Source organism: Chenopodium album, chromosome 7 (assembly GCF_948465745.1).
Source record: "Chenopodium album chromosome 7, dcCheAlbu1.1, whole genome shotgun sequence".
Lineage (NCBI taxonomy): Eukaryota > Viridiplantae > Streptophyta > Magnoliopsida > Caryophyllales > Amaranthaceae > Chenopodium > Chenopodium album.
The window spans coordinates 70,412,572-70,473,519 of NC_137840.1; the positions used below are offsets into that span (position 1 = coordinate 70,412,572).

The 60,948-nt window shown below is 36.7% G+C and overlaps 5 protein-coding genes and 2 pseudogenes across 11 annotated transcripts; 2 read left to right on the forward strand and 5 right to left on the reverse strand.

Annotated features, from left to right (window-relative positions):
- Window positions 1-1,942: 1,942 nt before the first annotated feature.
- Window positions 1,943-2,834, reverse strand: LOC145640607 (uncharacterized). Its single transcript, XM_081691860.1, has 3 exons — window positions 2,653-2,834; window positions 2,314-2,553; window positions 1,943-2,230 (listed from the first exon to the last, which is right to left on the reverse strand). Exons 1-3 carry the CDS (start codon window positions 2,806-2,808, stop codon window positions 1,943-1,945), a joined length of 684 nt encoding a protein of 227 aa, XP_081547986.1. The 5' UTR covers window positions 2,809-2,834.
- A 13,141-nt stretch (window positions 2,835-15,975) lies between these two features.
- On the reverse strand, window positions 15,976-17,901 carry LOC145638293 (aldehyde oxidase GLOX pseudogene; annotated as a pseudogene).
- A 2,392-nt stretch (window positions 17,902-20,293) lies between these two features.
- LOC145638294 (aldehyde oxidase GLOX1 pseudogene) lies at window positions 20,294-21,919 on the reverse strand (annotated as a pseudogene).
- Window positions 21,920-24,263: 2,344 nt separating this feature from the next.
- LOC145638295 (protein DECREASED SIZE EXCLUSION LIMIT 1-like) lies at window positions 24,264-34,488 on the reverse strand. 6 transcript variants are annotated; one of them, XM_081689258.1, is made up of 14 exons: window positions 34,384-34,488; window positions 33,675-33,852; window positions 33,518-33,580; window positions 33,184-33,255; window positions 33,015-33,071; window positions 32,692-32,885; window positions 29,950-30,008; window positions 29,766-29,859; window positions 29,154-29,220; window positions 27,469-27,551; window positions 27,297-27,388; window positions 26,610-26,716; window positions 24,766-24,829; window positions 24,264-24,661 (listed from the first exon to the last, which is right to left on the reverse strand). In XM_081689258.1, the coding sequence occupies exons 2-14, from the start codon at window positions 33,779-33,781 to the stop codon at window positions 24,557-24,559; spliced, it is 1,164 nt and encodes a 387-aa protein (XP_081545384.1). In that variant the 5' UTR covers window positions 33,782-33,852; window positions 34,384-34,488; the 3' UTR covers window positions 24,264-24,556. The 6 variants fall into 6 exon arrangements, with proteins under 6 accessions (XP_081545384.1, XP_081545386.1, XP_081545387.1 ...); XM_081689260.1 differs by having other exon boundaries at window positions 33,675-33,790; window positions 34,384-34,474; XM_081689261.1 differs by having other exon boundaries at window positions 33,675-33,796; window positions 34,384-34,462.
- A 3,265-nt stretch (window positions 34,489-37,753) lies between these two features.
- On the forward strand, window positions 37,754-47,481 carry LOC145639363 (lysine-specific histone demethylase 1 homolog 3-like). The gene is made up of 9 exons (XM_081690591.1): window positions 37,754-38,097; window positions 38,220-40,527; window positions 40,989-41,130; window positions 41,247-43,511; window positions 43,656-43,749; window positions 44,101-44,552; window positions 44,992-45,699; window positions 45,865-45,939; window positions 46,857-47,481. The coding sequence occupies exons 2-9, from the start codon at window positions 38,510-38,512 to the stop codon at window positions 46,920-46,922; spliced, it is 5,820 nt and encodes a 1,939-aa protein (XP_081546717.1). The 5' UTR covers window positions 37,754-38,097; window positions 38,220-38,509; the 3' UTR covers window positions 46,923-47,481.
- A 3,410-nt stretch (window positions 47,482-50,891) lies between these two features.
- Window positions 50,892-53,906, forward strand: LOC145639364 (V-type proton ATPase 16 kDa proteolipid subunit). The gene is made up of 3 exons (XM_081690592.1): window positions 50,892-51,088; window positions 51,256-51,541; window positions 53,443-53,906. Exons 1-3 carry the CDS (start codon window positions 51,007-51,009, stop codon window positions 53,573-53,575), a joined length of 501 nt encoding a protein of 166 aa, XP_081546718.1. The 5' UTR covers window positions 50,892-51,006; the 3' UTR covers window positions 53,576-53,906.
- Window positions 53,907-56,844: 2,938 nt separating this feature from the next.
- Window positions 56,845-59,549, reverse strand: LOC145638297 (F-box/FBD/LRR-repeat protein At1g78750-like). Of its 2 annotated transcripts, none has more exons than XM_081689265.1 (4): window positions 59,291-59,549; window positions 57,688-58,605; window positions 57,449-57,577; window positions 56,845-57,352 (listed from the first exon to the last, which is right to left on the reverse strand). In XM_081689265.1, the coding sequence occupies exons 2-4, from the start codon at window positions 58,552-58,554 to the stop codon at window positions 57,092-57,094; spliced, it is 1,257 nt and encodes a 418-aa protein (XP_081545391.1). In that variant the 5' UTR covers window positions 58,555-58,605; window positions 59,291-59,549; the 3' UTR covers window positions 56,845-57,091. The 2 variants fall into 2 exon arrangements, with proteins under 2 accessions (XP_081545391.1, XP_081545390.1); XM_081689264.1 differs by having other exon boundaries at window positions 57,688-58,599; window positions 59,291-59,548.
- Window positions 59,550-60,948: the final 1,399 nt, after the last annotated feature.

Consider the following 60,948-nt stretch of genomic DNA (forward strand, 5'->3'; position numbering starts at 1 on the left):
AATATGTGATTATGAGTTTTTTTTAGATTCAAGGAGTTTATAAGTTGAGAAATGAAGAAAATAGCCAAGTGAGTAGCCATTTCGGGTCAAAATGGCTTTTTTTGATGAATTGGACCTAAAAACTTAGAACTTGGCAATTTTTATGTAATTTCAAATTACAAACACTTATAAATATGTGATTATGAGTTGTTTTGAGATGCAAGGAGTTTATAAGTTGAGAAATGAAGAAAATAGCCAAGTGAGTAGCCATTTCGGGTCAAAATGGCTTTTTTTGATGAATTGGACCCAAAAACTTAGAACTTGGCGATTTTTATGTAATTTCAAATGACAAACACTTATAAATATGTGATTATGAGTTGTTTTGAGATGCAAGGAGTTTATAAGTTGAGAAATGAAGAAAATAGTCAAGTGAGTAGCCATTTCGGGTCAAAATGGCTTTTTTTGATGAATTGGACCCAAAAATTGAGAACTTGGCGATTTTTATGTAATTTCAAATGACAAACACTTATAAATATGTGATTATGAGTTGTTTTGAGATGCAAGGAGTTTATAAATTGAGAAATGAAGAAAATAGGCAAGTAAGTAGCCATTTCGGCTCGAATTGGGTTTATTTTGATGAAATGCGCCAAAAACATTAGAAGTTTGCTTCTGTAATGCAATTTCATGTCACAATCACTTATACATATGTATTTATGATATGGTTTGAGAATTTATAAGTTTATTAGTTGAGAAATGAAGAAAATAGGCAAGTGCGTAGCCATTTCGGCTCAAATTGGCTTTAGTTTGATGAATTGGACCCAAAACCTTAGAACTTAGCGATTTTAATGTAATTTCAAATGACAAACACTTATAAATATGTGGTTATGAGTTGTTTTGAGATGCAAGGAGTTTATAAGTTGAGAAATGAAGAAAATAGTCAAGTGAGTAGCTAATTTACCTCCTTATTAATCAACTTCACCCATGCACGTGGCCAATCAACGAAGCTACCTACAGCTTGCCAAAGCGATGTTATCTCAACCTCCTCTATTGGTACGGGTAGTGGGATGTCTTCGAACCCCGCAACCACTGAATCGATCCCAACCGAGTAATGATGTGGCCCCGCCGTAGCACCCGTCGTCGGTTGGGCACTACCATACGCCACCAAACTCAACACGGTACTATTTGCATGCCCCGAGGCTAGAAGTGCACACCGGGTGTCTTCCTACACAAGTATATATATAAAAAGAAGATAGTTAAATAGGACTTTTACAACAGCATAGATATAACAAAATTCATTAAGGTAGAGGGTTACAAATCACCTGTAACTCTGGAAATTCATGCGGTGTTGGATTTTCAAGCTCCCTCGAGTCCGCATGTGTAGGAGTAGGAACCTGCAACAGTACATCAATCATTGCACCTAAAATCTCAATTAACTCGGTATTTTAAAACTTTTAATAACCCAATTGATTTTACCTGAGGTGGCACATCTTCACCACGTATCTCATCTCCTCCATGTCTATCACCTTCTCCTTGTCCTTTTGGTTCAGAACATGAGTCGACCGGGGTACGAGTGAGGAACGGCAAAGTCGGTAAGTTCATCAGCTTTGCCCAAGCATTCAATTCACCAACTAACTCGTTGCGTACTTGTTCCTTAATTGATGCCACCTTGGCATCCAACTCCCCCGGTGAGTTAACACTGGATCGAGATCTACCCGATTTTGTGTATTCGGGACCCATCACCTTATTCCATCCAAGCAATGACCCTCCCGAACCTACTACTCGTCCTGGATGGTATGGCCTTCCCAAAGCCATGGTGAAAGGGTCATTCTCCACACTTGGTTCAAATTTGCCCTCCACCATCTCTTGAGTGTGCTCAAGCTATAGCATAAGGAAAAATGAGGTCAGTAAAACAGTTAATGGTTTGTACAGTGATTAGATGCAAAAGTGACTTAATTTCAACAATTCATAGGTAACTTACTAGCTTATCCGCCAGTTTTTTGGCTTCCGGACCCTTGATGAACCATTTTCCGGTTTTCTTATCAAACGAATGGAGAGAACAAAAGAAATCACCGGCACGACTCACCAATGTAGTGATCGTGGAACTAGAGGGTTCCTTCGATGCCACTAGAAGCGCTTTAGGGTATAAACCCGAAGCGGCCCACTCAGGTCTCTTTTCAGCAAAAGTCTTAGGACCCATACGATGGACGTATTCCTTCTTTTCTGCATTCGCTTGATTTTGCTCTCGAAGTTCCTACAAAACAAAAAATGTTAGTCTCATTAATACAAAAAGTGTCAAGCTATTATTCAATTGACATCAGATTTACACAAACTTACAATGGCTTTCTTTTGACTCTTCATTCTAACGAACTCTTCCCAATCATCTTTTGACACGGTCGGCCATATTTGCCACGGGAGACGGTTATCCTCTTTGGCATTCTTCTTCTTTGTTTGCACCTTCTTCTTCTTATGGATCCACCGATTAGTCAACTTGGTCTTAAAGCCTCTGAATCTTTCCCCTAATAAAGAGACAAACACCCTTTTCTTCTCGGGATCATTAGGAATAGAAAACTGCCTCTGCAAGCACAAATTAAAACCGATTATTAGTTTCTATTTAAAAACAATCATAAGGTTAAGGTATCTTAAATTGTCTAAATGTGCCAAAAACACACTTACCCTTGTATCATCCCAAAATGCTTGAATCAAACCCGGAGGTACTTGCCGCATTACAAGTGTAATGGGGATTTTCCGCGAACATAAGCCAACTTGATTAGCATATTGTCGACGCCATTTGGGCCCGGGTTGGCCTTTGTTGTCATACTCCAAGACCATGGGACCGTCCGGTTTCTTAAAGCTTCTCGTCGGACCCCTTGTTTTTCTTTCAGCCGGTGCCTTTCCCCCCCCCCCCCCCTCCACCACCTGTGTTGTTTTCATCTTGTCCTTGGCCTTGAATTTCAGGAGTCGGGTTCTCACCAACAATCTCACGTGCTGTATTTACAATGGCCGGTGCACGTTCAGCTGACATTTCAAAATCGTCAATCCTACGCTCGAACTCATCTTGAGCCTGATCCTCTGGCTCACCCAAGTCATCCTCCTTATTCACATCATAAGGAGCATCACTATCATCGGAGGCGTCATCCTCGTACTCGTCCTCATACTCATCATCGTCAATGTCCTCTACCAAACGAGGATCATGATCGTCCGCCATGAGATATAAGCACCTGTCAAAGCAATCATAAAACAATATTAGTGTATAGTAAAGTATATGCATGATAGTTATTATGGTTATGTAGAAGCTATTTTAGCCATTTTCACCTACTTATTATGGTCCTATAACCTTGTATATGCATGATAATGAGTACAAAATGCCAATTTCAATCTACATATGGAAAATAGGTTGTTAGAATGAATAAATGTTAGTTCATACACAAAACAAAGGAGTTGGGTTAAGTAGAAGCTATTTATGCCAGTTTCACCTACTTATGGTCCTATAACCTTGTATATGCATGATAATGAGTACACTTAGGCAATTTCAAACTACAAATATATCATTTTCGCCTACTTATGCTCCTATATACATGATAACTAAACTATATTTGAAATGAAACCATTACTAACTTTTAATCAAACTACCTCATTCTGAAATTCCTTCGTTGTGGTCTGATCGCATATAACCTGCTTCGTTGTCTATGTCATTTAGTACTCCAGGTCTAGGAACAGTGAAAGGTGCCGAATCATCAAGCGCATCATATTCTTCCTCATCCTCAACATCTCCAATTCCTAGGATTCTTCTTTTGCCAGCTAGCACTATAGACCATTTTGAATCCATTGGGTCAGTTACGTAGAACACTTGCTTAGCTTGAGATGCAAGGATAAATGGTTCCGCACTATCATTCAAGTGGCCAAGATCTACAAGAGTAAAGTCCTCATGTTTGACGTTACGCCTGATATTATCAACCCACTTACACTTGAAAAGAGCAACCGTGAAGTCACAATAATCAAGCTCCCATATTTCTTGAATTCGACCATAGTATGACAACTCTGCATCGACAGGTGATTTATCCTTAGAACTTGCAAACTCCCTTGACGATGCCACAAGAGTTACACCACTATTTTGGGTGGAGGAAGATTTCAAATCACGAGCCTCGGTCCAAAAAGTGTACCCATTGATGTCATATCCCTCAAATGAACGGACATCATCCCTAGGACCGTACGCAAGCCACCGTACTGTATCGATCACATTAGTATCATTCAATCCACTCATTACTCGTTCACGAAACCAATCAACAAATTTCTTATTATGCAACTGCATAAGTGCCCTTTCACCTTTGGATGGAAATTCGGCACGCAAACAAGCCATGTGCTCGTCTAAATATGGGTGCACATCTGAAACATGGTGCAACACATAAAGGTGTGCTTGTAAGAACTGATCTCGGTCTGGTGACATTCGTTTCGACCCAATTGTGCCATGACCATCAAGTCTACCTTCATGTCGAGAAGTAGAAAGACCAATAGGTTGAGCAAGGGCTATGTAGTCCGCCACAAAGTTACCTATTTACTCACCCACTGTCCCTTGCATTATACTTCCTTCAGGTTGAGCTCGGTTCTGTACTTTATCTTGTAATGTACCCATGTGTCTTTCAAAAGGGTATCACCACCTCATGAACACTGGACCGCACAACTTAATCTCACGCACCAAATGAAGAACTAGATGATCCATTATGTCAAAAAATGAGGGTGGGAAATACATCTCAAATTTGCACAAAGTCACAACCACATCAGCTTGCAAAGCATCTAGTGTACAAGGATCAAGAACTTTGCTACAAATTGTATTGAAAAACGAACAAAGGCTTGTAATCGTTTCCCTCACGTGTTTCGGTAGAATACCACGGATTGCAATCGGTAGGAATACTTGCATCATAATGTGACAATCATGGGATTTCATACTTGTCAGCTTCAATTCTCCATTTAAGGTTACAAATCTTTTCATGTTAGATGAGTACCCTGATGGAACCTTAATGCCGTATAAACATGCACAAAACATACGCTTATCTACCCTTGACAATGTATAGCAAGCCGGGGGTAAATAATTCTTTTCATCCTTCCCTTGACCCTTAACTTTCTTCTTTGACACATCTTTGGCCTTTCCCTTTCCCTTGCTCTTCTCCTTCCCTTTTTTCGAAACACTTTCATCTTCTATTCTCGGATCCTTTCCCTTTCTGACCTTTTCTTGAGGCCACAATTCTGGACGAATCCCCATCTCTTGCAAATCTAACCGTGCACCCTTTCCGTCCTTTGTTTTGCCTGGGATATTCATAAGCGTCCCCAAAAGAGCATCACACACATTCTTCTCTATATGCATCACATCAAGACAATTCCTAACGTCATGTTCTCTCCAGTACGGCAGCTTCCAAAAGATTGATTCTTTCTTAAACAGAGAAGCTGAGACCACAGTTTTTTCTGATTTTCCAAACACCGTTTGTATCCCTTTCACCCGAGCACTAATCTCAGCACCAGTCAATGGTCTAGGCGCAGTATCCTCTTCCACGGTTCCATCGAAAGCCTTTTTCTGCCTACGGTACGGGTGATCACGCCTAAGGAACCTTCGAGTCCGTAGGTACACATCTTTGTGAGAATGAGTCAGGTATACGCTTGATGTGTCATCAATACATATGGGGCATGCTTTTTTCCCTTTAAACTTGTACCCACACAAGTTGCCATATGCAGGGAAGTCATTCATGGTCCACATAAGGGCTGCACGCAATGTGAACATCTCATTCTGATGAGCATCGAAAACGGAAACCCCTTCGTCCCACATCTTTCTCAAGTCGTCAATAAGCGGCGCAAGGTAAACATCTATGTCGTTTCCAGGTTGCTTAGGACCAGTTATTAGCAATGAAAGCATTAAATACTTACGTTTCATGCACAGCCAAGGAGGCAAATTATAAATCACTAAAAGTACCGGCCATGTGCTGTGTTGGGTACTTAGAGTGCCAAATGGATTCATCCCGTCCGTGCAAAACCCAAGCCTTAAATTTCTGACTTCATTACCAAATTCCTCAAACTTCAAATCAATGTTCTTCCACTGTGGAGAGTCAGCTGGATGCTTCAGCATTCTGTTTTTCTTTCTTCCCTCTGCATGCCACCTCAAGTTTTTAGCGTCTTTTGGTATTGAGAACAGACGCTTAAACCTTGGAATAATGGGAAGATACCACAACACCTTAGCAGGAGGTCCCTCCGTGCCAGGATTGCAACTCATGCGCTTGTACCGCGACCGCTTGCATCGTGGACACTCCTGCAGTTTTTCATACTCATTTCGATACAAAATACAGTCATTAGGACATGCATGTATCTTCTTATACTCCAAACCAAAGGGACACATGAGCTTCTTTGCGTAATAATAAGACTTAGGAATTTCATTCCCATCAGGCAACATATCACTTTATGCGGTCAACAAAGAAGTAAAACTGATGTCCGTCCACCCATGCTTCGACTTAATGTTGAAAAGTGTTAGCACGGCCGATAGTTTGGAGTATTTTTTGCACCCGGGATACAAAGGCTTTTTGGAAGCCTCCGATAATAATTCAAACACTTCACCTTCAACACCTTGCAACATCTCATCCACTTGTTCATCCTCGACCTCATCCGCCTGATCTTCATCGGCTCCATCCTCACCATTATCAACAATATACTCATCATTCTCGTATTCCTCGTCCACATGAATCTCATTGCTTCTAACACGCACATCATTCCGATCAAGATCCCCACTGTACTCTCCACTTTCTCCGTGCCAAATCCACACATGGTAAAATTGCCTAAACCCACGACATAATACATGATCTCTAATGATTTCAACACTATCGACCACATTCACACAATTACAATCAACACAAGGACAATAAAGGCCTTTGCCTCCCAGTGTGCGTTGATAAGCTAAAGCCCTCTCGCAAAACTCTTGAACCCCATTCCAAAATTCCAATGTATCGCGTCTACCATACATCCAACCACGATCCTTCTCCATTTAGTAAATTATCTCTAAACATATATATAGCACCATATAATTATAATGTGTAAGTGCTACATATTTTATGTAAATCAAATTCAAGTACAAAACGTGAATATACCATTCATATAGTGAAAAAATGCATGTTTCCAAAGGGTCCTTATCACTCCAACCTAACCCATCCTTGAATGTCTACTCTCACTAGTGAATGTATGTCAACTTTCCAATTTTAAGGAAAATCCGGCAGCATTTCCCCCTAGTTCTCCAAGTACACGATGTAGATAATTAATTACCCACATATGTACCCAGAGAACATAGTGAGGAAATGGTAAGCCGAGATGTTCCTTAAAATCGAAAAGAAAACATACATTCACCACCTAAGTGAGAGTACACATTCAAGAACAGTCCCAACCGGGGACTATTAAAGACTTTCTCCTAATGAGAAAGCCTTGAACGGGTATCTAGGCATATGATGATGCAATTCAAGTATTCTATATATTGTTATATTTATTTGCAATTAAACAATACACAAGTTGCAATTTCATGAATAAACTTTTATTAAATGGATGAATAGAAAGAAATATAGCTAAGTAAAGTTTAGTAGTCATACCAATATAGCAACTACCCACTTGAGCTCAATATGTAGTCCTCAAGCTAATTAAACTCTTGCTTCAATTCACAAATCTGTTAAAAAAAACACATCATTCATTGAACTAACAATTGCTAAACTAACATGTCAATTCACTAATTTATTTATAAGTTAAAACACATCATTCATTGAACTAACAATTGCTAAACTAACAAGGTTACTAATCTCTAATTTTTTCAAAATTACCCATCAAAACAACTTAAAAGTAACCATTCACCCATTCCAAAATTCATCTACTTTAGTAACAAGCAAGGTTACTAATCTCAAATTAATTCAAATATACCCATCAAAACAACTTAATATTAACCATTTAAACATTCCAAAATTCAACTTATTTAATAGCAAAGTTAACTAATCTCTAACTTATTCAAAATAATCCATCAAACAACTTCAAATTAACCATTAAAAGTAAAATACCAAATTTCACCTATTTAATTAAGTACCAAGGTTAATATATTTTCTATAATTATTTCAAAAGTATCCACCAAAACACATTAAATTAACCATTAAAACATAATAAAATCCAACTAATTGAGTAAACAAGGTTACTAATCTCTAATATTTTCACAATTTTCCAATTATATTCAAACCTAAAATTGAGAAAAATTATATTCAAACCTAAATTTTAATTTACTAACAATGGTTCAAAATGCAAAACAAATTAATATATATAATTATATAATTGGAAAATAATGTAAAAAAAAAAAATTAAAAATAAACCTTGAACAATTAAGGGCAGCAGCTAGGAGGAGACTCGGTGGTGACCCTCAGGCCGGTGGCGCGGCTCGGTGGTGGAGGAGCCTCAGGGGGGTGGTGGCGCAGCTAGGTGGTGGAGGAGAAAATTAGGGCAGCAGCTAAGTTCATAATGGAGGAGGCGCAGCAGCACTCACGACAAATGGAGGAGGACACTCAGGCTGGTGGCGCGACTCGGTGGTGGAGGAGCCTCAGGGGGGTGGCGCGGCTAGGTGGTGGAGCAACCTCAGGGCACGGCTAGGTGGTTTATTTTCGAAAGAGAAAGAAAGGGAAAACAGAGAAAGTTCAAATTGAACTAGGCCGGTTTTCGAAACCCCCGGTGGCCACCGGTGAAGGTGACGGCTGGTGGTGGAGGAAGAGAGAGGAAGAGGATTGAAGGATGTAATTTCGAAACCCAGCAATGAAACAGTAAGGACGGAATTGAAGAAGGAATGAAAGAGAAAGAGAAGAAGGAGAAGAGGTAAGCGAGTCCGCGTTTTTTTTTTTAAATGGGTCCGGTTCAATTGGCACCGGTTCAAACCGGTGCCATTTTAATTTTAGGCACCGGTTCAGGCCAAACCGGTGCCTTTTCTCTTCTTCTAAAATCCCGCCCATTTCTGGACCGGTTTTGGGCACCGGTTTAGCCTGAACCGGTGCCATATGGGGGGTGCCTAATGCTTTTTTTCTACTAGTGTTATAAACCGGTAAATTGGCCGTTTAAAGGCAAATTGGATGGTTCCACCCACCCAATTGGACTCCCGGAGGATATTAGGGACCATGGTAAACATTTCGGCAATTTTTATTTTTGGGTGATAAAAAGTCAAAAATTCCAAAATAGAAGGCTAATATCCACGCTTTTTGAGAAATTTTGGAGATTTCGGGACCCGGTGTCGAAAAGGATCTACATTTTAGGGGATACATCTCGAGGTCATATAATGTCGTTTGGAACCATATATGATCATTATATGTTGTCATAAATATTCGTGGTAGGATTGAGTTAATGAAATCGGTGCAAGTTGTAAATCGGTAAATTGGGCGTTTAAAGGCAAATGGATGGTTCCACCCACCCAATTGGACTCCCAGAAAATATTAGGGATCATGGTAAACAATTGAAGACTAATATCCACACTTTTTGAGAAATTTTGGAGGTTTCGGAGCCCGGTGTCGAAAAGCCTTTAGATTTTAGGGGAACATCTCGGGTTCATATAATTCCGTTTTGAACCATATATGATCATTATATGTTGACATAAATAATGTTTGTGGTAGGCTTGAGTCAATGAAATTGGCGCAAGTTGTAAACCGGTAAATTGGCTGTTTAAAGGCAAATTGGATAGTTCCACCCACTCAATTGGCACTACAAGAAAACAGCTTAATTACGACGGAATTTTCCCGTCAGAAACACCCTGTTTTCCGTCGGAAATGGTGTTTCCGACGGAATTCCGTCGAAACGTGTCGTCGTAATAGTATTTGTCGGAAAATCGACCTTTTCCGACAGAATTTCCGTCTGAAACACTTTTCCGACGGAAATTCCGACGGATTTTAGCATCGGAAGAGGTTTTCAAGGTACGGGAAAGTCCGTCGGAAAATCCTTTTAAAAAAACAAAAAAAAAATCCCGCACCACCCCCACCACCGTCATCCACCACCGCTAAACCGCCACCTCCACCGCAACAAATTAAATACAAAAACTCCTAAAATATCCGTCACAACCACCACCGGCCACCCTAAGAGAACCACCACCGACCATCTAAACCTAAACTAACCCAAATCCACCCACCAACACCTAAAACCAACCCTCACCCACCCACCTAAAACCGACCAGACACACCACACACCCAGCTACCACCCCCCACTGCACCACCAGCCCAAACCACTAGCTACCACCCCCCACCACCAGCCCCTAACCCGATCCACCACTCACACCCACAGCCCACCCCTAACCCGTTTCACCAGCCCCCCTAACCCGATCCACCACCCACACCCACAGCCTCACCCACTATAACCCTAAACCGATCCACCACCCACCAGAACCCCTACCCACCTAATTAACCGACCCGCTAATCGAACCCACCCACCAACCTAACCCAACCCCCTAATCGAACCCACCCACCTAAAAACACCAGCCACCTGAAAATAATTTTAAAAAAAATGAAAACAAAAAAAAATCACCCCGACACCAGTCCACCACAGCGCCACCAACCGAAAAAAATTTGAAAAAAAAAACATAAAACAATACAAAAAAAATGTAGAAAAACATGCCTCAATAATAGAAATTGGCTTTGAATTGTTGAATTTGGTTTAAATAGGCCAAATTTGACCACAAAAAGCCTAGATCTAGTCTTTTTATGGTCGAATTTGACCAAAAAAACCATTAATTTCTGAAATATTTGAGAAGCACCACCGCGTTGCCGCCACACCACTCGCCACCACATCAATCGTCGAAAAAAAACAGAGAAAGAGAAGATAAAGGAGGAGATAGAAAGAGAAGGAGGAGATAGAAATGAGGAGATGGTAGAACAAGTAGAGGAGATTACCAGAGAAGAAGAGAGGAGAGGAGAGAGAAAGAGGCGCATAGAGGAGAGGAGAGGAGAGAGAAAGAGGCGCCTCTTTCTCACAGATGGAATAAAAGGGTAAGAGTGTCGGTTAGGGTTTATAAAATAAAGGGCTTTAAAAAAAAATTTGTCTTCCGACGGATTTAAATTCCGTCGGAAATTTTGAATTACGACGGAAAATTCTATCGGAAAATACATAATTTCCGACGGATTTAAATTCCGTCGGAAATTTACGACGGATTATTTAAATCCTTCGTAAATTCCCGACGGAATTTAAATCCGTCGGAAATTATGTATTTTCCGACGGAATTATACGTCCGTCGAAACGAATCCGTCGGAATTAGGCTGTTTTCTAGTAGTGTGGACTCCCGGAGGGTATTTGAGACCGTACCATGGTAAAAATTTCTGCAATTTTTATTTACGGGCGAAAAAAAGTTAAAAAAAATTCCAAAATTGAAGACTAATATCCACGCTTTTTGAAAATTTTTGGAGTCTTCGGGGCCCGGTTTTGAAAAGTCTAGAAATTCTATGGAATACATCTCGAGGTTATATAATGTCGTTTGGAACCACATATGTTCATTATTTGTTGTCATAAATGTTCGTGGTAGGCTTGAATTAATGAAATCGGTGCAAGTTGTAAACCGGTAAATTGGTCGTTTAAAGGCAAATTGGTTGGTTTCACCCACCCAATAGGACTCCCGGATCGGAGGATATTAGGGACCATGGTAAACATTTCGGAAATTTTTATATCCGGGTGAAAAAAAGTAAAAAAATTCCAAAATTGAAGGCTAATATCCATGCTTTTTGAGAAATTTCGATTGTTTCGGGGACCGGTGTCTAAAAGCATTGAGATTTTAGGGGATACATCTCGGGGTCATATAATGCCGTTTGGAACCATATATGATCATTATATGTTGTCATAAATGTTCTTGGTAGTCTTGAGTTAATGAAATCGGCGCAAGTTGTAAATTGGTAAAATTAGTTGTTTAAAGGCAAATTTGATGGTTCCATCCAGACAATTGGACTCCTGGAGGGTATTAGGGACCATGGCAAATATTTCGGCAAATTTTTTTTTCGGGTGAAAAAAATTCAAAAAAATATCAAAATTAAAGGCTAATATCCACGCTTTTTGAGATATTTTGGAGTTTTCGGGTAGAGCTGTCAATTCGGGTATACAGGTCGGGATTAGGTCGGTAAGAGTAGGTCGGGTCAACTCGGGTCGGGTTAATTCGGATTAATTCCATAACCTATGTGGGTCGATATTGGGTTGGGTCATGCTTGAGTCGGGTCACGTCAGGTCATACTTCTTATCGGGTTAGGGTCGCGTTAATAACAGGTCGGATTACATTCGGATCGGGTGACAATAGGTCAGGTTTAATTCGGGTTTTCACGGGTTAGGGTAATTCTCGGGTTCGAGTCGGCTTTGGTTCAAGTTAATAATTTACGGGTTAGTATCAGGTCGGGTCATTCTTGGGTTTGAGTCGGGTTCGGTTCAAGTCAATAATTTGCGGGTTATAATCAGGTCGGGTCATTTCCAAGTCGGCTCATTCTCGGATTCAAGTCGGGTTATGTTCAAGTTAATAATTTGGAGGTTACAATTAGGTCGGGTCATTTCCAAGTTAGGTCATATTCAAGTTCAACTAACTATAATTAGATAATTATCATTTTTATCAAGCTAATTATTTCCTTTGATTATAATATATATGGCAATATACTAGGAAACTATAGTCTATAATTTAGGAAGATAATTATCTCCTTTGACCATACAACAAATATATACTATATTTAACTCTTAAATTTGAGGATGATGCTCCTTTCTTTTGCTGGCCTGAACCGACTTGGTCTCTCTAGACAAAATGCTTTGATCAACAATAATAAGGTGGTCGAAATTGCATTTAAGGTGATTTGAAATCGGGTCAGGAATAATTTGGGTTGAATTTAGGCCGAGTCAATAACAATTCGTGTTAATTTTGAGTTGAGTTAGTACCAGATTGAGTTGAATTTTTTGGTAGGGTTAGTAATAGGTCTGGTAAAATTTGGGTCGGGTCAATAACTAGTCGGGTTGAATTTGGGTCAGGTTAATAACAAGTCGGGTTGATTTCGGGACGGGTTTGTAACAGGTCGGGTTAAATTCGGGTAGGGTTGAATTCAAGTCGGGTTAAATTTGGGTTTTGACGGGTTAAAACGGGTTAGGGTCAATTTTGCTTCAAGTCGGGTTCGGTTCAGGTCAATAATTTACAGGTTATATTCTGGTTGGGTCATCTCCAGGTCAGTTCATGTTCGGGTTTGGGTCTCACATACTCGGGTCAACTCGAGTCTAGGGTTGGTTTCAGGTCGGGTTTGAGTCACCATTTTTTGGGTTAAGATGGTTCGGTTAATAATCGGGTTTTAATTGGTATTTCGGATCGGGTTAACTTTTGACAGCTCTACTTTTAACTTTGCTAAATTCTACCACGTATATTAAATTTGCAATTATGCACACAATTTAATCTTCTCCCTATTGATGATATATAATAATAATAATAATAATAATAATAATAATAATAATAATAATAATAATAATAATAATAATAATAATAATAATAATAATAATAATAATACTTGGTCTCTCGTTGGGTTGAATTCTGTTACTCTACTCCAGCCAGGTTGTTTTACGGGGAGCATATCTTATGGTCATGTCAGGGGGTGCAACAAGGTGATCCTCTAGGTCCTTTGCTTTTTGCTTTGGTTCTTCACCCGTTAGTGTGCCAAATCAGGGATTCTTTTGACTTATGTTTGCAAGCTTGGTATTTAGATGACGGTACTATTATTGGTGATACCTTAGTGGTAGGGAAAGTTTTGGAGTTGATTTTGGCGGAGGGACCTCGTCTCGGACTCCATGTCAACGTTGCGAAAACGGAAGTATTCTGGCCCTTGGAGGACCCTCGTAGCCGTCTCGTCGGTGTCTTTCCTCCAAATATTGGTCGTCCTTTGCATGGTGTTAAGTTGCTGGGTGGTCCTGTCAGTGCTGATTCCTCTTTCTGTGGTGAGCTTGTTTCGCAGAGAGTGTCGAAGACCATTGTGCTAATGGATGTTGTTGCTAAGCTCGATGATCCCCAATGCGAGTTGTTACTTCTTTGTGCGTGTACTGGGGTTTCAAAACTCTACTTTGCTATGCGCACTTGTCCTCCTCGTCTTTTTGAAACGGCGCAGGTTTCATTTGACGTGGCCCTTCGAGCTTTTTTAGAGCGTATTGTAACTTCTTCGGGGCCTGGTTTTGGTGATTGGCAATGGCGACTTGCCACCTTACCTTTTTCTTATGGTGGTTTGGGTGTATATTCGGCGGGTCATGTTCGGCATCACGCTTTCCTTGCGTCGCGTCTCCAGTCTTCTGGTCTTCAGGCTACGCTTCTTCGCGATTCTGGTATTGTTGGTCCGGGACCGGCCTTTGATGGTGCTCTTAGTTTTTTTTAACAGGACTGTGGAGACTGACCTTTTGAGTAACCCTAGTGAGATCGCTGCCCCCAGACTCATAAAAAAATTGGCAGATATATATTTCACGAATGTCACTTCATCTGTGGATTCCACTTTCTCCTTATCTCCGCGTCAGGTTGCCTTATGGAAGTCCCAACAGGGGAATCACTCTTCGGCCTGGTTGCGAACGGTCCCGATATCGGGTTTGGGTCAAACTATGAATGGTAAGGCTTACCATTGTGTTCTTTGCTATCGATTGGGTGTTCCATTGTTCTCCGTTTCAACACCGTGTTCTACTTGCTCAAGGGTTTTTGATGGAGATATTTATGGGGATCATGCAGTATCTTGTGCTGGGATAGTAGGTATTAAACATCGGCACAACGTTGTTCGTGACACCCTTGTTGATATTTGTTTTCGGTCTGGGATTTCTGCTCGAAAGGAGGTCAACGTTGGGTTGACTGGTGGGAACGAGGGGGCGCTACGACCAGCAGATGTGTTGCTTTATTCCTGGGATAAAGGACGTGATGTATGTGTCGACTTGACGGGGTCTTCACCTTTGACACATTCGGGGTTGTCTGACTTCGTTCCTGGTCGTGTTGTGTCGGCGGCGGCTCAGCGGAAGCGGGACAAGTATGGGGCACGTTGCAGGGCTAATGGCTATGGTTTTCTTCCTTTCTCCTTTTCTTCATTAGGGGAATTAGACAAGGATGCTATTGCGTTGCTGAAGCGGGTTCAGGCGTTCGCTAAGACTCAGGATATTGGTGCTCGTGCAGCTGCTCACATCTTCAGTAGGATCGGATTCGCTATAGCTAGAGGGGTGGGAGCCCAGATTGTATCTCGGCTCCCTACCAATTTCTTGTAAATTGATTGAATTTGTAGGTTTTTTAATTTAATAATAATAATAATAATAATAATAATAATAATAATAATAATAATAATAATAAAAAGAAGACATATTTGTATGGCAGGTAACTCTAACATACAGAGTATGCATTATATTAGTGCGTATTTGATTTGGATAATCAAATTAATTTAGGAAAAATCAAAGTGGAATTGCCAATTGGACTACTTTGTACAAACATGCACTAAAATCGCTTTTAAGGATAGGAGCAGGTCGCATAAGTAGTCAGAACATACGAGTAATACGAGTAAAAGTTTTTTCTAATTTTCTTTGTTTCAAAAATCAAAATAATTGGCTCAAATTTGACTTGGCACAATATGAGGCACTATACAAGATGTTACGATCAATAAAATTTTCGTTGATATGCCCAATTGCCCATGGATGTAATTAATACGAAGTATATTGAAACAATAATAGTGAACCACGTAAATCAATTTGTGTATCTTTATGTGTTGTTCATTGATCTTTCTTGTACCTACTAGGCTACTATAACAAATAAATTAAAGTAACAATGGCGGATACATAAAATTTAGTGCAAAAAATCTTCATGATAAATAACTACGGATCGAGTACATAACATTGAATTCTTTAGGACTAAGGAGGCTATATATGGAGGTCCACTACACCGTCCACTCCATTCATGGCTGCTACAGTATAAATTTCCAATGTTTCAACATTATTTTTCCTCAAAACAAAATAAAATTACTTTGAAATTATTTACAGCTATAACTTTGTTATAGGTCGGACCACATATTTAATTTGTACAACACCTTACCTATAAATTAAATTCTACACCAACGTTTATTAAAGAGATTGAAATGACAAATTGACATCCTCTTTCTTGGTTTTCTGTTTGTATTTGTAAAAAAAAATTATTCATCAATTGAGTTGTACAAACTAGTTTTAGTACGTACAATTTACAAGTGAAAATCACGTAATTTGAAGCCAAATCCCTTTACTAGGAACATTTTGGTGTACTACAAACAACATATAATATCCGGGTGGGGCAATATTAGCGGATCCGGGTGTTATTACCTCGATTTTGAATTGACCCGAGCCCGTTTGCTTTACGGGTTTTACATTGGTTAGAACCAACAATCTTTGGCTCATTGAGAATGAGTGTGTGTTAAAGGGTGGTCTTAGCATGGTGATTTTAATTGAATCTTGGTTAAACAAACCCTTAACCATGAACTTTACCTTGAGATTATTTCCATATTCGATCTTATGGCCCGAAAGCGGGTTAGTGATAGTGGGGCGATGATCGGCATTGCTCGGATGCAAGTATGAAGGAGAAAATGCTTCTAAGCTAAGTTCGGTAGGGTAGAGCACATTTGTGAAGTTGTAGGTTCTATGAGGGTTACTCCCACCTACTACAACCCGTCCGTCTCGTAGTAAAATCGCGCTCGAGTGGTACATCCTTGGGATCTGGGTCGATTTTTGGACTGTGAATCTAGACCCTTGGGCATTAGTTGGGTGGTAGAGCACCGGGCTGAGAACTGGGTCCCGACCCAGTTCCCACCCGGCGGTACCTGACCCCACCCCGTTAATTAATAGGACTTCCCCATGGGGCAGAATCAACATATCACCCATACATCGAGGCATTGGCATAGTCTCGATGGCCCAAGTGGGATTTTGATCAGTAATCTTCATTCGAGCACACGTATTTAGAGCTGTTAAAAACTGACCCGTATTAAGTGCCTTCAAGTATGACCCGGGCGGAGCACCTCCACATATTAACACCTCCATTTCAACATTCGATCCAAGCTCCAAATCCTTCATGGGTAAAAGAACCGCGGATCCGGTGCTCGGATAGTTCCGTGGTTCGCCACCCGGTATAGTCGGGTAGGTCCGCACAACCACATTTCTAGTATAGTCAAACAAAATGGCCTTATTATTAGCAAAAATAAACAAATTCCCATCCACGTGAAGAAACACAAAAGGGTACAAGTTGTTCTCTACTTGATGATCATGCGTTTGTGACAAAAACGGCAAATTATAAAGCTTTGTTTTTGGATAAAATTCATAGTTAAAAGCCCTACGTCCACCTATTATGATGGACCGACCATCAGGCAAGATGTGGTTAGTGGCGTACCACCGACGTTCCAACAACTCGTTAGGGTGCTCCACCCAATCGCAACCGCTACAAGACGGTTGGAAATATCTAACGACGCGTTCTCCATCGTTGAAACCGCCGGTTTGGATTAGGGTACCGTTGGGTAGGGTGGCACCGGAGGAACACCACGTGTCGGTTAACACGGTGAGGGGACGGAAGGTGTTGGAAATAGAGTCGTACTCTACGGAGTGAGCCGTACAATCAACTTGTAAGGCCTCGTCGTTGGAATCCCTACGACAATGGCCATTGGGTAGGGAGAGTCTTGACTCACCAAAGTCGGTCCTATCAAAGATGATAACACGATCATCGTTTAAGAGTTGCATGTGCATGGCAGAAATGCCGATACTATTTTGTAGGAGCTGCCATCGACCACCCCCCGTAGCAAATGTACTAGGGGGGGATAGGACGAGGATTGTAAATAAGAGAAGGATATGTGACATGGAATGGGATACCAAAAATTGAGTGTCAAAGTAAGTAATTGAGTTTTTTTTGGTTGTTTTGGTTGGTGTTTGGTTAAAGGAAGAATTTATATAGGAGAAATAAATGTGTACATAACCATGGTAGTCTTGCTTTTATATATATATTTTTTTATATATTTAGTTGGTTGTATTACATAGAGATATATATACGAAATACATGTTGGAAGGCAAAAACAGACAGTGATTTTAGTGGGAATTATTGTAGCCTTATAGGTAGGGAGTGAGAGCACATATTATTAGCTCATTGAGTCTTGTCCCTTACAAATTGCATCATGCAAAGTGAGGGTCCTCTTTCTTCTACTAACTTTTTGAAGAATTTTTTTATAATTTTATTGCTTACAATAATAACTTGATAAAGAAATGTTATATTGGACACATACTATTGCAGATAGCGTGATGTTGTATATGTTTAAAATTTATTTCAATTTAATATAAGATCAGTAAGGGTCTTGTATATCGAACTACTTTGTATGTCATAAACTCATAATAATGTGCGTCGTTTATTCTTTCATACTTTATTATGCATCCAAGTATACCTTACTATATATGGTACGCGTTTTTACAAACCTTTTAGCATAAATCACTACTTAAAATTTCAGATCAACTTTTGCAAGCTTTCCAGAAGAGAGATAGATGAGCAGCTAGCGCATGTACAACCAGAGCCTTTAATCTTCCAACTAAGTACCTAAAGTTAATTTATTTGATTCAAAGTAAATAAATGAAGAAGTGCTCTAATTAAGCCTCTATATTGACCACTAAATAAAGTTTTTTCTTTCACTTTGACTCAATTTATGTATAAGTGGTAAACATTGTATGACTAAAAGGAACAAAAAGAAGATATGATTTAATATTATTTGTTTTACTAAATTTATCATTTGGGGGACAAAGCTATTAATAACATATTGATATATAGCATAGTCCTATTAATTACATTATGCTATACGATATGGCACTATGTATATATATAAATGCGAAGCTAGGTTGACATGAAAAACGTTTATTTATTTATTTATTTATTTATTTATTTATTTATTTTGACTCGAATTATGTTCTAATCTGTATGCGCATTTTCCCGCATCAAGATTGCAAATTATGGAATACTCCTCCGTATATGAAAAAGTACATTAGTTTGACTTTTACAATCAGAGGGGGACCTTCCACTGGGGCCATTCGGAGCCAAGCCTCTCGTAAATTATTGTAATTAATTAGTTATTGAACTTAAATAATCTATATATACTTATAAAATATTAGGGCATAGTAATTAGTTTTGAGCAAGAAGTAAAATATTTAAATTCCCGCCCCTTTAATATTTTTGGCCAAAATTCGCCACTGTTTAACTTGATTTTATACTATTATATATTAGACATATGGCATTAACATGCATGTGTGCTAATGCACTTACCCAAATATAGAGGGAGTAATCAATTTCCTACTTATTTTATGTTAATAGTCTCCCTTGTACTTGGTATGTATTAGGGATATCTAATTTTCAAATTGAAATTAAGCCACATAATCCTCCTTTTCATCATGATATCATATGGAGAATTTAGAGGTATTAGTTATTTATACTCCATATCTATTTTTGTTCCATTTATATAAAATTTAAAAAACAACGCACCAGTATAACCAATTTGGTACAAAACTTCGTAAAAAAATAAATAAATAAAGGTGCAAAACACTTGACAAAAAATTATTTTTGATGGTCAACTTTACCAGTTTACCTAGTCCTATCCCTATAGCAAGTTGTACTGTATTAGGTCCACTAATTAATCAGAAAGGCCATGCAACCTCTTCACTATTGCCTTTTAGCTTTAACAAGTTGAATGTAAGATAAACTTCAGAGGCCCAATAATTTATAAAGATAAATGGTACGACGAAGTAGAATTTAAACAATAAAAATAATACAGTAAAAAAATATAAAAAATCAACCAAATTCTACCCATGTGAAATAAATTCAAACATTAAATACAGAGTATATAATATTTTGTTCACGTTAGTCTAATGTTTGGCACTAGAATTATTTATTTACTCCGTAATTTTTAAGAAAGAAAGGTACTCAAATTTAATAATCCATCTCTCGGGAATAAATCATCATAATCTAAAAGTTTTCCCATCTCAGAACAGAATACTTTTTTCAAAAGAAAATATTTTTTATAGGCTCATTTTCATTTACAGACTGGTGTTTAAACACTCTTGCTTTGGTATTATAGATAGAATAATATGCATTTACAGGAATAATAGTAATCAAAGTGTACATTGAAAATACAGGACACCCAACATATGTAGTGAATAAATTTAAAAAGAAAATAAGATAATTTGTTATTTAATTTGAATCAAAGGAAGTACATGTGATTAATTTAAAAAATTAACCAAGATTGATTGCAAAATGAAATTAATCAACAATTATTTGAATATTATAAAAAAAAAAAAAAAAAAAAAAAAAGAAAAAAAATCATGTAAGTTGAACCCAAATTCCTTTACTAGGAATATTTTGGTGCACCACAAATATCATGTAAAAACCAGGGGGTGCTATGTTAGTGGACCTAGGTGTCACAATCTTGACCTTATATTGGCCCAAACCAATAGGCATAATTGGCCCTTTTTTGGTCAAAACTAACATTCTTTGGCTCATAGAAAATGAATGTGTGTTAAAGGGTGGTCTAAGCATGGTAACCTTAATTGAATCCGGCTTAATCAACCCTTTAACCGAAAATTTGATTGTAAAATTTTTCCTGTACTTGATCTTACCACCTATGTTTTTTGTGGTTATAACGGGTCTAAGCCGTGTTTTCGACGAATCCAAGTATGGTGGCGAAAATGTCTCTAGGCTAAGTTCGGTAGGGAAGAGCACATTGGTGAAGTTGTAGTAAGCATGAGGGTTACTTCCCCCTACTAAAACACGTCCATCACGTAACAAAATTGCACACGAATGATACATCCTAGGGATTGTAGCTGGATTTTGTAACTCGAACCTTGATCCGGGGGCTTCATTTGGGTGGTAGATCATGGGAGTTAGGACTGGTTCGCGTCCTAACTCCCATCCTGCACTACCTTTCCCAGCACCATTAATTATTAAAACATCGCCATTGGGAAGGACCACCATGTCACTCATGACTCGAGCCATTGGCATAGTTTCAATAGTCCAAGTAGGGTTAGGATCAGTAAACCTCATACGTGCACACGTGTTTAGAGCTGGCAAAAACTTGTGCGAGTTTAATGCTTTTAAGTATGACCCCGCGGGTGCACCTCCGCATATCAACACTTCTGCTTCGATTTTATCCGAACCCATTTCTATATTCTTTATAGGCAAGAGAACGGCTGAACCCGTACTAGGGTAACTCCGAGGGTCACCCCCCGGGATAGTAGGGTACGTTCGTACAACTTCGTTTTTAGTATAATCGAATAAAATGGCTCGATTATTAGCAAAGATAAACAAATTCCCATCTACATGAAGGAACACGAAAGGGTACAAATTGTTTTCGGCTTTAGGATCAGTAGTGTCCTTTAAAAAGGGCATCGTAAAGAGTTTAGAGGATGGTGTTTTAGGGTAGAATTCGTAGTTAAAGGCTTTCGTACCACCCACAATTATCATCCTTCCATCAGGCAATGCGTGGTTAGTAGCATACCATCGACTTTGCAACAATTGTTTAGGGATTTCAACCCAATCACATGTTTTGCAAGACGGTTGGAATGTTCTAACCACGCGTTCCCCATCTCTGTACCCACCACTCTGTACGAGTGTGCCGTTGGGGAGGGTGGCGCCGGAGGAGCACCAATTGTTGGTTAACACCGTGAGGGGCCGAAACGTGTTGGATATAGAGTTGTATATTGCCGAGTGGGCTGTGCAATCTTTTTTGAAGCATTTGCCGTTGGCAAGGGTGAGGTTTGAAGGGCCGAAGTCAGTTCTATCATAAATTATGACACGGTCATCGTTTAGGAGTTGCATATGCATGGCCGAAATGCCAATGCTTTTTTGTAAGAGTTGCCATCGGCCTCCCCCTGCAGCAATTATACTGCGGGGGAGAAGGATAAAGAGAGAAAATAAGAAGAGAAGATGTGACATGACACGAAATAAGATAATTTAATATAATACAGAACGAGTTCAAAAATAAATGTGGGGTGAGGTTTTTGAATTTCTTGATGGTGAAATGGGAAAGACAATTTGTGGGATATATATACACAAACATGCATGTAAGAAAGCAAGCTTATGTAAGAGAACAAATTTGGGGAGGAATGTAAGTAGTTAGTGATAGAATGAACCATATTATTTTTTAATTCATTGAACCATGTTCCTCATATAATACTATATGAATAAATAGTTTAATTAGTTACGAGTAGTAGCCCATACATAGAATCCGAGTCCCTATAATTATGGGATTTTCTAAGGAGCATCAACATTTGATTACAGTTCATTTTGCTATGATTTTATTAATTAATTATACTTAACTTTTGGATGTTTGAATGTTTATTTCATAATAACTGTAATCATGTAAACATGATAATAAATTGGTTTACGAATAGGCATTAGATTGATATGGATAGTGACTAGCTCGAGTTCGAGGAAGATGAGATTGGTTAGTCATTGTCATGACCCTTTCTTTTTTGAATTTAAAAAAGGTTATTAGCCTACGATGGGTTTATGAAATATAATTTAAATGACTCGTGTATAGTCGACACCAACACAAAACCAATTCAATTCAATCAAACATGAGTTACATGACTATTTACCGACTCTAATTTTCATACATTGTACTTAATTAGATTATAATAGTAGTATGTAATGTTTTATGAACTATTATTTCAATCAATCATTATATGTTGTTATCTCCAGGTCTCATTACTCTTATTTATATATACACGAAATACAAAAATGCGAAGAATAATATTATGCACATACATAGTTTTTTAATTTTATTTGGTTTGACAATAATTCAATCATCAGTAACAATTAATTGCATTCCTATGTTTACGGTTTACTGACATTATTCAAATATTTAGTCAATGTTTGACATTCCAACTGCTAATAAACACCTCAAATACAGATTAAATGTATATGTAATAATGTTAAAGTTGTTACTAATACTACGTAGCATTAGTATAATTTTATCTACAACATATCAATAATTCAGTTATGTCCAACTGTCATGCCATGCAAAAATTCCAACGCTCATGCTAATATGCCATGCAGATCTTTATAAAAGATTTTCGATTTTTAATGTGAGTTGTGCTTAATTAATTAAAAAATTTCACCCTTTACGGTCTTTACACGTGGATGTGTGTGTGTTTTTTTTCCCTCTAGACCAAGGATGAGTCCTCTTAAAGTCTGTACACGTCAACTTAATTTCAGTTCAGTTCAGCTCTAAGGGCCTGTTCACATTTACTGAACTGAATTGATTGAAGTTGAACTGAACTGAACTGAACTGAGTTGAAATGAATATTTTATGAGAGAGGGAAATTAGGAGCTGAACTGAACTGATTGGAACTGAACTGATCTGGTGAAATGAAATTAAGTAAATGTGAACAGACCCTTAATTTCCTTCTCACATAAAATATTCATTTCGGCTTTATGAGTCTGTTCTCATCAAATTATTTTCAGATCATTTCAGCTCTAATAAGTTCAGTTCAGTTCAGCTCCTAATTTCCTTCTCTCATAAAATATTCATTTCAGTTCAGTTCAATTCAGCTCATTTCAATCAATGAGAACAGGCAGTTCAGTTCAGCTACAATCAATTCAATTCAGTTCAGCTCAGTAAATGTGAACAGACCCTTAATTTCATGTTATATATTCGAGTGAATGATTATCAAGAATGTAAAATGTAACATGTAGTTTTAGGTGAACCCATAAACCGGAGTGTTGTAACCATGATCAGCTCTTGGAAAATATAATTGTTTCTGTATGTTCAATCTAGAATGAATCTGAAATGGTAGCAAGGAGCTAAATGTGCACGTTCATACCTTATCAAGAACTCCAAGTAACGCGTATACTGCAGAACTTTGAGAAAATATGCAAGGATGCTATAGTATGCATGTACCCTAGCTAGCTTAATGTTGTCGATAACAATCTAGAAACACCCCTCGTAGTTGTGAGATGTGCCAATGAAGTTACCAGCCATGCGCAGTTGAATGTGGTGATGTCGGGCAAAGCAATGGTGAGGCAGCTAAGGAAAGAGTTGCCAGATTAGAGCGCGATCTGAAGAATATGTTCATGGGTGATAACTGAATATTTCAATGAGAAATCTTAACTTTAAATCAAAAAGATGTTAGATGCTAACATCTTTTCAGCTGCAATAAGTAGTGTATAATGTGTATCATCTGAGTGAATTTCTTTGCACATGCTCATCTGTTTACCTTTCATGGTCTGGCTTCTTTTTTATTTTTTTCAAATTTATTCCTTTTGTAAAAAGATATAGAATAACTGGTAAAAAGGAGATTCTTTTTCCTTTTATGCATTTTTGAAAAGTATTATTTTGTAATTTTCTTCTAAATTATCCCTCTTCTCACATTTACACAAGAGTAAATTAGTTATCATGAAAAAAAAAAAAACATAATTTCAAAATGCAGGGTAACTAATTTATAAACAAAAACAACTCATCATGAGCAACTCTAGTCTGTAGTACTTAAATCACCTATTATAAGACATTCGTTATAACAAAGAGAACACCTTGGAGATCGGACTTGATTAGAAGATCACTACTTCGAATCAGTCAGTGTTTCGAGGTGGATAAAGCTCCCATAGAGCAACTGTTGTATCTTCTGATGAAGATGCGAGCAGCTTAGAGTCCCTGGAGAATGAGACTGCATTGCACTGCAACAAGAAGAAGAGCAAGTTTTAGGATAAACAAAGACATACCAAACTAACAGTGACAAACTTAATCCAAGCAATTTTTTAACAGCAAGCAAAAGAGATACCAATGCACTGTGATACTTGAGTATAGCAAGAGCATTTCCTTTCCGATAGTTGTATATCCTGACTCTGTCACATTGTCAATAAACAAAGAGGATCACATGTAAGATATAACTTCACAAAATGTTGATTCCAAGCAAGAAATCATAGATAAAAAAAACTGATAGAAAAACTATACAAACTGATAGAATTACTGTTTTTAAACCACTAACAATCAGTTTAACGGTCTAGCCTACTCCAAAGCTACTTGAACCTGACATTGATAAAGATGGGATTGAGACCAAAGAGAGCTAGGCTGGAGTCAAAGAAGCAGGCTTAGTAGATTTTAACAAATACTTATGAGGATCTCAAATGGTTAGCGAAATTCTAGAAACAGGAATATTTTAAGAGATAAATTTTAACAAATACTTGTGAGGATCTCAGAGGTCAGCAAAATTTGGAAATAGGAATATTTTAGGAATGTATCTTCTTAGTTGGAGATTGTAATGAAAGCTCGAGTTACTCAAGGTCAAGCTGAGTTACTAACCAAGTCTGGAATGTCAAAAGATTAATACACTTGAGCTCAGCTCGTATTGATATAACCTTTACTCATAGTAAAGCATTATGAGAAGGGGGTGGTAGTAATATAGTATAGTCGGTAGAAGAAATCAAGGCATTTACAAGCAGTAGCACAAGGTATAAGTGTGAGCAAGGAAGAGTGCCATAAATTCCAAATTAAAGGTCCAAGCCCTAAATGAGCTTTATATGAACCATGTGCCTAGTGGCTTATCACCTTTCCCACAATATTTATCTTACAAACCCATCTATAACTGTTGCTTCACAAGGACAACCGTACCAACACCTCCAATAGACATGCTTGAACATTGAAGCCTCACCTATTGCACGTTATGGTTCAATAGAAGTCAACTTCCCATATTAGACCTTTTTACTCCTACAAAATAGCTCTTTTCACTAAAGCAACAAACTCCATTGCTCCAAATGCTTCAGACGTCGGCAATGGTACCAACACCCTTTGCAATAAATTGTAAGAAATGTTGCCACATAAATAGACTTTACAATTGACACTGCTCAACTGCTGGTTTATCATTAAAGAGCAGATGGCAATGCCATAAAGGTTGATAGCAGTGACCTAGAGGGCCTTCATCTCAAATTCTCAATAATGAATATCATACAAGTATACTGAAGAATCAGAAAACTTGATTAGGGAAAAATAGCACACATCTCAGCTTACCCAAATTCCACCTAAAACCAAATACATATTTTGTGGTGGTGTTGGGCATTCTAAATACAACTTGGCAAAGCAAAAGAAGGATTTAATTGTCATTTTAAGGAAATTTTAAGCTAATATATACCATTTTGTTTGACCATGCTTGATGTTTGTTCTATTCAAATTTGGGAAGGACAAAATTCAGGTTACATTTGGCAGTGAGAAACAGGTGATACCTGGGAAGTTCTATTCTTGTCTAACTAGGGCAATGCATCATAACTATGAGTTAACTCAATGGTTTGGATTGAATGGTAATTAGTCATTTAAGAAGTCTGTCTGCTTATAAGATGCAATGCAGCTGTGAGCGGCGTGCCTGTGTAGTGTAAAAGTGAAGATTGGTGAAACAGGTTGCGTTGTAAAGTTAATGAGTTGCTCAATCGGTATAGGTAACAAGTTGTCACCAAAACAGAAGCAAGATGACTTAAGTAATGATTAGATTATCAAAAGTAAAGGTAAATGTATTTATAACCAAGAGATCCAATAACAGGGAAAGATACTGACAAGATTCAACATTAAAATAGAAATTAGAAAAGCACTCGCATAGGTTTCAAGCAGATTAAAAAGAAATTGAAAACAACCAACCTGCGGTCCCATCCAGCAGTAGCAGCAATTTTACCATCTGGACGAATTGAAGTGCCTGCTATTCCAGGTCGCTCCAAGCTAATTTCTTTCCTAACCACACAAGTACCCTAGATAGAGTAGACAACGACATCATCTAAATCTCAATTTTCAACAAAGAATTCGACAACAATTATTGAAAGAAACATCGTCAGACAAATTAGCAGCAGCAAGGGATACTAAGTTCCCTTTACATACAGAAAAAAAATTAATACTCCATATGATATATCATCTTCTCATAAAAGTAAATAATACGTAGTAGTAGAAACTATCAAGAAATGAACGCTGCCAAACTGATAAAACATCATAAAGATACAATTAACTAGAAGCAGCAAATTGTTACAAGAATATACTTATGACACTGGAATTTTAACGTTAGAGATCTTTAGAGCAAACATCCTTTTGTATGCACTAGTAATCTTGCATACATCTGGATCTAATCAAATTCAGCCCCATATCATAGTCTGTTGACGTTGTAACAATCTATAAAAAAGGGTTAACTTGTCTATTGTATTGATCAATAACATGACTCCATTCTTATGTCTAGGCCAAGTAAAACAATATGCTCTTTGAAATATGAGGCACATGACAATTATACATGACTGTAGCCTTCAATAGAACATAAACCGTGTACAGAATAAAGGAAATTACCATATCGTAATCTAAATTAAATAGAAGAATCTTGTCATCTGCAGCGCCAGCAACACCTCCTTGGCATGATTGATCAACTGCCAAGCTAATAACTGCATGCAAGAATTGACACAAATCACACCTATTCATGGAAAATTACAAAATCTCCATGTCAGGAAGAGGGCAGCAAAACCTGGTTCTGAATAGTACTTTACAGAAGTCAATGGTTTTGAGGTGTTCCTCATATCCCACCATGCCATAGTCCCGTCCTCATAACTGTTGTATGCAAGTTATAAGATATTAGTATAAGTACAATAAAAGGTTGAATTACAAGAGGGGGGAAAAAAAAAAAAAAAAACTCCATCAATCAGTAACTTCTTAAGTTTAAATCCTTAACAGAAATCCATTGATGTCAATTTCCCAGCTACTCTGAAGTCATCAAAACAAGCTCATCCAGCACTTAGAACATAAGCATATCCAGAAAATAAGTAAAATATAGGGAATAAGTGGCCCCACTTATGGGATTAAGGTTTTGATTGATTGATAGGGAATAAGTGCCCTTGTTTTGTTATATTTGATCATATTTAATGCTTTTACCCATATTCTATGTTGAAAACACCCCAATGTCTTTTATAATAATTCCAGATACCCCCCCCCCTCCCTGGCCCTCACACAGGGTTTCAAAATCTATTTCCCGGAGAATCAAGACTCATTAAGAAAAAATTGAATTTTAACTATGTACCATAACAACCATCGAATCCTCCTTTGACATCCATAATCACATTTCCAACCCCCTTCGCTCAGCCCAAACCATGATACTTCAACCCTGCCTGCCCCACTCTCCAACCCGAGTCCCAGTTGTCACAACATCTACATTGTATCATCACTAAATCAGATATTGGTGGTTGGGGGGGGGGGGGGTGCAAAACTGACTTGTTGAGAACTTGAGATCAATATTAGAAAGAAGATTGATCCAAAAGGCTTAGCAAAGTCAATTGTCTCTCATCAACTCAAATTAATGGCATAGGGATGAGAGAAACTGATGGGTGGACAGCTTAACCTGTGGTCGAAGTTGAACAGAAAAATTCCGCATCAGGATTATTAGTGGTTCAATTCGACCATCAAAGGGCAGGATCAACAAGTTGAAGGATAAATGAGCCACCAGAGAAGACAATTTTACAAGTGAATGAGCATCTAGTGAAAGATGGGGATGATGATGGTGAGTTGGCAGAAGGAAGAAGATGGTGGAAAAGTTGAGAAGTGGTGGCAGTATTGACAGGATACAGAAGGGACAGAAAAGGAGTGAAAATATTTTTTTAGGATGAGTGAACTGAAATGGCAGTGTTAAAGAGTATGGGGGTTATTCCTTTCCTCCTAGTGAACCAAAAGTTCCCTAAGATTAATGCCATTTCAGACTAAAACTCCACTCGTTGGCACAATTCAGCTGACACCAAAGAGGAGCAGGGTTTTAGCAAATTCAAGAATTCTGCAGGTCCATATTAGATTTAACCCACTCAAAAAATTAATTGTATGTATCATTAACAATCGAATTAGTAAATATACAAACATCTGAGGAATGACATAAAGCACCTGCAAACCACTTAATTAACAAACCAACCCCCCCCCCCCCCCCCCCCCCAAAAAAAAAAAAAAAAAAAAAAAGGGGAATATAAGAAGCTGAAACCTCTTTGGAAGGGAAACCCATAGTAAAAAAAAATTGCCTTATAAGAAGAATTTAATATGCCCTGAAAACATTACTAGTATAATGGGAGGAAATGGTGTGGAAAAAACAACAAGAATATCATGGCAGGATTTCCATTTATCAGAACCTATAATAAATCAAAAGAGAGCAGTAATAAAAACTTTCGAACAGCATACCCAGCCAAGACATGTAAGGACCCTTGGAATTTAGATGGTATAAACGCTTGAACGGCCATGCACATTCCTGCAGGAAATATTCAGTTGCATTACAACGTTAATCTGGAAAACACAAGTTATTCCCCAAACAAGACCAAAAGCATGTATACTCAGATTGCTGCTGAGGCTATAGCAAAGAAATGAAGAAAATCTTGAAGGCCTCAGCCCTCATCTTATGCTTAAGTGTAACCCCTGTGTGTTGGGACATAAGATGGGATTCCAAGTACAGGAGAAGGGCTTGCATGCATAAACTTCATTCACTATAACATTAAATCAAACAGATTCTGCTGTGATCTTAAATTAAAGAAGAAAACAAATGAAGGCAAGAAACAAACGAAAATGGTGAAAAATATAACTCTACAGGAAAAGAAGGGTTCAGATTCAGCAGCTTAACATCACTTTTACTAACTCCTTATGGAAGCTTTTACAGAAGGAAATCACAATATCTTTAGCATCAACCATTCCTTTTTATTCTCAGTTTTCTATTATGCCCAGGTCCTGTTTGCTACATAACTGACCAAGGAAAATTCTGAACCAAGATAGAATATTGAGTAAAATGATGATATAACATACCTCTCTTTTTTTCAGAATCACTCCCAACTCCATTTGAAAAACTTTGAGGAAGTCTCATACACCTTTCTGCAGTATTGAGATCCCAAATCTCAACCTTTTTCATATTATTGGCATCGATGTTGTAAATAACATAATTCATATAATAAAAGAAGAAATAAAATATAAAAGCAAAATAGTCATCAACCTGAGAGGGTTGTTCTCCTGCAACTGCAACGTATTTTGGTCCTTCAATCTGCATATCATCTAGAGATAGAAAACAAACGATTAATCTTGCCTCACACATATATACAGCAGAAAATTTAGAATAAGTAACTGCGATTTAAGAAACAATTTGACCACAAATTACAGGATATCCATCCATTCATAGCCATTACACTCTTGGAGAGAGGGGGGGGGGGGGGGGGGGGGGGGGCATATAAAACACATGGAGTAGTTGGCAGAAGATAGATACACAACTACCTCCATTTTAAAACTCTAGTTTAAGTGCTTGATTGGTGGAAAATAATTAACAGAATCGACAATGATAAAAAGTAGAATCTGGCCTACAACTCTCAATAAGCTCAAACGACAGATTACCGAGCGAGATTTTATACGACCAATTAGCGGTCATGTATGATTCCAAACAATATTATACGACCCCGATATGCATCCCTTACATTCCCGCAATTTAGCGATAACCTCTAATAGCCTTCACTTTTGGACATGACTAGAAAATTAGTCGGGGTTCTTCCCATAGACCCCACGACACCCCACGACATCCAATTTGCCTTTAATCAGTAATTTTAGCCATTTTTGTACACACCTCCCTTACTTGACTTAAGGTCACCACAAGCCTTCTCATGATCGACTAGTGGTCATATATGGTTCCAAATAACATTATATGACCATAGGATACATTCCCTACAACTCGAGATTTTTCGGCACCAAGTCTCGAAACCCCCAAAATCAATCAAAAAGCATGGATTATAACCTTCAGTTTTGGATAACATTGAACTTTTTCGCACCCGGAAAGAAATTTGGTCGAGGTTCTTCCCATGGGCCCCACAACACTCCGGAAGGCCATTAGAGTGATCGGCGTTGTCAAATTTGCCTTTAAACAGTCAATATAGTTGTTTTTGTATACACTTCCTTCTATTGGCTATAGGCCCACCACAGGCCTTTACGTAACCGACTAATGTTCATATATGATTCAAAACAACATAATATGACCCTGGGATGCATCCCTTACGATTCCGTGAGTTTTCGACATTAAGTATTAAAACCTCCAAAATTGGCCCGATTTACTGTCTTTATAGCCTTCAAATTTGGTTTCCAGGGAACATTTTTTAGCCCGACCAGATTTTGCATTGAGGTGCTTCTGGGAGTTCTATTTGGTGCCCGGAACCAACTTTTTCATGCCTTAGCCCACCCTTAATCATCATATCTTAAGATGCCTTCCATTCATCCATTGTCTTGCCTTGGCCTTGTTACCTTGTCTTGGCCTTCTCTTTGGCCCTAAGACAAGCCAAGACACTTACCACGATTGCCAATAATAAATTAAGAATGCAGTGTTTTTAAAATGGTGCTTCAGGAAATGCAATTTTATTCAAACCAAATTCAAAATCGGTCTGCAAATTCCAAATTCCGTACCCCCCCCCCCCCCCCCTCTCAAGCCGTAAGTAAAAAGAGCTCACGGTGTTGCCTTTGGGTGGAACTAGAAAAGGCTTTAGAGCCAGAATTTCAAAAGTTACAAGAATTACTACATACGCAGAGATATCTAGTCTAGAAGAATAAAAATAAAGCATGGCACAACAGCATATGTCTAACCTATACCACTTTAACAATAGAATGGAAGGTTTCCCCGAGTAAATGATAGCCCACTACATCTGAGGTTCTTCCGGTAATCAAAACCCCCTAAAATATGAGTTACTAGACATGTATAATATGTATATGCAGCAAGACAATGAATGACAAGTTTGAAAACATACAGGTCATATATGCATATGTTGATGACTGATGAGCTTTATCATGAGAATAGATGTCAAAAATGACACAGAAAAGTAATTGGACACAACCATATGACATTGTCGATAGTAGATTGATACTAAAGATGGTATTGAAATAAGTTTCACATAAGGTACTGGTAAAAGAGGCAATAATAATCCTAACCTACAAGTTACTACCGAGGAAGCATTAATTTGTAAGTAGTTCAATGAAAAAAAGTGAGAAAGATTCAGCAGTTCACTTTCAACCTTCAAATTGTTTATTATGATGCAAGAAGACAAGTCCTAGATAGACTTAATAAGCTTGGATTTAGGGTGACAATCATTAGAACCAAAGCTAACCCGACAATGGCACTGGTCTTTCATAGGTAAACTAACTGGCATCATTCCTAACAAGGTAAATTAGCTACAGATTCTTCATTTAGATGGAATGCTTTAGCCAAAGTTAAAATTAAGATGTCACAAGAAAGCAAAGAGGATGATCATTAATCTTATCCACTTTTTTCTTTATGAGGGTAAGAAGGTCCACTTCCCAGCCTGTTACTACTAGTAGCCTGAGGGCATCAACATATCACCATTAGAGAAAGGGAAAAAAAAAAAAAAATGCCAAACAAACAAGCAAACTAATTCCTAGCTGGATTGAATAATAAAAAATGCCTCCTTTATTGGCTTCCTAATACAGAGATAAAACAATCTATTCTAAGTATTCATAAAGTTACACCATAAAGTAAATCTAACAGGCACAATTGCACAAATGCTTCGAAAAGAAGCAACGTTTCGTCAACTAATGACAAAACCAGCATCTTATACAATATGAAATAAGAAAAATTAAGATTTAAAGACAAAAACCTATGATCTGCATCTGCAAAGATAAAAATTTTGTTGCTGGGAAAAGGGAAAATTTTGGACTTTCAAATGATAAAACGGCAGATTGCTAAGCTCACCTGAATGTTCTGGTTGATTTTCTACTGTCTTCTTAGTAGAATCACGCAATAAGTTTGCATCCAAATCCCCACTACAATCCACATCCTGCTCCTTAATGGATGCTTCGGTAGGCTTCAACTTCACAGCGGGCTTTCCCACCAATGATAGCTTGCAAAAATGGTAAGAATTTGTGCTGATAGTGACCGAGGGTGTTCTATTAAAAAGAATCTAACATCAGAAGCTTAAAAGCCCACTTACACAAACACGAACAACATTGAATAGCAAGGCAAATACAAAGTTGGCAACAAAGTATGTTTGCAGAAGGAAATTACGGTCTAAATACCTGGAAAGTCCTCCATTTTCAAAATCCCACAACTTTATTGTTCCATCCCTTCCCTGACTACAAAGAATAACCCAAGCAATCAGCTAAGAGAGAAAAAGGAGCCAAAATGTCACCGCAAAAATTGCACCAATTCAATTTCTAAACAGAAATAAAAGAGAAATAATATAACCTAAGAACTTTGTCACCTCCAATAGAAGGATCGGAAGCAACACACATAATCCCATGAGCTGCACTGTGAATCCTACAACAAAAACAAAAAATCACCTAGTACAACTCACATTTTCTTCGTACAAAAGCAATTCGATAAATCAATCAAAACCAAGGCGCATGAATGATTTCCCATGAATGATGAAAGATGATCTTCATTGTAGAAAGACCAAGGCCATTTTTTGACCCATGTGCTCACAAGGTAACAAGCACATGGGCAAAGTAATAACCATGATTGTAACATACATAAGATACAACCGTTTGTACATAGTAAATTGCCAAGATGAAACAAATACCACGCAGAGTTTAATGTCCGATGCTGCGCTGTATCCCATATCCTTAACTCACCATCCGAAGAACTGCAAACCATCCACAACATTTTGTAACTAAAATAACATCTCAAGTTCCAATGACTAACACAATATAGTATAACTGAAGGAGTAAATTATATACCCAGAAAACAGCAAGGGTTTACTCCAATGGAAACAAACATCCATAACCGACGCACGGTGCCCTCTCAGCACAGCAATTGGATCAGGGGGTGGTCTCTTTTGGCTCATTCTTTCGTTCTGCAACTAAATTGTCCTAATTAAACTTCTCTTCTTTCCCAATATACTCTTCAAGCAGTATACTATGCATTCCCAACAATTACCACCAAAAAAAATGGTGTAAGCTGCAATTCTAAAGGTGGGAATTATCTAACAGCAAGAATTCATCATATCTTTGATTTGACATAAAAATTAACACCCATATAATTTTTAAGCCCCTATTACATTTTCATATAAAGATTATATCTTTGCAACATAAAGCACTTGAATCATTCAATTTTTATTTCATTATACTAAATAATTTTATCAGGTTAACAGTGCCTTCTTTCTAAGAATATTTCAAGAAAATTTAATTTATTTTACTGAAAACAAACTAACCCCAATTAAAATTGGGCAGCTTGCCGGAGATTTTACATCCAAATTAACTAGTAACAATAGCTGATTTTTCAATTTATTCCCAAAGTTTTTATTCTATTTTTATACCGGAAAATTCAATAGGGAGAAAATATAACTACAGTATATATGCTGAGCATATTGACCAAGAAGAAACAATGGAAATTGCCCAAAAATAAATATTTTAAAAAAAAAAAAAAAAGGAATGAAATGGTATGTACCTGGTGCTTTGCCTTGCCAGAAATCAGAGTTAACACTGAACAGAGAGGACCGACTATGAAAGACAACAGAAAAAATGCAAAAAGAAAGACTTTAGCCAAGTTATGTTTGACGGGTACTGGGGTTTGGACTTTCTAGGGTCTCCTAGTCAAGGCCTCGAGGGCTGTCAAATCGGGTGCTTGAGTTGGGTCTTGCTAGTTCGAAACCGTATTTCAATTTAATTTAATATAAATGGGGGGGCGTTTGGTTTACATAATTAACTAAGGTATAAGGTATGGGTTTAGAATGGTTTAAACTCATACCTTGTGTTTGTTTTATGATTTTAAGAGTTTCAAAATCATACCTCAAACCCCTAAGGTATGAGGTTTAGAAACCTTGGGAGGGAGGTGGGTTTTGCTCATTCCCATACTTTTAGCTATCAAATAAAAGGAAAAAAAAATGCATTCCATAAGCATACCAAACATATGGTATTAAAAATGAAGTTCCAAACCCATACCACTTTGGTTTCATTCCTGATTCCAACCCCATACCAGTTTGCGAACCAAACGCCCCCTAAGGAAAATGTTTCAAAAATTGCCTAACCTTTCGATTATTTCTGTAAAATATTATACAACCTTTTGAGAGTATCTGCTTTAAACAAGATTATTTACCTGCAACTTTTAGTAACCAGTTAATTTTTTTTAATCTTATTAACTCTTAATTAAAACTTTAATTATGATTAATTTTTAAATTAAATAATTAAAATTTTAAAATAAATAAATAAGCAAAACCTCTTCCACCACCAGCCACTCCTTCCCCTTCCCCGGCAAGTTGCCAACCCAACCTCCGACACTGGCCATGCTTAGATCTTCCCTTCCTGGCACCGGCTTCGATCCTCATCCTCGCACATTCCTCGTTCTCTCTACTCTCTTCCGTGATCCCTACAAAACCATTGAAAACCCTCCCTCTCCCAAAAAACCACCGAAAACCACCTGAAACTTATCCCCTACCCTCTAAAAACCTTAAGCGAAATCCTAGGGATTTTCGATTAGGACTTTTCGATGGGATATGTTTTAGGTGGTTTTGTGTAGGAGGAGGGTTTAGGAGATCGTGGCTTTGTGGGGAAGAGCGAAGGGGAAACATCGTCGACATGCTGCGAGGGAGGTCGGCACTGGCGCCGAAGGAGGAGATCTGGGTGTGGCCGGCGCCAGAGGTCAGGTTGGCAGGTCACCAGGGAAGGGGAATGGGGTTGGCTGGTGGTGGTGGTGAGTGGTTTTTTTATAAATAAAATAAATATAATAATAATAATAATAATATTAAATTAAATTGAAAACACATCAATTTTTTTTAAAAAAAAATTAAATTGTCAAACCATTTAGATTATGACACGTGTCTCGGTTAACCTATAAATTAGGTCACTAACTGGTCATAACTCGTTTAATGTGGATATCCTCAAAAAGTTGTATTATTCAGAAATAATCAAAATGTTGACTTGTTTTTTGCAGACCGCTGAAAGGTTGTATTATTTTTTGACAAATTTTCCTAAAAATAATGTAAGTTACTAAGGGCATGTTCACATTTACTGAGCTGAAATAAATATTTTATGAAAAAAAGAAATTAGGAGCTGAACTGAACTAAACTGATTGGAACTGAATTGAACTAAACTTAAATTAAGCTGAAGTGAACAGGCCCTAAATACAAAGTAATAATTTTGATTTAGCAAAAATGAGGTGAATAATAGAGGTTTAAATCTATGATTAGCCTCAAATCTTAAGCATTAATTTTTACACTTAAATTTGGTAATTGATTTACAACATTCCTTAAAGATGCCTATTAACTACATGTACTACAAGTCTACAATAATTGTTCTTAATTTAGTAAATAATTAATCTTGTATTATTAGAATAATTATTGTTGGACAAACAAATTATTGTACTCTGATTGATTGTATTGTTATTTACCACCTAATATTTCATCATATTGCCCTATGAAATATCCAATTTACCCTTACTCTCACCCACACAAAAATCTCATTTTCTCTCCATTTTCTATATAAGATTTAAGTATATTAACTATAAATAAATGACTTCGTCAACTTTGTTACTTCTTTGGATATGCATGCCACATGGTAGTTTCTTCCATATTCTCTCCACATACAAGGCGGCAAGGCGCTAATTCATTTCATCATATTTGTCACTTTGTCAAATTGCCAACGTGTTCAATTTCCAATGACAATCTCGAGAAATAATCAATACACAACCTACATAACATCTTCGGTTTCTTTTGCTAATACTTCTTTACGTTGTCAAAGTGGCTATCTTGGTGTCATTTTCTTCACGCAATTGTTTTTATATAAAAAAAAAAAAATCAAACAAGCACTTTAATTCACGATAAATCAACTAAATTTCTTCAATTATTACATGTTTTATACATTTGCAATGTCAAGCTCGATAATCATGTAACATACAACTTCCACAAAACTTCTTCCATATTGTCTACTAAGTACTAACAATTACCATTCGAGCTACTAAGATATAGTTTATACACACTTTGCAGTATTAACCACCAACCCTAGCTTCATACAACCCACAATTGCTTTAACATACTTTGCAATTATAAAACATATCTATTACTAAGAACCACCATTATTTCTTTAATGCAACCAATGTCATAGATCACTATTTTTCATGTATTTATATCACGATCAGTTTTGGCGGTAAACAACTACTATAAATTACTTCGTATTTTTTTTCAATGCCAATTTCATGTATTATCAAATATATAATACTCATAACGACTTTCATAACTGTTGGTAACAGTTGCCATATGAGGATGATTATTTTTCGCGCCACCACTATATCTTTTACGCAACTGTCATTAACAATTACCATATTAGGATGATTATTTTTCGCGCCACCACTATATCTTATATTCAACTGTCATCAATAGTTACCCTATGAGGATGATTATTTTCGCGCCACCACTATATCTTATACGCAACTGTCATCATAGATCACCAACTGACATACACTTTACATCACAATCAATTGATTATACCTCAAAACAATAACCCGACATTCTTCTAAATAACTCTATCTGATTCCCAATTATAGTTCAATCCGCCATTAAAAACAGAGCATCCACACCATCTTTTCAATTTCTTCAGACAATCACACTCCAGCTTCCACGATAACTCTATTCACGCCACCATCACCCATCACCAGCTTCCATACACTTCACATCACGACCATTCTGGTTACCCCTTTCTGCAATTCACACGCCGTACTCAAAATCATCCATCATCCATCATCCATCATCCATCTTCCACACCAATTTCACTTATTAGTGGTAACTAACAACCATCAAATTTCATTAATACAATAACATCTCAAAATTCATAGAATCAACAAGGATATTGAGAATTGAAGACATAAGTACAAAAGACCTTTCCACTTCTCTCTCTCTCTTCTTCGCTGACTCCACTTTCTCTCTCCTTTGTTTCTCCTGCCTAAAACACAAAGGCCTCGTTTTTCTTTTCCCTCCCAGTAAACACTTATACACATGCGTTATATTCTTCACCAAAAAAATCAATTGAGATATAAAAATACTCCCTTTATATTTCTTCACTTTTGGTGAAATTTCTGTGTTTTGGGTTCTGCTATATCAAAGCTTTAACATCTAAAGCTTCCGGTTTTCGAGAATTTCAATTGGGAAAATTGCTCCATTGGTTTGTTTAGGTAATTTCTGATCTCCCCTTTTCGTTTTTTGTGTTTGTTATTTCAGTATTTTTCTTACTCTAGAACTTTAAAACCCTAGTTTATGAATTGTTGTTTTGTTTGTTTTCATTGGCATTATACAGGAAAAGGGTTTTTATATTTGGAGGAATTAGAATACTTTGTTTTAGCAGTGGAGATTGATTTGGGTTTTGTTTTTGGAATTCTGGGTGTTGCTTGAAATGATTGAATGTTGTTGAATTTGCTGAGGAATAATTTTTTTTTGCTGAATTGTGAGAGTGAATGATTGGGGTATGGAGATAGGAAATGCCCCAAATTGATTAAAATTAAAGGGTTGTATGTTTTTTGCTGATCCAGGTGTTTGGTTAGGGTTAGGAAAGGAGGGTTGTGAAAGTTAGGGTTGGTGAGGGAGAATATGGATGGTGAAGATAAAAAGATTGGCCTCAAAAAGAGGTCCAAAGGGGTTGAGATTAATGTAGATTCTGATGATGATGAGCCAATTGGGGCATTGTTCAAGTTGAAAAGCAAGAGAAACCCGAAGAAGGTTAAGTTGGGATCGGATGGTGAAAAGGGTAAGGAGTTAGGGGTTAAGGGTAAGATTGTAGATGGAGATTTAGGGGGGATGGAGGATACCTTAGCAAGCTTTAGGAAGAAGTTGAAGGGTCCTAAGAAAGATAGTGGTCCTGGGAGTTTAGTGAAGATGGACTTGGTGTCAAAACTGGCCGAACTTGCGGATGAATGTCTTAATGCTTCACAGAAGGATGAGGGTCTCATAACTAAGCTGGTTCAAGGTGCTGAGGATGAAGCTTCTGATGTGATTTCAGATTTAAGTATAAGTCAAAAGTCAGAGAAGAAGCAAAATGAAAAAAGTAAGAAGTCCAAGGCTGCATTAGCTGAAAAGAGTCCTAGAGTGCTTGTTGAAGCAGATGACATTGAGATGCTGGAAGGTAATTCATCAGAAAACCAAGTCAAGGGACCGGAAGGTTTGATGAGCCCGGAAAACAAACATAAGAAGAAGGATATGAGATCCAAGTCTTCTTCAGCTGCAAAGAGTCACAGGGTTTCTGTAGATAGAGATGACAGTGAGGTACCAGACAACCATGCATTAGGTGATCATGTAGAGGAAAAGGAAGGTGCATCTACTAGCCCTTTACATGACAATTTGACAGATTCTCTTTCCTCCTTTATAAGAAAGACACAGTCTGGTGTACGGAAGAAGTTGCGTGCTGCTTCTGTTTCAAACTCTAGGAAGGGAGGGCATCTGCAGGAGAAAGATCAGTGTCCAAGCTCAGGTCGTGTTTCCATAAATTTTCAATCTACAGTTGCAAAGAACTCTCTTTCAGATGCAGAATGTAGAAGTAATAGTCATAAATCAGAAGATTATCATATTGATAGTGGCCGAATCAACTCCATTGCTCCCCACTGTGAGTTAGTGAGAGATCAGGGTTTGGACACTCTACTTGGTAAGGGGTCTGGAAATGTACCAATCAAGGATCCTGCACATATTGATAGTATTATTACTGATATAAGTACGGAACTTGACACTTGCAACTCTATTGTGGACCATTCATATCCAGCTTCTCAATTAGTTGCTTGTTCTGAGTTAGATAGAGTAGAAATCAAAATTGGTGAATTTTGCAAGGAGGTTGAAATGGTCCAGGAGCAGCCTCAAATTGTCTTATCAAATAAAATCTGTGAAAAAGATGCAACAAAGTTTCCTGTTGCAAAGGCTTTTAACCAACATACTTCTTGTTCTCAAGATGCTCAACCCCAGAATGGAGTTGGGAGTTTTGTACCCTTAAATGCCAGCAGCATGGTGAATGATGCTCCCTGTTCTACCTCCAAATCAGATTTTGTGGAAGGATTACGTGGACCAACCAAGTGTGAGGCTACTGTTAGATCTGATAATGACTGTATTCAGCATGATATGGACACTTCAAGAGCTGATCCAGTGTGTGCTTCTGATCAAAATAATGAAGGTGATGCTCTCATCAGGATCGATGTCAATGAAGGAGTCAATGGAATTTCGCCCTCCCCATCCATCACACCATGTGAGAATGATGCTTATCAAGAAAATTCTGGATGCTTTCCGGAGTCCAACAACCAGTGTAATTCCGTGTTGAATGATCGTGCTGTTCGGAGAGCGAAAAAGCGGAAAGATGGCGACATGGCTTATGAGGGTGATGTTGCTTGGGAGGTCGTGATGCAGGAGCATGGCTCTCTTGATTTGTATCATCCTGTAGATAGAGACCTGGGCTCTCTGTCAAAGGAGAGATTTGATTCTTCTCCAAATGCAGGCCTTGACTTTGAGGTTGGTGGAGCTGCTGCAGTGTCAGTTGGTCTCAAAGCTCGCGCAGTTGGTCTTGTGGAGAAGATTAAATTCAAGGAGGTCTTGAAGCGCAAAGGTGGATTGCAAGAATACTTGGAATGCAGGTTAGTACTTTGTTTAGAACTGGATCGCTGTTGCGTTACTTAATGTGCTAGTTAAGTTTCAGGTTATTATTAGTTTCAAATCATTCTCCCATATTATCTCTATATTGTGACAAAGTTTTACCAGGTGCTGTATTTTGGTCTTTGATTGTTAATCTTGAGATGTTTAGTTTTTGTTGTGAAATTATATTTGTTTCTTCCATGTGGAAAATCCATTATATTATTGAAATGTGGAAGTAGACATCAATGTCCTGTTAATTTATGTATATTTTCAAGGTATACTTATGACAGACCTGCTTTATGAGAACTGATTTTTGACGCCATTGTTTTGTTTAGCTCTGAATGTTGGTTTGATTAAAATATTAGGATTTCCTAAATTGTGGTGATATGTCTTCATGTTTTATGTTTGTTTCTCATCCTTAAAAATTTATTTCAATTGGAATTCTTGGTTTGATGCAATGCAGGAACAAGATTTTGAGTCTTTGGAACAAGGATGTCACCCGTGTGCTGCCTCTCGCTGATTGTGGCATTGCTGCAACTCCATCTGATGATGAACCTCAGCGTGCTTCCTTGCTGAGGGATATCTACTTATTTCTTGACCAAAGCGTGAGTCGTGTTTACTGAATTTTATCAACTTCATCCTTCTCCATTTTCTCCTCCATCACAATTTCATTTCTTCCTTTGTGATTTCCCCCGTCTTTTCTCACTAATACTTGAAACAGGGATATATAAATGCTGGAATTGCTGCTAACAAAGAGAAGGCAGAGCCCAAGTCTAGAGGGAATTATAAACTGTTAGGAGAAAAAAAGTTCGAGGGAGGTTCTGGGACTTCTGTTGCTGACTCAGTAGACGGAGTATCTTTTATCCTTGGTCAGGTCAAAAGCCTTGATACATTCCCTAAGGCAGAGGATGGTGTTGCTTTAGCTGATGAGAACCCCACAGAAGAAGATGTGAAAGCTGGTGTTGAAATTATACTTGATCCATCTTCTGATAAGCAGCTTGATGCATGCCAAGGTGAAGGGGAACCTGATGAGCAATGCATTGATGAGAAAGCATCTACAGTAAACCTTGTATCAGACTTCTCAACTGCTGATATACTGGGGAAGAATCTCGATAATGCTGTAGACCCTTGTCTGACAATGACTCGTGAGCATTTGGAGGCCAATACATGTGACTTGGATAGCAAGAAAAGGATCATAGTAGTGGGAGCTGGGCCTGCAGGTTTAACTGCAGCACGCCATTTGCAAAGACAAGGATTTTCTGTCATTGTGCTTGAGGCGAGGAGTAGGATAGGTGGTCGAGTTTATACTGACCGCTCTTCACTTTCAGTTCCTGTGGATCTTGGGGCGAGCATTATTACGGGAGTTGAGGCTGATGTGGCTAGTGAAAGACGACCAGACCCTTCATCTTTGATTTGCGCTCAGTTGGGTCTTGAGTTGACAATACTAAACAGTGATTGTCCACTTTATGATATCAGAACTGGTCAAAAGGTTCCTCCGGATGTTGATGAAGCTTTAGAAGCGGAGTTCAATAGTCTTCTCGATGATATGGTGTTTGTTGTTGCAAAAAAAGGAGAAAGTGCTACAAGAATGTCTCTTGAAGATGGTTTAGAGTATGGTCTCAAAAGACGCCGTCAAATCCTTTCTGAAACAGACAATGGAAAATATGGAATATTGCGGCCGTTGACTGGCACTGTCAATCATGAAATGGGTTCTGAGGGCTACCATTCTGCAGAGCAGAATGTTGGTAGGAATGGAACACTCAGTCCTCTTGAGAGGAGAGTTATGGATTGGCATTTTGCTCACTTAGAATATGGTTGTGCTGCATTGCTGAAGGAAGTATCTCTTCCTCATTGGAACCAGGATGATATTTATGGAGGATTTGGGGGTGCTCATTGTATGATTAAAGGAGGTTATGGTGCTGTTGTGGAATCAATAGCTCAAGGACTTTCCATCCATTTGAACCAGGTGGTGGCTGACATTTCTTATGGTGCAGTGGGCTCAGAAGGATCTGATAATAGCTCATTCAAGGTAAAAGTGTCAACTTTCAGTGGCAAGGAGTTTTCTGGAGATGCCGTTTTAATAACTGTGCCACTTGGTTGCTTAAAAGCGGAATCCATTAAGTTCTCTCCACCGTTGCCACAGTGGAAACATTCAGCAATCCAGCGGCTGGGTTTTGGTGTTCTCAATAAAGTAGTCCTGGAGTTCCCTGAAATATTTTGGGATGATACTGTAGATTACTTTGGAGCTACAGCTGAGCACTCTGACCTAAGAGGTCGCTGCTTTATGTTCTGGAACATCCAGAAAACAGTTGGAGCTCCTGTTCTTATAGCATTAGTTGTTGGTAAAGCAGCTAAAGAAGGACAGAATATAAGCCCCTCTGATCATGTAAATCATGCTTTGAGGGTTCTACGTAAACTATTTGGTAATACTGCTGTTCCTGATCCAGTTGCATCAGTAGTGACAGACTGGGGAAGAGATCCTTATAGTTATGGTGCGTATTCTTATGTTGCTGTTGGAGCTTCTGGGGAAGACTATGATATAATAGGTAGACCAGTTGAGAATTGTTTGTTTTTTGCTGGTGAAGCTACCTGCAAGGAGCATCCAGATACAGTAGGTGGTGCAATGATGAGTGGGCTGCGAGAGGCAGTTCGTATAATTGATTTATTGACTACTGGTAATGATTACACAGCAGAAGCAGAAGCTGTTGAAGCTGCCCAGAGACAATCAAGCAGTCAGAAGAATGAAGTTAAGGACATTGCAAGAAGGCTTGATGCAATTGATCTCTCCAGTGTCCGCTATAAGAGCCCATCAGATAGATCCCAGCTTTTTGCTAGAGAAAGTCTACTGCAGGATATGTTCTTTAGTGCCAAAACATTAGCTGGACGATTGCGTCTGGCCAAAGAGCTATTAAGTCTTCCTGTTGAATCTCTGAGGTCTGTTGCTGGGACAAAAGAAGGGCTTGGTGTACTCAACTCGTGGATATTGGTGAGATTTGTACCGACACCATTTCTCTTGAATGAAAGATAGACACAACAATTGCTAATGTTGTGTTTTTGCTTTGAAGTCTCTAGTACTGAAGTTGAGAGATTGTTAAGATTGCAATTTAACGTTTCTCTTACATATTGACAGGATTCCATGGGAAAAAATGGAACTCAACTCCTTCGTCTCTGTGTCCATATACTTGTGTTGGTTTCCAGAGACTTGGTAGCTGTCCGGCTGTCAGGTATATGCAAGTTTTATTTTATTTTATTTTTTATCTCTTTTACTAGCTACTTTGCTAGACATTAAAGAAAGTTGTTCATTGGTATCTTTTCTGTCATTTGATGGTTTTGGTATATTTTAATACTTTTGAAGTTTTGTGCATATATTTGGTTTGCAGTATAGATCACTTTTACAAATGTTCAACTCATCTATTGAATTCCTTTCCTTCAAATTAACTTTGCTTTGGTTCCTGCAAAAATAAGATCTTTGTGCACTAGTAGTGATATTAGGATGGCCTGTATGTTTTCCTGCATTCGACGTGGTAAATTTCAGCTGATTTCTAACCTATGAATACTTTGGATTTTAAATGTAGGTATTGGAAAAACTGTCAAAGAGAAAGTCTGCGTTCATACTAGCCGTGACATACGCAGCATCGCAAGCCAGTTGGTTCACATGTGGATTGAGGTTTTCCGTAAGGAGAAGGCTACGAATGGTGGCTTAAAATTATTGAGGCACATGACAAATGCAGATTCTTCAAAAGCAAAAGGGAAAGATCCAGGTTCAAGGAAACCTCCTATACATATACAGCACTATGCGGCTGGAAATAAGGTCAATTCAAGCGCAAAAAAGCTAGCTGTTAAGCAAGTGAAGTCAGAAAATGCAACTGGCTCAAAAATGGATGCTCGGTCATCAGCATCACAAGTTTCAAATGGCTCACCTGGTAACAAGTTAGAGGAGGGTGGGAACATACCATTGTCAGAAGAAGAACAGGCTGCTCTTGCTGCTGCAGAGGCTGCCCGTGCTGCTGCGGCTGCTGCTGCTGAGGTATGCCATCTCTCCCTCCCCATCCCCCCCCCCCCCCCCCCCCCCAATTATTACTGTTCAGCTTATAAATGGAAAGGTACAACTTGAAGGTATACTGTAAGCATGTATTTATCTCTTGGACATATAACCTTGTTTAGTTGCTAATGCTCTTTAGGGGATTGGTACAAAAGATGTGGGCTTTCACCTTATGAGCCTTAACTAACTTGAAGATCCAGAGGTTAAAGCAGGAAGTATCAAAACTAGGTTTTTAAGTGTGAGATAAATCATATAATTAATAAGATATTGAAAGATCAATTGAATTCTGAATTGGCTTCACTTGTTTATATGGTCTGTGTTTGGCCCTTTGATAATGTTAATCACTTATCTTTGGATGGGGTAGAATTGGGCATTGTATGTTTTGTCATTAAATTTAACAATTACTTCTGTTGCTTATTGCTAGGCCTATGCATCATGTGAAGCTAGAGTGAGTATGATGCAGTTACCGAAGGTACCGTCTTTTCAGAAGTTTGCTAGGCGAGAGCAATATTCACTAGTGGATGATATCGAGCGAAAAAGATGGTCTGGTGGTGTTTTGGGAAGACAAGACTGTTTATCAGAAATAGACTCAAGAAATTGTAGAGTTAGAGATTGGTCTGTTGATTTTTCAGCTACATGTGCCAATATTGACAATTCAAGAATGTCTACCGATGACTTTTCACAACGGAGCCATTCAAATGAGATGGCATGCCAATTAAACTTGAGAGAGCATTCTGGAGAAAGTGCAGCTGGGGACAGCACTGCGTTTACTAAAGCTTGGGTTGATTCTTCTGGTAGTGATGGGATAAAGGACTACCATGCCATTGAGAGATGGCAGTGCCAGGCTGCAGCTGCTGAGTATGAATATCAATCTTCCGTACATGTTGAGGATGAGGAAGATTCAAGCACAATGTCAAGACATCTCACAAGGAAGCCAGAAGGAATGGTTAATGAGAGTTCTGTTTCACAGGTGACAATAAACAAGGATTTGGCTGCTAACCAGCACATAGGAACTGAGCATATTAAGCAGGGTGTTGTGGATTATGTAGCTTCACTGCTCATGCCTTTGTACAAAGCAAGGAAGATTGATAAAGACGGTTATAAGTCGATAATGAAAAAGAGTGCAACAAAGGTCAGATACAATTTTTAATTGACAGCCATATTTAATACAAGCACTACTTTATATTTTATATTATTATCGCCCTACCAAGATAGTACAAGGGGAATATTTAGTTTCCCACAAATGTTTTAAGTGCCATTTTCAATACGTTGACATCATTTTTGTTGAATTTCTCAGGTCATGGAGCAGACAACTGATGCCGAAAAAGCAATGGCTGTCTGTGAGTTTCTTGATTTTAAGCGCAAGAATAAGGTAAGACTTAGTTTCTTTTTAGCTGGCGCCATTCTTATTTTTTGGTAAATACCTAGTTTTGCCTTTCATCTGATTGTGATGTCTTGCCTTAATCTTCTAGTTTTACTCCCTCTTGTTTTTAACAAACTCCCATAGTATTTCTTACTATTGCCTTTTTACTCCAAATTCAATGATCAGAAAGAAGATAATTTTACTTAACCCCGAAACACAGTTGGCCACATACAACTATTTTTTAAAAGCCTTCCGACAAGAATTGCCCTTTAACTTAATACTTTCCCACGTTACAACTCTTAATGATACTTATTTAGAAATTCAGAATTATATTACTTTGGTGGGTTGAGATGAAAAAAAATAATGTAGTGAGGTATAATGTTTTAGTTATGGACTATGGTACGTATAAGTCATTTTCTTTTCTGTCAATCCTAATCAATTGTGGTCTACTTATATTATATTATTTACGGATGGAGAGAATATCTTCTTTGATGTTGTTGCCTTTCATCTTACTGTTGTCCTTATGCCTCACCATATTTTTCTCTCTTTTTTTTTCACCTGTTGGATTGAGCTTAATGAAATATATTTGAATACTTTCTTATATAATGCGGAAGCTAACTGAGAAGTGGTGTCGTAGTTAGTTGTTGAACGACTTTCTTTGAGGCTTTGTTTTGCAAATGGGGGCAAAAGGCAGATCCCATTACCCAAATCTCAGTTCTTGAAGTTGTGTTTGAAAGTTGTGCTATCTATCTTCCCTCAAGGATATACCTATAATATGCTTAGTAATTACAATGCTATTTTCAAACTAAAAAAGTAACAATGTTCTTATATGATTATCGATATTGACGAGGTTAGTGTTGGCTGTATCATATGAATGGCTGTTTAATATCATTACTTATACCATCTCTTTGCTTGATTAATTACAGATTCGTGCTTTTGTTGACAAGTTGATCGAGAGACACATGCCAATGAAGCCAGCAGTGAAGCCTTGATGTGCTGCCGTAGTATACAACTATGCAATACATGCAAACCATCAAAGCATTTGGTGACTGGGGATGTTGGATTGTGGACAATAGAAACCTTGGTTTGGCACATCTTTTGGCATTTGCCTTAGACAATTAGCTCATAGAATCTTGTTCGTGTAAAGGAGAAACAAATCAGTGAATTTCCTGCTGTCTATTGTGGGGGGATTTATGCAGCTTTTCTGGCATTTCTGAAGTTGTTCAGACATTCTCACAGAAGTACTGTCTGAGCTTTGTCTAGGCTTCTGCTGATTATGTGAAGCAAGTGTTGCGACCTCTTCCATATCTGCCTTAGAGACCAGTTCCATTTGAAGAAAACATGGTTTTTTGAATGCATTCTTTTCTTCTGCATCAATTGTACTTCTCAGGGTGGAAAAGAGCACCCCAATTTTTTTTTAGTTTATTTTTTTTTTTCTGCACAGGGATTATTCATAGATGAAAACCTCAGTTTTGTCTTTTAACATTGTACAGAATAGGATTGTTTCCATTAGTATACAACACCTTTTCTTCTCTCTGGGAAGATCATTAAATATTTTTCCTCCTATTGGTACTAAGGGTACAAGTTTTGTGCTGGCTTGGTAAACAAAAAAACTATTTGTTTCCCTTGAATGATTTGATATGCACACCTTCATCATGGAAGCTTTTTTTGAGCATATGCATGGATGCCTGTTTATGGCTGGATGTATCATATGCATCTCAAACACTGGATATGCTTAATTGAATTGCGGGCACAAGTGAGATGCATTAGAGGCACACTCACATTGAACTGGTGAGAAGAGGCTTTTGGCCCTTGGTGTTATATAATATATATCCATCATTGCAGATTGAAAGATATGTTATTTTTACTGATTGAATGATAGATGAAAGTCATCTGTGTCTGGCTTTATATCTGGTTTGTTTGAGTAACTTGTCGTGATATGTATTTTTGAAGTTTATGTTACTTATAGACTTTGTTCTCTTCTATGTCCCTTCTTCAGATAGACTCAATGGAAGTCAATTTTCTTTGCAAAGGATGGATTCTAATCATTTATGTGCATGGAAACAAGCTCTACTAGCCTCAAACATCTACGTGGTCGGTTTGGCTTCCGCACAAGGTAAGTGGAAAATAGAATTAATACCTTAAAAATCCTGATTCTTTTAGGGATTTTATTAAAATAGCTTGGGTGGACTAGGGGGGGAAGTATATGATGAAATAGGTAATAAATTAATTTCTTAGATATCTCTGCTTAATGCTTATGAACTTATTATGGTATGTAATGATTCTTGATGATATGAGATGTTAGTTCATTTATAGAATTTCTTTACTTATCGAATGATCAAATAGCTACTTTCTCTTTCAGCAATACGCTGTCACATTTTCCCAATCCTTCATGATTAAGGATATGACATATTTGTACAGTGAAACCCTTGAAAATAGGTATGCCATCGTAATCCTCTACTTATCACTATAATAGATGTAGATATGTAGTGACCTATTAGGTATTTTCATTATAACCCATTACGCTGATAGGAAATGTGCCAACCTTTTCTGGGCTTCAGTAATAGTTTATCTGGCTAGTATATTGTCAGTAATGAAGTTAATCAATAATGAGATATTTATGTGCACTTTTTGCATTTGACTTTTCAGGCCTCAGCGCTCAAAAGAGTTGCAGATTTTGCACTTGTGGTTAAACTGAAATGAGATAGCTATTGCTGCTTAATAATTTGATGTGAGGATGATTAAGATTTCTGCTTGTTAAGTATCTATTTTTTTTTTTTTTTTTTTTTTAATTTGAGTTCTGAATTAATTACATTTAAATGATTCAAGTTGAGTAGATACGGACATGCAAGTCTTTTTATTTACAGAGGCGATGTGGCTGCCGGACATCACACTGTAAAGTTGTATTTTTCACCTTACGTTTGACTGAGAAATTGGAAGAGCTCGTTCATGATTTGTTCCCCAGCCATGTCAGGAAAGCGTTCAAGATGACAATATGTTAATGTGTATGCTTACTACCTGAGCAGAGAATAAACAGTAGCATATATGCAGTAATTATGAATTGCCATTACTTTGCACTCTCTTGCAGACCTCTCATGTCTGAAACCTGAGGGAATTTAAAACATTTCGGCGTGGAGAAGTTGCTGGGGGCTGTTAATGATCAGAGTGAGTTCCTCTTATTGTTCTTTCAAATTACTCGTATCTTAGTTGTTAACTGTGAATTTGTGATTCTGCATGCAGATTGTTTTTGTGAAGTTATGGCTAGAGATTTAAAAATAGGATCTGATGTTGGGCATCCCTCACCCGTTGCGAATTCTGAGCTTGAATACTTATTTCTATTTCTCTGAGTTTTGTAATTTCATTATGGCATGCACTGTAAATGCCATAGAATTTTGAATCGATAATAATTCTTGTTTCTTGTCTCAGGAACCCTTTTTGCCATATTTTCGCCACATTTTCATTCTTTTACTCGCTTTATCTTAAATTCAATTGTTGTCATGATGGTTTAAATTGAATTTGTTATGTATAGTTTAATTGGATTAGTAATGGGATATGTAGATGAAATGAGTATATTGTAGGACTTCTTTTGCACAGGGTGCCAATTGTAATACGGAGTAATATTTATAATTCTCCACTCCCCCGTGTTTATGTGCAGAGCTCTCGTGGGAAGAACCGAAGGATGTGCAGAGCTCTCGTGGGATGAATCAAAGGATGTGCAGAGCTCTCGTGGGAAGAATCGAAGGAAGAATCGAAGAACCGTTTTGTGCACTTGTATTTAGTCTTTTGCCCATGATTTTTAAGAATTTGGGTGCGTAAAATGATTAAATTTTATACTCTATATTTTTTCTCCTTTGCTTTCCTAAGTATCTTGACAATAGAACTTTTGTACTCTTTTTGTCATCATATTAAAGTTTCATTTGCTATAATGAGACTTTTCTTTGAGATTAATGACAATTTCAAATGTATGATCATATACAGTACTCCCTCCGTCCCCGAAAGAACGACTCATTTGGGTTGATTATGCGGATATTAAGAAAGTTGAATAAAAAGAAGTAAAAGTATATTGGAAATATAAATTTACATAGGGTTTGTAAAAAAATAGAGAAAGAAAGTAATAAAATTACATGAAATATCAAATGTTTATATGGGGAAGCTAATTTTGCACAAATATTGTTGCAAATTGGTGGGTGTTTTATTGCAAATGGGTCATTCTTTTTGGAACTAAAATTAGGCCAAATGGGTCGTTCTTTCAGAGACGGAGGTAGTACAAAAACACTTCGAAATGAAAAAAATTGAGCTCCTTTGCTAAACTTTAGATATCTTCTTTGTATTAGATAATATGGAGTATATCAATTATCAAGTATCAACCACTTGGACTACATATTGATATTGGTTGAGTTGTACGTCATAATTGTAGTTAAACTCTTTATGTACCTATTAATTATACTATTAAGTGTAACACTCAAATGATTTTAAGGGATATATACGCGCTTATTAATCACCACCTTATTTTTTAAAATTAAAAAAAAATCGATTAATTTTGGTATGTAAATAGTATTCGCCTATTCGATACTCCATCTATCTCTATTTGTTTGCCTTGCATTTTTATAAGTAAAAATTTTAATTATTTTGACTATGAACTATCACCGCTCTTTAAGCAATAACATTGTCACATAAAATTTTGTTAAAGCCATTTCTTAATATTATATTTTTCATACAAGATCAAATTTTTATAATTTTTTTTTTTTTTTACGACGTTTTGATTCGTTTTAATACGTGTGTTGGAGATCCTGAAAGTTTGGGCCAAAACACAAATTCCTCATTGGGCTACACAAAAACTAAACAACCCAAACACAAATGAATGAAATCGGACTTCTGACTTGCTACCACGTGTACTCTCTTTCTCTCTCTTGTTTCTCTCTCCAATAAATAAAAACCTCTTATGTTAGTGATGATCCCATCCAGAAAATCCTGATAAATCATTTCATTCATTTTCTCTCTCCTCCTCTTCTTCTCCTCCCAATCATCCCCTTCAATCGCCATTGTTATACCTCCATTTCTCAGATCCAATCAACCATGTCTACTGCTGTCTTCAATGGCGATGAAACCGCTCCCTTCTTCGGCTTCCTTGGTGCCGCCGCTGCTCTCGTCTTCTCCTGTACGTCAATTTCAAACCCTAGAATTCTCGATTCTTTTCTTCGATTTTATGTAATTCAATGCTTATTTTGTTTAGATCTAGGGTTTACTTGATTGAATTTCGATTTTGATTTGATTGAATTGGAGTCTGATTGATTGTTTGATTGATGATTGATTGATTGATTGAAGGTATGGGAGCTGCGTATGGAACAGCGAAGAGTGGTGTAGGAGTTGCATCAATGGGAGTGATGAGACCTGAATTGGTGATGAAATCGATTGTTCCAGTTGTTATGGCTGGAGTTTTGGGTATTTACGGCTTGATTATTGCTGTTATCATTAGTACTGGTATTAACCCTAAGGCTAAATCTTACTACCTCTTTGATGGTTATGCTCATCTTTCTTCTGGTCTTGCTTGTGGTCTTGCTGGTCTTTCTGCTGGTATGGCCATTGGTATCGTCGGTGATGCTGGTGTTAGGTATATACATATCTCGCTCACTCTATCTGCTACTTTCGTATCGTTTCGTTTGATTGTTGATGACATTGATTGATCTAGTTTGATTGTGAATTGGAATTGTTTTGTGGATTGGATCTGTTTAGAATTGTTGTTTTTATCTATCTGTTGTTCTTGGATCTTTAGGTGGAGCATTGTGATTGTTGCTAGTGTTGCTGTGTTTTAATTAAGGATATGATGATATGATTAAAGTATTTGCATCTTGTAATTTCCAATTGTGTATTGAAGTAGTTGCATTATGTTAAGAATAGATTACGACTTTTTTCCGGATATCTAGAAATGTTCTGATTTCTGAATTGATGGGGGTATAGTATATTTGCTGATGCTAATTTATGTCTTCTTTGCTGTGTTAGTTGGTTTTTCAGTTGTCTGTTGTGTTCTTACGATCTAGGTTGCAATGGCAGTAATAGCTTGCTGTTTTATGTTGCGTTTTTACTTGTTAGAATGTTGATTTTTAGTGGTGCTGAGCTGTTCTGGATCTGGGAATTTATTTTAATTGTTTACATTGTTGCTTGAAATCTTGAATACTCCTTTGCATCTGTTTTCGTTGTGGTAAGTATTTGATGAGGTCAATGCTATGTGTTAAGACTGAAGAGTAACATTATCAAGGAAGTGGTCCTTACAAAATATAGCTGGAAAGCCTGTTTTTGACTTGGTTGTTTATAAAATAGTGGATTCATGACTTCATCTTATCTAATATTAATACGCATCTCTAATATTTTATTGCTAGACCAGGTATTGGTCATGAGATTTAGTCTTTTTGCTGTTCGAATTTTGAGGTTGAGAGTAATGCTATTGTCAAGATTGTTTTGTGCTTGATTAATTTGCTATACACTGGCGGTCTATGTTCTGTATTGCTGATTATTGATAAGGTTATTAGTTACTATTGTCTTTCTGGCTTTTGGGCAAAATCGTCTGATTTTTACTACATACAAATAGTTATGTGTTAATTGGTCCACAATTTGCTTTATGGAGATCTAATTTGTTAGCAGTTAATTGAGCAATCAGGAGTTTGAACATTTTCTTGGCTGGCAGTTAATTGGGCATGTTGCTCAAAGTGTCTGTTGTACACGTATTTGTAAATCCAGTTATGCTACCTATAGTTATGCTACTTCTCTCTGACCGTCAATCAGAGTGACATATAACACTCCTTAAGTCCAAATTTATACTGGAAATCGTTTTTTCAACTTCCTAGGTTACTATTGAATTTAAAACCAAATGAGAGCATATGACATGGTGGGTTAACCTTATTTAGATCTTATCTATACTATTATGGTTCTGATGGAATGTCTTGATTTTATGTTGGGTCATACTCTTTAGGAGAGTTGAGATTTATTATTTTTCTGGCATTCCTGTGTTTTCCTTTAGCCTGTTTAGGTCATTCTTTTTTCTTTGTTTTTAAAAAATATACTTTTTAAAAAAAATTTCTGAAGTTAATTTCTACTGTGCCTTACGTTTTGTGCTGTTGTAGAATTAGGAACACACATGTTTGAATTTCAGTAGTTTATCTTCCCCATTTCTGTTCATCATGGATTACTCTGGTGTGCCTTTCAGTTGGTTTCATGTGTTCCATTTACTTGTTACTTTTCTCTTCCTTAAAATATGCTGTATTGTACACTATACAACATCTCATATTTCTATGCATCCTATGATTTCTGATGACTGTAAACTCCCCCTCTGGTTTAAGTTTTTTCTTCTCTGAAATAATATGCTTATTTGTAATTTCCGTCTGAACCTGTGCTGTAAAGCTGTTTTACCCTTCCTTGTCTGTTGTATCGTGTAACTGTCTTGCTGTGAAGTCATTGATGTGCTAATAGATATCATTGCCCTTAACATTCTTCTGATGAACCTACTTCTTGGTACAGAGCCAATGCCCAACAGCCCAAGCTTTTCGTTGGAATGATCCTTATCCTTATTTTTGCTGAAGCTTTGGCTTTGTACGGTCTCATTGTTGGTATCATCCTCTCATCCCGTGCTGGTCAGTCAAGAGCCGACTAGAAGCAGTTCGCCTCTTAATCTTTGCTGTTTCCATTGCCACCGCTGGAGATGTAATTTTTTTCTTACTCGGGCAGTGAGAGGGTTACTTGGCATTCAAAGTGGCTCCTCTTGAAGGATTTGATTATGGTCTTATTGTTTTGAGTTGTGATTAGTGGTTCTACATGGAGATTGTTAAAACCAGAATATGTAGAGTTTAATAGTTAGTGTCTCCTCCAAATAAAGTTATGATGTATCATTATTTCCCATCTTTGCACTCCTGGATATGGAGATTCGGTTTGGACATCCTGTAACAGTATGTTGTTAGATGCCAAATATTCTTTTGATCTTTTCATTCGTGGATTCGATATACATAATTTAAGCATCATTCTTGCTTTGATTTTGCCTCATTTGTGGATGAATAATAGTGTGAAAGCTTTAGGCTACACGCCTACTTCTACTATGATACTACGAGTATATTTGCTTCAGGGTTCTGCATGAATATCTCTTTATGGAGTATTTGTTGATTTGATTAGGTAGTCCTTTGTAATCAATATATACCACTTTGCGAAATACGGCTAGACTTTCACAAAGTGTAATATACTAATAGGTATGATCCATTGTCCACCAAGTCTAATCTCTAATACGTACGGAGTATTCTACTTTCTAATTTTTATAAGTGGATTTTGATTAGAAAAAAATATGATAATCTTTTCGTGGACCTGGTTCATAATAATGTTATTATGACCCGAGGTTTATACACACGCAAGTGACGCAACTGAAATGACTTTTATTTCAACATAGAGACTTTTTTCTATTATAGTGGCCGTTTTTTTTTCTAATAAAACAACCATAGTTTCCCTAATGTTAGTGGTCTACAATAAATTAATGTGAACCAGGTCTATTTAAGAATTTAATAGCTTCCAAATCAGAAAGATAATAATAATATGAAAATTTATACCAAAAAAAATATGGAAACCAAGCACAAAACCAATAAAGGGAGCTGCGTTTTACACGTAGTACAAAATTAGACACATCTTTTTTTAATTTTAGGAAACTCTTATAATAAGATAGAGTTTAATGTATTTATTTTCCTAACTTAACAAGGGTATCATAATTTACCTATAAAAGTAGTCTTCTCTAGTCGTATACAGTCAAAAGCAATCGTAATTACCATCCTTTTATCTCATCAAGCTTTCAATTTTTTCAATTAAAATTCGAAACATGAGTAACATTAGTACTCCCTTAGAAAATATAGATTACATTAGTAATCTACATGATTCAATATTGTGTCATATACTTTCTTTTTTACCAACAAAGTCTGCTGTTAAGACTTGTGTATTGTCAAAAAGATGGAATAAAGTATGGACTCAAGTCTCTGTACTTGATTTTGATGAGATACCACAATATTATCATACCTCAACGCCTTCATTGAGTGACAAGACGAAAATTTGTTACAATAATTTTGTAAGTAAGGTTTTAGTTGAAAACGATGTCTCTTATATACAGCGTTTTCATTACGAATTCTCTTGTGATGATACTGAGTATTACGAGTCATGGTTGAATAATACAAAAAAACGTGAATATTTTGAGCTTGATCTAAATTTTTTGGTCGATCTCAAAGTTATAGGTTTCTAGAGTTGATTTGTGGTGAGAGGCTTACAATTTTGAAATTAACGGGGGTGAAAATAGATGATACCCCAAAATCTTTTCATCTACCGAGCCTTGAAGTTATATATTTTATTAGAGTAGAGTTTAATAGCAATGAATATCTGAAAAGGTTGACATCAAATTGTCTATCTCTCCAAAAACTACTCATTAAAGAATGTATTGTTTTGGATAGTGAGACATTCATATAGATTCTTTGACGTTAAAATCATTAGAAATATGTGATACCGTGAATAGAAGTATGAATGATGATGATTATGGACCTCCGAATGTTAGGATTATGACAAGGTTGAAAGAAATTTTGCTGATAAAGGTATTTATAATCTTATAAGGCAGGTTTCCAAAGTAAGTACGTTGAGGTTTATATCAAACGTAAGTTTATACTCCAACTTTTTTGTCTAATGCATACTGATCTAATTTATTGTGTAGTGATGTTCATACGAAGTATAATTTTGATGCAGTTTATAGTTGATTGCAAAGAGCTACCAACTTTCGAGAACTTGACTCATTTGGAGGTAACTGCCGATTTTTGGACTCGCAAGTTACTAAAACGAGCTCCCAAGTTGATATCTTTGATATTTGAGGAAGTAAGTACATAATTCTTTGTTTATTTTCCCTTCTTACAAAAATCAAATTAATTTGGATCTAATTGTGTCAAAATATTTGATGTTTGTTCATTAGGTTGAATGGATTGATGAATCTCTTAGTTCTTTAGCAAATTATGGATGTGGGTCGAGCCTTCAACATGTTACAGTCTCCTTGTACGATTTGGATGAAGTCTCTTTGGTCAAGTATATACTTAAGGCTGCAACAACCTTGAAGGAGATGACTATCATGTGTTTTTTAAAAGACAAGATCAAAATTCTTCAAAAGCTATTGGCTTTTCCAAGATCCTCACCATTCTGCAGAATTGAAGTTTTATTTCCAGAAGAAATAATGGATTCTTAAACAAACTCATCAATCAATTAGGTGTAACGTTCATCTTTATTTTTTGGCAACATTGTTAAAATATTTTTTTTTTGCTAAAAAGTACCATTCTTCTTATTTTCAAGATTAATGTTTTGTTCAAATGTACCTTTTATCTTATGGGTGATAACACTGATTTACGCGTGTTTTTATCATGAATTCCTAATTTTATACAATTTCCAAGAATACATTTAATGCTTTATTTAGCCCTTAGGGCTACATATAACATTATCCTAATTTTATTATTAAGCATATTTGTCTATTTTTTATTTTGATTTATTATATTATGAAACATAATTATTATTTCAATGCATTTGCAAAATATTAGACTTGGGGAACAAGTTTATATTTCCTACTTAACAAAGGATTTTAATTATGTTTAACTTTGTTATTAAGTAACACTCATATCCCTTAAAAATAATAAAAATTAGTACTCGTATAGTCGTATTTGATAGATTAATTTATTCATCTTAGCCCACAAAAATAATTGTAACTGTTACTAGTACTCGGTAGCATTTTTCTCAGGACTATTAGCAATAGCATTCAGCAGAGGAAATTGATTTATTCCAAGGAAAACGAATACGTAATACAAATTATGAGAAGGCAAAAGACATACGAGTAAAGATAACATTTTAGACAAAATCAAATATGGAGCATACTTCGCATCAGAAGAATTGCAGAATATATAAGATGCAATATCATCCAATATGAATATGGAACATACTTTTAAACCTGTGTAGGCTGTATTTAACAAGTCTTCATGTTTCTAATCGATTTCAATGCTCAGCTTGCATTACAAATTTACTGCTCTAATAGTACGTCCACTCATCAAATATGGTGAAAACTACGCGAAAACTCGTAGCTCTAATAGTGAACTTCTTGAAACCTTTAGCTCAACAATACCTATTAATCAAGATGGACAACTTTAACTTGGCAGATTGGTGAGGATCTTGGAAGATTCAATAAACTTTGATAAACAGCTCTGCCCCTCTTAATAGTCGTAGGATGCAAGTAGATTGTCATCTTCTTCAAGGCGGTAGAAACTTTCAATATATACTCTGCCAATCTGATATGATGTCTTTTATCCAAGAAAATTTCAACATGTTCAAGAGATGACATACAACCAGGCGCAACTTTGGAATAAAAATTCTCACCAACACAATCTACCTGTTGAATTAACACAAAATATTTTACAAAAATCACATTTAGAGACATGACTCGTAATAAAAAGTTAAAAAGAAAATTCAAGAATTACGTGCTTACTTCCTCAATGATCAAAGATTTCAGCTTAGGAGTACTTTCTAACAGCTCATGGATAACAAAATCAGCGGCAAGCTTCAACTCAATCAAGTTTTCAAAGTTTGGTATAGCATCTTCAAAACAACAAACAACCTGCAAGGAATTGAACAATTGCAGTTGGAATTTTGACAAGTACAGCTGATTGGTAATGTCAAAGAGTTCACAGATTAGTAAAACTATATGAGGCAAGAGGATAAACTTACATCAGTTCTTCCTAATCGCAGAGATTTTACTCCAGAAATCTTTCCAATAAGCTGAAGTGCATGATGTTCAATTTCATCATAACCTTCACTATCCCAAAGATCAAGATTTGCCTCAATAAGCAACTTTAGTTCACCGATGTTATAATTAGCCAGCGCGTCTTGGAGACTGAGGTACCTAAGATTTGGGGTTTGTATGTGTATAAAAGGTAACACATAATTACTGCGATTAATTGCGCATTCTTTTATTTCTAATGACTCTAAGGTCGAAGACTCCACATAGAGTGTTTCCTCAAAACCATAACATCCATCAATAAGCAGCTCCTTAAGAGCAGTACAATCCAACACCAAACTCTTTAGAAATAGATCGCCATCAAACAGAATGGAAACTAAATGGATGATCTCAAGATTTGGAAGATGGAAAGAATGCCCCATATTACTAATCATAAACCCTTCTAGTTTTAAAACCACAAGTTTCTGACCGGAAAGAAACTGTCTAGGCAAGTAAAAAGTCTTGGGGCAATGAAGCTTTACATCGAGCTCACAAAACTCACGCCCTTCTACAGCTCTCAACCATGACTCAATACAGTCGTAATCATACTCAGAATATGTTCTGAGGGTAAAACATTGCAGACAGGATACATCATTTTGAAGTAAAACCTTATTCACGAAATTCTTGAAATGAATTTGCTGCTCATCACTCAGGTATCTACGTGAATGCGGCATTTCAGTAATGTCCAGTGCAGGGACTTTAGTCCAGACATACTGCCATCTTTTCGATAAAATACACGTCTTCATAGCAGACTTTGTAGAGAGAAAAGATAGAATGTAGCTGATAATTGCATCAGGCAAGTTACTAATATAATCCATGCTTTGATAGTTTGATGATACTCAACAAGCCATTGATTGACAGAACTGCAACTTCAAAGACAACATGACAAAGATATAAATTGAGTATATGTTCATCCGGGATCACGATATGCATCATGAAAACATGACAAAGATAGAAATTGCGTAATTTTGTAAAACTTTAGAAGCATATCAACTTTAACAGTAATACAAAATAATCCCAAAAAACCATTATTAATTAACAAGAAAAGCTAATGGCAATTTAACAATCAAAAATTGAAAATGTAATCAACCAAAGAAAGCAATTATATAATTGAATCAACCCTAATCACCAGATCATAGATAAAATCACAAAAATTCAGGGAAATTCTAGGAAATTCAAAAGTTCAAAATCAAACAAACAAAAATTTAAATTAGGTAATCACAATTAACATTAGACAATTAAAATTTTAATCTTTAAAATATAATAGATTGGAGTATAATGATCCCAAAAACCAACCATTATCAGTTAACAAGAAAAGCTAACGGCAATTTAACAATCATCAATTGAAAAGTAATCAACCAAAGAAAACAATTATGTAATTAAATTAACCCAAATCACCAGATTATAGATAGATTCATTAAAATTCAGGGAAATTCTAGGAAACTCGAAATTTCAAAATCAAACAAACAAAAAATTGAAATTAGGTAATTACAATTAACATTAGACAATAAAAATTATAATGTTTATAATAAAAATAGATTGGAGGAAAATTACCTCAAATTTTTGCTAGGGCTAGAATCAGCAATTAAGGTCTAAATTGATGCGCATTGATGCAACCTTAAATTGGGGGTTTCTCCATCTTAATCTATAATTGATCAACTTGAATTTCTAATTGTTGAATGAAATGCGGAAAGATTAATAGTAGGGGAAATCAATTTATTGAAAAATAAGGAGCAGAAATTTTGAGAATTTGGGATTTTGTTAAAGATGAAACAGGATCGCTTCTGTCTGAGTATAAAGACACTACCCCGTTGAGTTGAGTATAAGTCCGGATAGTGGTAAATGGTTTATTTGGATTTATTTTATTAACTTATTTTTATTGAATATTTTTTCTATGTCTTTTAGGCATTCACATTAATTTTGTTGAATTGAAATTATTTTTACTGAACTGAATATTTTTACTGAATTGAACTTATTTTTACTGAACTAAACTTAATTTTACTGAAGTGAAATTATTTTTACTGAACTTAAATTATTTTTACTGATTTTCTATTATAATTCTTCTTTAAGAAAACTGAATTTTACTGAACTGAACTTATTTTTACTTAACTAAAATTATTTTTACTGAACTGAACTTATTTTTACTGAAATGCAATTATTTTTACTTAATATTATTTTTTTAAAGTGAAAAGAACAGGGCCTTAGTTTAACAAAAATAATTTTTTTTTATAATATATGAAACTATTATAATTTATATATATTAGGTAATTATTGTTTTATATATAAAAAATTTGATTGATGGGGGAATAATTTTACTATATTAGAGAAATCGTGATTTGATTTTATGTTGATTGATTTGTTAATGCATTAATTGTGGGTTTGATGAAATTACTTGGATTGATTGAAGATTTTGGAGTAAATTATGACATAATGTTATGAGATCAATGGATTGAAAATTATACGGAGTAATTGATTGAATCAATTAAAGGCATTGATTTTTTAGTATTAACCAAGAGGGGTATTAAAGTTTTTTCAAGGAGACATTCAACCTTGATATATTAGAAATGCCTTTGTAATCCCTTAGGGTTGCATATATCTTTTTCCTATATTAATAGTTTTTGAATTCGGATCATGTCGTGAATTATCATATGTATAAAAAATAGTGGATGACATTAAAATTTCTTGCATATTAATAAGACATGTATTACAATACTTTTTTGTTTAACTTCCTATTAATTAATTTTTAGATCACTTTTAATATATACTCTATAGTATAGATGTAGAAGACCTGTTAACTTCACCTTATTTTAGCTGAACTGAAATTATTTTTATTGAAACAAAATTATATTTGCTGAACTTAAATTATCTGAAATTATTTTTGCTGAATTGAAATTATTTTTACTGATTTTCTATAAAAAAATTCTTCTTTTAGAAAACTGAATTTTACTGAATTGGACTTATTTTTACTAAACTGAAATTATTTTTACTGAACTGAAATTAATTTTATTGAACTGAACTTATTTTCATTGAAGTGAAATTATTTTTACTTAATATTATTTTTTTAAATTGAAAGTGAACAGGGCCTTATACGAGTATGTAGTATTTAAAAAAATAATAAAAAAAATTTGAAATTGAGTCATCAAATCTTCTAATCATACAAAGTACAAACCAAGGGTTACATTTTAAAGGTCAAGCCTAGACAAATAATACTC

What these genes read in the sequence shown, in the direction of transcription:
- LOC145640607 (XM_081691860.1), bottom strand. Translation starts at nt 2,808, where the DNA reads ATGGTCTTGGAGTATGACAACAAAGGCCAACCCGGGCCCAAATGGCGT. An exon ending in CATTTTGGGATGATACAAGG is followed by an intron (nt 2,554 to 2,652) that starts GTAAGTGTGTTT and finishes TTGTGCTTGCAG; the next exon opens with AGGCAGTTTTCTATTCCTAA. An exon ending in AGAGTCAAAAGAAAGCCATT is followed by an intron (nt 2,231 to 2,313) that starts GTAAGTTTGTGT and finishes TTTGTTTTGTAG; the next exon opens with GAACTTCGAGAGCAAAATCA.
- LOC145638295 (XM_081689258.1), bottom strand. Translation starts at nt 33,781, where the DNA reads ATGAGCCAAAAGAGACCACCCCCTGATCCAATTGCTGTGCTGAGAGGG. An exon ending in GGAGGTGACAAAGTTCTTAG is followed by an intron (nt 33,072 to 33,183) that starts GTTATATTATTT and finishes TATTCTTTGTAG; the next exon opens with TCAGGGAAGGGATGGAACAA. An exon ending in AAATCAACCAGAACATTCAG is followed by an intron (nt 30,009 to 32,691) that starts GTGAGCTTAGCA and finishes TTCTATCTCTAG; the next exon opens with ATGATATGCAGATTGAAGGA.
- LOC145639363 (XM_081690591.1), top strand. Translation starts at nt 38,510, where the DNA reads ATGGATGGTGAAGATAAAAAGATTGGCCTCAAAAAGAGGTCCAAAGGG. An exon ending in GGTAGCTGTCCGGCTGTCAG is followed by an intron (nt 43,750 to 44,100) that starts GTATATGCAAGT and finishes TTTTAAATGTAG; the next exon opens with GTATTGGAAAAACTGTCAAA. An exon ending in CTGCGGCTGCTGCTGCTGAG is followed by an intron (nt 44,553 to 44,991) that starts GTATGCCATCTC and finishes GCTTATTGCTAG; the next exon opens with GCCTATGCATCATGTGAAGC.
- LOC145639364 (XM_081690592.1), top strand. Translation starts at nt 51,007, where the DNA reads ATGTCTACTGCTGTCTTCAATGGCGATGAAACCGCTCCCTTCTTCGGC. An exon ending in CGCTGCTCTCGTCTTCTCCT is followed by an intron (nt 51,089 to 51,255) that starts GTACGTCAATTT and finishes GATTGATTGAAG; the next exon opens with GTATGGGAGCTGCGTATGGA. An exon ending in GTCGGTGATGCTGGTGTTAG is followed by an intron (nt 51,542 to 53,442) that starts GTATATACATAT and finishes TTCTTGGTACAG; the next exon opens with AGCCAATGCCCAACAGCCCA.
- LOC145638297 (XM_081689265.1), bottom strand. Translation starts at nt 58,554, where the DNA reads ATGGATTATATTAGTAACTTGCCTGATGCAATTATCAGCTACATTCTA. An exon ending in TGCGATTAGGAAGAACTGAT is followed by an intron (nt 57,578 to 57,687) that starts GTAAGTTTATCC and finishes AATTCCTTGCAG; the next exon opens with GTTGTTTGTTGTTTTGAAGA. An exon ending in AATCTTTGATCATTGAGGAA is followed by an intron (nt 57,353 to 57,448) that starts GTAAGCACGTAA and finishes TTAATTCAACAG; the next exon opens with GTAGATTGTGTTGGTGAGAA.